Below are 72,089 nucleotides of genomic sequence, written 5' to 3'. Positions count from 1 at the left end.
ATTAGACCTCCTCGGTACCTTTCCCACGTCATCCTCTGGGAACAAATGGGTAGCCGTCGCAACTGATTACGCCACCCGATACGCTATCACGTGGGCTCTCCCTACCAGTTGCGCCACTGACGTCGCAAACTTTCTCTTGCATGACATTATCTGGCTTGATGGAGCCCCGTGACGGCTGTTCGCTGAGCGTGGTCGTAACTGCCTCTCGAAAGTTATCGCCGACAGTGTGCGTTCCTGATCCATTCAACACAAACTGACTACCTCATACCATCCTCAAACCAAATGCCTGACAGAGTGGTTAAACCGTACTCTTACCGATATGCTGTCCATGTACGTTTCCAAGAACCACCACGACAGGGATATTGCCCTTCCTTACGTCACATTTTTGTACAATTCTTTCCGGCACGACACCGCCGGATTTTCTCCATTTTATCTACTGTACGGTCGCGAACCGACCTTGCTCCTAAACACGGCACTTCCTCCTGCTGCGATCTCAAGAAGCGAATATGCGTGCGACGCCATCGCCCTCGCCGACCATGCATGCCATTTTGCCCGTGCTCGACTGATGGCCTCGCAAACCACTCTGCAGTGTCAGTACAACGCCCGCCATCGTGACGTACAGTTTCCGCCTGGTGCGCTCGTGCTCCTGTGGCCGCCTTCTCGTCACGTCGGACTTTCAGAGAAGCTCCTTTCGCGATACACAGGGCCCTACCGCTTGCTGCACCAGGTGACGCCTGTGACGTACGAAATTGCTCCTGTGAGTTCAACCTCGTCCTCTACTCTGACATGTAGTGATGTCGTGCACGTCAGTAGGCTCAAGGCCTACTACACTGCTTCCGAGTCCGGCCTTTGGTCGCTTCGCGACGGCGCTTTTGCAGCCGGGGGTAGTGCTACGGTACAGTATTTGCGATCACGAAGAGGTGGGCAGTGTGAAGGCGGCGACGACGATTAGAGGCTATCGCGGGCTGTTGCCTCTTGGCCAATTCCGGCGTATTTCCTTGTAAATATACTTGTATATAGCTTTTATGCGAAGCATACTAGCCGCACAACCACGCTCTTCCTTGCTGCGCCGAGCGCGGCCGCGTAGCTACCATTGAGGGTATGAGCCATTGTTCATTGCTGCGCGTCTCATATGTAGGTCTATTCTCTTTTAAGTTTGCTATGTTTGTTTGTTTCTTGGCATAACCAAGCTAAGCCTGGCCATTTTTATGCGAAGCATACTAGCCGCACAACCACGCTCTTCCTTGCTGCGCCGCGCGCGGCCGCGTAGCTACCATATGACGTCATACAGCTGCAAAAGCGGAGGCTCAACTCGTGCGCTCGCTTGCGGCCGCGTAGCTACATAGCCGGGTCTCAGCTCGTGCGCTCGCCTGCATGAGCTGTTTCTTCGTCTAGCCGAACCAAATATAGCCAAGCAACAGCAGTTCACCAGGCTAAACAGTGGTTCAACAACTAAAATAAAGGCTAGTACGCTTCGCATCCTGAGCTTAGCCTTAGCTAAGCCACAGCCATTTCTCGTCTGGGTCTTCCTACGTAACAATATTAAATTGGGACACCCTGTACATATAATTATGAGTAATTAAGAAAAAATGAGACATTCACCCAATCATAGCAATTGCTACAAAGGAAACCCACACGGGTTCCTCGAAAGAAAAGCCTCGCAGTTGACAAAAAATTCGTCCTGGTGCGCGACTCGAACCTCGGAACATCGCCTATCCGGGGCAGCCACTCTGCCAACTTGGCTAACCAGGCGGGTTGCAGGTTGCAGGGCGAAGTCGAATTTGTCAATAACTCTAAGCAAAGGCAAGAGTTTGAGGCAATGGTTCTGCAGATTAATTACTTCTCTCCACCTTGCGGGTTTCCACAGAACTGTTACGTCATATTTATGACTTGTGCGTGCAAGTGACGATGTTTCCATCCCTAATAGATGTTGTAAATTATTAGAAGAGCTTTTTTTTCATGAGTTGTTAACATTGCTTAGCGGAAAGAGGAGGAATACTGAAACACACAACATTTAAGTGCACTTCACACGCCATTGATAAAAGACTACCGAAGAGGTCTCTGAAGTCAGCAGGTTTCTTTTTCTTTTTTTGATGCAACGCAACGCAATTCGAAGCGAGTTGTACATACAGCAACATATTATTTCTCTAGGCGTAGGCTAGACATAATTTTTATATGCTAGCTCTTTCTCTTTCAGAAATACAATAAACTCTGTGTTTCATGTATATTGAAATATATTGTGTATGTTAATGGTGTTTACAGTGGAAATTTAAAACAATTTAAAACAAGTGAAAATATACGGTTGAGGCAGCCGCCGCTAGTGCTTGTAATGCACTTGTACTCGTATTATCAGGATTTGCAGAAATAAAGCGAAATTATAAATTAAAAGCCGTGCATGTCTGGGCCGACAATGACGCCGTAAGGTATTATTAGCCACAACAAAATTTCATGTGAAAAGCTCGAGGAAAGTCAAAAGAAATCTCAAATGACGTGGGTGACAAAACTCCGGTAATTACATTTTAGGTGTGTGTGTGTGTGCGTGCGTGCGTGCGCGTGTGTGAAGGGGGGCGAGGGGGCTAGGTTTCGGCATCGCTGTGGGGAAGGGGGGGGGTGAATCTGGTCCCTCCGGAGAACTCCGTAACGGGCCGGAGCCCCGGAGTCCCCCTGCAATCGGCGCCTATGAATTAGAGTGCGGAAGGTGCCGTGCAAAGAGCGGAGAGGACGCATAGGGAGGGGTCTTGTTGTTTCAAGAGCTTGCTTGCTGCGCCGTATAGGTGTTTGAAGTCAGAAAAATACAGGGTGTGTTGTTTTAGATCATACCTAGTTTTTCAAAAATCTCCTTTGGCAAATAGCGTAATCTTAGTCCATGTACTTGATTATTCGAAGCGGTGTAGATCGCTCGCACGAGAAATTAAAATGCTTAATCAATTATTAAAGACAGTTGACAAATTAACTGTTTAAATAATTGCATTTGCGACATATATTGCAACCTACTAATTGTAGCCGGTCAATATGCAAGACATTTGTACTGGAAGCGAACACTGCGAATAACAGCAGTTTCGAGACATGCACCATCAAACTAAGTGGTAAAACCGCACTGTTATTACACTTAGATTTTGAAGTAAATTTTGTTTTGTACACTGAAGCACAACAGAAACTGGGACGCCAATCTATTTCGTCATCAACTTCGGGAATTCATATTTCGAAACCTGAAAATTCGTTTCGAGTGACTACGCCTTGAGAACTCACGGGCTACAATTCGTAACGTGCAATATGTCTTGTCAAGTAATCATTCAAAAGCTATCAGTAAAATTTTGCTTATTAGTCGTATGTACATTTCGATGTATTGTGGAAATAACGTCCGCCTCTCTGAGTAATCCAGCTCATGTAATAAAATTAGGCTGTATGCCAAGGTAACTTCAGAAAATTCTATCTGATCTTAAAGCACAACAAGTAAACAAGTAAAAGAAAAAAGAAAATAAACCTAATTCAAAGCCCTACTGCGCCGTAAATGCGTGCGGGGATAGAGAACAACAATATGCTCGAATTATAAGAATAGCTACCCGTGGGCAAGGCCCTCTCTCTTTATGGAACTTAAACTGAACGGGCCGGGTCGCTCGTGTTTGTTTGAATAACGACGGAGTGTTCTTCCCGGAAGTCGGGAGTTCGAAGAAATCACTGGACGCTAAAGTTATACGCGCACGCCGCGTACGATAAGCAGGCGTTCGTCGTTGCCAAATCACGGCGCGTGGGTGCCTCGAGCAGCGAGCGTCTACCAGTGTCGCAGCAGAGAGGGGAGCGGGATTTCCGGCGGGCATTTATTCGCGACGGCGTTACGAGCGACTTTCCCGAAACGCGGTTGGACGTGACCGCCAATTCCATCGGTGCTTCAGACGCCGCCAACACTCGTTTTCGCCACGCCCGTTCGCTTGGCATCTCGGGCCCGTCGCGCGTGGAACGTGCGTTTACGAGCGGGGAGTGGCTGCAGCTGGAGGTGCAAGCTCACAGGCACGCCAGTCCTACCATACCTCAGATGGATATCGATCGATATGCAATGAAGAGAAGAGGCCCTCGCTGGCGCTATCTTATAGCGTGACCTGCCGGAGTTCGTGTTTGTCGTGTCCGTCGAGTGTAATTCAATGCCACTGAGCTGCTTGTCTAGCGATTCTGTCTGAACGAAATATTTCGTGCGTCGACAGTTTATGCGAAGGCTGCGAGTGCGAAAGCGAAGTTTATGCTTGGGAGCAGCCGATATGGTGGTTCAACGAACTTGGTGCGTGAGTTAGTTTCGCCCTCTTGACGAATAAAGTTCGAATATTCTCGAATAAAGGTTGTGATTTAGAAATGATACGAGAAAATTATTTGGTGATTTTGTCTCCCGAGTCCACATCGCGGGGAAGGTCAAGGAGGCGACCAAAATCATAGAAACGGATGAGCAGGTCGACAAGGTTGACAGCCGCCTCGCGCGCTTAATCGAAGCAAAGCAATCTATCCTAAACAGGTGGAAGAAGCAACGACTAAATCGGCGCCTAGGGACGAAGGTGGCGGAGCTGAATCGCGCCATCGAAGTCCATTGTCGGCTGCTTTGCACGCAACAGTGGAACGAAATCTGTAACGCTGCGGACGGGCAGATGCACTGCAGCAAAACCTGGAACTTGATGCGGCATCTGCTCGAGAAGACTAAAACAAAATCCTACCAACGCCTCTCAAAGATCATTCACAGAGCAGTCAAGGAAAACGGGGAAATCGAAGTAATCAGACGCATAGACAGCAAGTACCTTCCGGTTACACCCACGGAAAGGCATCCCGAACACGGTGGTCAAGCCAACGAGAAGCTCGACCACGAGATCATCGTCGAGGAGGTGCGAGTGGCCCTGCACGAACTAAACAGCAAGTCGGCGGGCGGCCCGGATCACATCTCGAGCAGAGCGTTCAAGAAACTAAGCGATCCTCACCGGTTATTACATCAAGTGCAGGAGGGCGAAGCCATGGCCCCAGCAGTGGAAGACTGCCAAGACCATCCTCATCCCCAAACCAGGCAAGCCGCCGAACACGGACAACCTCCGGCCCATCTCGCTCACGTCCTGCGTCTGCAAGGTGTTGGAGCACGTCCTAATGTGTAGGTGGCAGGATTACCTGGAGGAGTCGGGACTATACCCCACCACGATCATGGGGTTTCGGCATTCCCTCGGCACCCAAGACGCCATGATTCTGTTGAAGAAAGATATCATTGACGATGGCACCCTAACGAAAGACAACAAGGCCATTCTGGGAGTGGACCTGCAGAGCTCCTTCGAGAAGGTGAAGCACTCTGCGATCCTAGCCCAGGTGTCCAGACTCAACATGGGTGCAAGAACGTACAATTACATCAAGGACTTTCTGACGGGGCGGACTACCTAGCTCTGCGCCGGCGATCTACGGCTCCAAGAGAAGAGTCTCGGCAGTGTCGGTTCCCCGCAGGGCTCGGTCATCTCGCCGTGGGTATTCAACCTCGTTATGATCGGGGTGGCCAAGCAACTCTCTCGTGTCGAGGGCTTCCGGCACACCATCTACGCCGATGGCATCACGCTGTGGGTTCCGGGAGGCAGCGATGGTCACATTGAGAGCACGCTGCAAGAAGCCGTCAACACGATCGAAGAACTGAACGGTTCCGGATTGATCTGCTCACCGAGCAAGTCAGAACTGCTGGTGTTATCACCGAAGTACGCCAGTCGTAACAAGAGCGAACCGAGGGATTACGAGGCCAGCAAGATAGTGACGAGGTACAGCCAAGTGATCCCGGAGGTCGACAAAATCCGGGTGCTCGACATGATTATAGACAAGCGACGGGGCAACGGTGAGACCATTTCCTGCCTTACAGCCAAGATTACCAACGCAATACGTCTAATCAGACGGGTCGCCAACCGCAAGGCCGGGATGAAGGAGGAAAGCTTGATTCGGCTTGTGCACTCCTTCGCAATCAGCCACATCACCTACGTTGCAGCCTTCCAAAACTGGATGCAGTGTGAAAAGAATAAGATCAACGCCCTGATACGCTGAGCTTACAAGGCGGCGCTCGGACAATTTGAGTGTACGAACACCAACAAGCTCCTGAGCCTGGGTGTGCACAATACCCTCGAGGAAATTGCGGAAGCGCAACGGACCACCTAGCTGAAACGGCTCTCTATGACCGAAGCCGGCAGGCGCCAACTTCAATACTTGGGCTTCACGCCCGGGGCGAAAAAGGCGAGTAGCGACGTTTCTGTCCCGGACGGGACCCGGCGCTGGATTCGGGTAGACCTCATCCCGAGAAACATGAACCCGGAGTTTAACAAGGAGAGAAGAGCGGCGAGGGCCAAGGACGACTTTCACGCCAAGGACGAGCACGCAAGGTTTGTGGAGGTGGCAGAATACCAGGGAGACTGCGTGGCGTCCGTAGCTACCGTCATCGAGGCGTCGTCCGGCGCGACGAGGGCAGCGGCGAGCTTACGGGTCCGCGAGGCGTGTCAGGCGGAGGAAGTGGCCGACCCCGGGTGCCAGACGGTGCTGTGCGATCGGCGAAGTGCAGTGCGGAATTATGCAAAGGGCAAAGTGTGTGGTGAGGCTGTGCGCGTTCTATGCTCGGCTGACCTGCAACGAGAGAATCGGTATGTTAAAATCAAGTGGTTCCGGACGCACGCGGGCAGCGATGCGTCGGAGAAGCACGGTAACTACAACGAGACGGCACAGGCAGTGGTGCGAGCGCTAACCACCCACGCCGCTGCAACCGACCGTCCAACGTGGTGTAGTGCCAAGGACCGCATGACGACTTTCAACGAACTTACACAGTTCCACCGCCTGGCTCGAAGGACTTTTCCACCCCCCGCATTCTTGGCTGAGCCGAGCGGAGGCGGTGCTGTTCAGACAATTGCAAACTGGTTCCTTATCCATCCCAGTGTTAATGACTCATCTATACCCGAAATTATACGTGAGTGATGTGTGCCGCGTGTGCCAGCGGGAGAGGGCCATCATGACGCACATCCTATGGGATGCACCAAGTTCCCCGACGAAGCTTCGACAAGTACAACGATTCCGCTGCGACTCGCGGCTGCGGCGGAATGCTACGACCAGGGAAGCCAAACCTGGGCCGTCCAGCAGGTCTCGGCGGCTCTCGAAAGACAAAGGCAGAGCGAAACCGACGAAACATTGCCCCTCAGGACGACCGACCGCGGGAGTAACAAGCGCTGGAGTTGAGTAGAGACCACCCGCTGAGAAGACGTCAGGGCCCGCGTCACGGCGCCATTTAGTCATGGTGTCGTTCTACAGGCGACTAAATGAAGTTGTTTATCTCTCTCTACCGAGTCCTACAGAATGATTGATTTATTGGTTGTAGGTTCACATTACGGAAATTACGCTGTCACTCCCTTGGTGGTGGCAACAACTTTATTGAAAATCCGACAAATTCGTAGCCTGGGTCTAGGCCGCCCACGAGGAGGTCCGAAGATCCTGTCTCCTCGCCGCCTCACGCGCTTGCTCTGCGCAAAATATACTGCTCAACAATTACAGAATTATAGCATGAAGTACTACCCCTGCCAACTTTAAGATTGAAGAGAATAATAATAAATATATAGGAATGCTTACTATACCTGGCGTCACTGGTCTTATACAAAGTATCGCGCGGATTGTACGGTACATACTTATATCTCTGAACGCTATTAATTTATTTTGTGATCGTGACCACTACAATGAAGTGCGGCAGTGCTTAGTGTTATAGACAAAACCAGGCAAGAAAAGACCAAAAACAAATACTGCATGGAAAAGGACGTTGCGAGGCGAGTAGACTGTGCAATTAAAAAAAAGAAAAAAAGAAATAATGCCTAAAGAAAACCACAATGTATCTTTGAATGCAGGGCATTATAATACGAATGAAATAGAATTTCATATGCAACTTATATAGCTGCCTTGTGTCTTGAGTATTCACTCATCACTACCATCTGGGATCAATCGCACGAAATTTTATACGATTGCAATCCGGCTGGTAGTACTAAACTAACGGTCCGATGCGGTATTTTGATACAGTTTGTCATTGATAGTGATATCGATAGATTTCTAGTCGCCGAGCAATGTATGTAAAGTTTTGCGATGACTAACAGCCAGTAACTTTAAGTTGGTGAATCTTTTGCAACAGCTTTTCTTTTTGGCGAATGAAATAAAATGTTTTCGATTGCTGTGAAGATTCCAAATATGGCCATAATTTATTCATACCTAAAGCAGAGAATGGTTATACGGGACAACAAATTAAGTTTATTTTGTGTATTGTTAAGTCTAAACATGCAAATAAAGCGTGCAACGCTAGTGCACAAATTTGTTTATGCACTCATTTATTTTTCACTCTAGACACGGTTATTTTTCCTTGGAACTTAAGATTTAGATGCGTGCCTTAATGTCAAGTTTCCTGCGCTTCAGTCCACTCCCGTATGACAACATGACTTGTATACCCTGCTGCTCATGACATGCATTCTGATGTACGTTGCACGAGGACAAATGTACACGTTATGCCACTTCAGAGTGTGGTGCTGTTGAGCGTTGGCTTGGCTTCCAGATTCCAAAGGAGTTGCAATTCTTTGCGTGTTCTTACACCTACGTGTACTGGTGAAACATGTCGTGTGACCTTATGTTGTTGGCATGGAAAACTATTCTATGCGAAAAAGTTGTAGCAGAACCTATCTCATGATGACTGTTGACATTAATGCGATTAGCATTCAAGCATTGTACAAACACACCGTATTGCTGAAGGGATCTCTTCTTTAAAATCTGCGGTGGGCGAAGTAGGCTAAATAATCGCTATGGCATCATTACATCCACCTGCCACAGCACCACCACTGACTACAGCATCTAACCCTCCTGACGCCACAAGAAAACATTCACTAAACGTGGCCTCCCAACCGCAGTCGGTTTCGTCCCACTGGCACTGTAGAATTGGTGTTCACTATATCTGGCTCCGTAAGAAATACGGCGCGATTGCATAGGCGTATTTTTCGGGCATAAAAATGTGACTTTCACTGTGAGCTAGAATAGCGTGCGTTATCACTTTCTTCAATCGGATATCTAATTTCCTTTATCGTTTCGTCAACGAAAGCGACGCTTCAGGAACTAGATAGAAGACAGCAGCGGTACCCTGAAGAGGGGAGAGCCGGCTGAGGGGGGAGCAGGCTGGCTGACTTGCCAGGCACGGATATTTTCCCCATGGTTAGCTACTAGAAGGATGACAGCCAAGGTATTCCAGTTACCGTTCGTCCAGTCTCGAAATGCTGCTAGTCCATTTGGTCAATCAAAACGTATTAACAGCAGAAGTACCCGCAGTAACCGAGGAGAGGCTTCTGGACGCACGCATGACAAAGAATGTAGCTGTCTTTGCAATGGCCGCCTCACCAGAAGCAGCGAGCTGGCTACTTGCAACGAATATCTGGTAGTATGAGGGCAAATCTTCCATAGTCTTATTCGCACAACGTTGGCCAAATCTAAAACACACCTTCGTCTTATACTGATTCTGACCTGATGGAATATTTGAAAGACGCTGGCGTTATCTCTGTGCGTTGACAAACATCATCGCGCAAAACGGATATGGGTGAGATCATCATCATCATCATCATCATCATCATCATCATCATCATCATCATAATCGTTATCATCATCATCATCATCATCAAGTGATCACATAGCTTTCAGGTCTCGCTATGCACAGATAGCACGAAACACATTGAGCAATTAGGAGCCTGCACAGCCCGAGTCATTATTGAAGAGGAGCTTTGTGTATTATTGAATTTTTTGGGCCCACGTCTTGTTCGCACGACGTCATCTTGGGATGGGATTTTCTTTCAAGCCATCATGCCGTCATTGACTGCGCTCACGCCGAGGTTGCGTTCCTACTTCTATGCGACACGTTATCTGAAGAGCAGCCTCCTGCCAAACTTGTCGTCACTGAGGACATCGACATACCACCGTGGTCGTCTGTGATCGTTCCCTTGTCGTGTGACTCCCTGTGTGACGGTAGTGTCCTTTTTATACCGTCGGACCTTGTTGCCCATCGCTGAACGGTTCCTTTGCCATTCGGTGTGCTTAATTTCCGTGCTGGTGCAACTTCCATGTGTGTTTTAACCGAAGGTCGCTCCCGCTTATTTGTTATGCCACCAGGGCCTCGGTCGTGCTTAGCCGGTGCAATTACTTTTCAACACGCACGGAGACGTTAGGCTGCTGCTTACAGAATCTGTTGCTTACATCACCGTTGTAAACCCGGTGCTTTCGAGTTTTTCACCACACTCCTTTACCGCATCCATCGACCGTAATGTTACTCCGACGCAGCGCAATGAGCAAAGATGACGCGAAGGGACGTCTATCCTTTGCCGTGTATAAACGGCGCACTTGACTGTTTATGAGGCGCCGAATTTCTTTCTTCCTTATAACTTCGCCCTGGATACTGGCAGGTGCCCATGGCCGACGCTGATCGCTGTAAAAACAGCATTTCTCACAGCGGACGGCTTGTATGAAACCTTCCCTTCTTCCCTTCTCTCTCTCTAATGTCATGCCGTTCTGCCTTTGTAATGCGCCGGCCATATTTGAACGGATTATGGACACTATTTTGCACGGCTTGAAGTGGAAACTTGCCTCTGTTATTAGGAAGACGTAGTGTTTGGGCCTGACTTCCAGACACATCTCCAAGGCTTGAAACAAGTTTTGACATGACTTTCGCAAGTTGGCCTGCAGCTCAACTTAAATAGGGGTTCTTTCGGAGCAAGGCAATCAATTGGCTCCTCTGCCATTCTACTATGCTTCATTTCCATGTTGGTGCCACTGAATGTGTGTTTCTATCCTAACGTCACTCCCGCTTCATTTGTTATGGTACGAGTGCCAGAAACATGGCGTCCTTCCCGATCCTTCCCGGCTAAGCATCACGTCGTGGCCGAATTTCCTAAGCCAGCAGCACCTAAGGCATTGCGTAGTTTCGTGGACCTCTACTTCTATGTTCACCATTTTGTGCGAAATTTCGCTGCCATCATTGTACCCATGGCACAGCTTCCTGCCGGTACCAGTGACCTTTGTACCCGGCCAGAAGAGTGTGGCTGTATCTACCGCCTTGGGGGCGGGTGGGGAGTAGGTCTATTTACTTCGCTACCAATTTCATGTCCCTTCGATCCTAATGTTCCTACGGCCATTTGCAGTGACGCTAGCGGCGTCGTTCTTGGCGCAGTGCTAGCGCAAAAAACTGGCTTTGACATGTACGTCGTAGCCATCGCCAGCCGAGCTATCACCAAGACCGAAGCGAATTGCTCTGTCGCGGAAAAGAAATGCTTAGCCATTGTGTGGGTTATTCCTAAATTTCCGCCTTACCTTTACGGTCGACCTGTTGACATCATCACAGACCCCCATGCGTTTTGCTGATTGTCGTCACTCAAAGACCCGTAAGGTCGCCTCAGTCAATGGGCCCTACGTGTACAGGAATGCGGCATCAGGGTAGTCTACCGCTCCTGGTGCGAACGTTCTGACGCTGACGCTTTAGCAAGCTGCCCACTCCCATCCGATGCCGACAGCGTTTTGTCTCTCACCTTTATTCTTTTACCTTTGCACATCACCGACTTAGCTTCAGAGCAGCAAAAGGACCCATGAATAATGTCACAAAGTGCATGAGGGGTATTCTGTAAGAGTCCACCTAGTGGACTGTCTCTTTCGGCCGCTGCTGATTGGATGCAGCTGAGCGAGGAGTATACAAGCGACCCTAGCCAATCAGTAACGGCCGAAATTGACAGTCCTCTAGGTGGACTCTTACAGAATACTGCCCCATTTCTGCTTCACTTTGACATGGCCGCCATTGCCACTACAGTCACAGCGCCGCTTATAGGCTGGTAGGGAGGGAAGCTCCCTATTTCCTCTGAGCTCGCCAGACGGATTGGGACGAGGCAGCCTCGACGAGTGGGCAGAGTGGTTTGGAAGACGGAGCGGCGTGCTCGTGCACCGAGAGACAGCTGAGGATGTGGTCGGCAGGCTGTAACCCCCAGGCCAAAGTCTTTGCCGGTAGATCGACACACGGTACAAGTCCGTCAAGATCTTCAGAAGGCCCGGTACCAGCGGCTTGACGATTCTTCAGATCGTGATCACAGCGAGCACGCCGCAGATAAGCCTCGTGTTCCAATCTGCTCTCAGAACCTTCCACCAGACTCGTTTTTCAATCGACTTATATCATTCACTTATTTATTAATCACGAGTCCATCTTTTTATCTTCTGTTAGTGTAGTTTTTGCCGTGTTTATTGTCGTGTGTATTTTTCCTTTCTGTGGGGTACTTTTTAATAATTTTGAGAGTGTTGTAAATTCGCACGTGGCGGGCTTTGTGTCGTGCGTCGCGTCAGAGTTTGCGTTGTGAGTGCCCCGCACGCCTGCAGAGAAGCGTCGCACCATGTACTTGTAGTTTGCTTATTCTTTTTTTTTATCGTGTTACTGGCGTGATTTCATTACACTGTGTGTTGATTTTTACGTCGCTTCCCGTCTCATGCCTCTGGTCTATGGTCAATCAGGCGTGGACCTTATCGTCACTCAGCAATCGGACCATCCATAAATGTACGCGGAGTGTGTTTGTTGCCGCCCCATCCACTCCGTTCTAGAGAGTGCCAATAAGAACACCTCAATGTTTGACAAATAACCACTCTTAAGCTTCTACTGAATCCCGTCGAACCACGGGTGTCTCATGCGCTCCGCCGTCAAGCATCATAATTCGCAGTTCGAGATGGACGTTTCTACCACCGAAATTACTATTACGATGTCTGTGCTTCATTTCAAGTGGACCTGCAGTGTGGACATGGAGTTGTGTACAATAACTACAGGCGTCTTGGACTTCGAGATTACTTTCGCGGCATGTACCATTACGTCAACAAATAGGTCTTCTCGTGACCCAAGTACCAACATCACAAATTGGCTCCTCAACCAGCCACTCCGTTGGAGCCACTTCCATGCCCAGTTGGCCCCTTTGACAGAGTTAGGATTGATCTATATAGTCCTCTCTATGAAGGCTGCTGGCAGCCTTTGGACCATAGTCGTCCTCGATCACCTGAGGCGACATGCGGAAACCGCTGGCCTCCCATTAGCCACAACACAAGATGTCCCTTCTTTCACCCTCCATCACCTCGTTCTACACCGCGGTGCTCCTCGTAAACTTGAGTAAACGAGGGCGCGTGTTTCCTTCTGAAGTAGTGAAGTCTCCCCTTCATCAATGCAACATCATACTACGCAGCACCACCACCTATTACCCCTAGATAAATGACCTGACAGAACGGTTCAGCCGTACTCTCGGCGACGTGCTGTCCATGTGTGTCCCCTCGGACCATTCGAACTGGGACCCAGTTCTACCGTTCGCAACATACGCATACAACACCGTCATACAAGCCACAAGCGGATTATCTTCGTTTTTCCTTCTCTGGAAAAACGAAGATGGTTTTGCGTGAGCCTTCCTGTACCATCGGCACAATTTTTTATATCATCCAGATGCTTCGAAGTTCACTCGGGTTTCCACCGCCGCTAAGCCTGTCGATAAGTGTCGGCGGCTCGCCCACTCGTTCACTACCGCAGACCAATCTCGCCAGAAGCTTCGACGTGACGGTGGTCGACCTGCTCCAACCTACCCGCCTGAATATCTTCGCACGGCTCTGGGTCCCACCTACGAGCCCTGGTCTCTCTTCCAATTTGGTTCGGAAATTTTATGGTCATTATCGCGTCATTGCCAAAACCTCACCCGTCAAGTACGTCGCCGAGCCACTGACGTTGACAAGTGACCATTGTCGCCGGGGACGTGAAATTGTTCCCGTAGACAGGCTCGAGCATTATGGCCAGCCCATCGTTTCGGCGTCGTCGTATGTCTCTAGGATGGCTCTTTTTTCATTCGGGGTGAGATTGTAAGAAAGAAGAACGGCACTGGGAAGCGCCGTCGCCATCGCGTGTCCCGTGGCCAGTTTGCCTGTCCAGCTGAGCTATCGTTGCTGCCGCTGTTTTTTTCCGCTTATCGCTCGACGATTCTAATAAACCTCGTCACACCACGCACTCTCTTTTCTGCACTGAATTACTGGCGGCGTTACTGAACCGATATTTAAGAAAGTGAACTGCAGCAGTGCTACAGAACCTCGCGCATTGAGACACCAGTTGTTTCGCAGCGTCTCAGCGACGCTGACAAAGAGTCAGGGCATTCAGCAAAATGAATGCCTCAACGCCTAATTTTTGTTGTAATACAATGAATCTCTTCTGGCTTTATTTGTACACTGGTGTAAACGATTTCTTTATATGACTAATGAGCACAAGAGGTTGTCGGTTGAGTCATATATGAGCTTGAGTGTACTGAACCCAATATATTGAACTATATTTAGCGCATAAACCTCGTTGTCATAACCTTGTTCGACTGCTCATATCTTCTGCCTTGAAGAAATAGAGCTGTAGTAGATAGTGAGAGCTGGCCTTCTTTTTTGCGTGTGTACCTGCTATTTTTCTCTTAGTCTAATATTTAAGCTTCAAAAAAATTTTAAATTTCAGAATTTTTGTTTTATTGGTGAACGACTGAAAAACGTATTCCAGTGCAAGAAACGAGCACGCACTCCTCCCCCCTCCCCTCCTATTCGCGGGAGGCCCCTCGCCTACTTGTTCTTTCAAATATTTAGAATATATTGAAGACCTATCGCTTCAAAGCTTTTCGCAAACAACATCAGACTGCGTAATCATCACGACAACAGCCAAGTCAGCGCTCTTTTTACTCGGTCTCTATGGGCGTTCCTTCCTATATTTTTTTCGCATTGTTACATAAGTTACATAAATAAGGTACTAAATACGTTTAGATAATGCTGCTTTTGTAACCATAATCGCTACCCTACGCTGCACAATTCTAACTGACAAGTGCACGCTGGATGGTCATCTTCGTATTAGTACTGCACTAAATGCAATCAGTGGTCTGTATTTTTCGGTCTGGTAAACAGGGTTGATGCGAGGGCCACTTTGGGGTCTTCGCTCGTCACCGACCGAAAGCGACCTGTCCCGTCCTTCTTAGCGGCGATCGAAGAGAACACGTGGGGCATCCGAGCTGCTCTTCGCGCCCTACAGGGAAAGCTCCCCGACCGAATCAAACGGCGGGAAGCTGTAATTGTGTACTTACTGGTACCTCGCACCGATGGGACAGCGGGCTTCGGGCCGGAGCGTGCGTCAGTGTTCGATCGATTAGTAATTGCGGCACAAAAAAAAGCACCGCGGAGCTCCGATTTTGGGGCTGCCTTACAAACACAATTATTCTTTGTGCCTGGTAAGACGGTGCAGTTTTGGGGGCCGAGGGATTTTACCTTGTAGGCGATCAGGCGTGTGTGCACCAAAAGAAAGCCGATGTGGCGTTTTTTTTTTGTGAGCGCTGTATGTACAGACAGTCCGTGGGGCCATGCGGGGCACCGGCGAATGGGACTACATGAAGAAGGCGTTGTTCGCCAAGCATTAATTACCACACACTCTGCCTTGCTTCTCTCGATTCGTCATTGTCTTTCTCTGCTTTTGCAGACCGTTCTGCTTGTAATCCTCGCTCATTAACGAGGATTACAAGACTGCGTTCCATGTGCCCCTCTTAGGCGTTCCGCATAACGAACGCCGCGGGACTACGTACGAAAGCGTCTCTTACACTTTTTTTTTCGCGTGTCTTCGCCATCCATTTGGCGCGGTCCGAGTTCATTTGGAAAGGGAAAATTAATTACTACCGGCAGAAGATCGTCACTTTCGCAAGGAAGACTGGGGCGGAATCTAATTTGGTCTGCAGGTGCCAGGGATGGCGTGTACTAGGGCTGAATAACGAGGCTATGAAATGTGGCGCCACCAGGCACCGCCACACTTCTGCCTTTTCTCCGCCTGGCAGAAAAGTTAAAAAACACTTTTGCTTTAGTTCCCGTGTTTTTTTTTATATTCTGAAGCGGCAGTGTACAAAAAAAAAAACATGCTTCGGTATATGGAGTAGCACATTTGCTTTTTCGCTCTTCTTACTTTCCGCCTTACAAAATGTGCTTATCTTTTGTTCTCACCTTACCAAATATGATGGAAGTCCAGTAAACATGTTTCGTTGCGAAGAACGCGACGGGGCGCACTTCTCGCATCCCGCGTAGCACGCGGCGCGTGAAGGACTGAAATCTTCTTTCGGGGCGAGCAAACAAACCCCGAACACGCGTGCGACCCGGTCGTCTACTTTCCTTCGATTGTAAATATTTGAACGGAAGCCGTCGCATGCGTGCATGAGTGCGGGCCGTCGGAGAAAGCGCTTTCTCGCAACAACAGTAAGTTGCGAAGGAAAACAGCTGCGCTCACTGGTTCTTTAGGTGGAAGTAATACCTTTCGCGGAAAATAAACCATTCGCGCCTACATATCCCGATCTGCGCCTCAAACTCTCGGATAAGAATGTGTTGCAAAAATACAACGGGGAAATCCTTAGATTCATGAAGTGTTTACGTCGAAACGAACGATTTCATTGTTGGGAGCTATCACGGCAGTTTACTTGTTTGCGCAAATATAATCGTTTTCAAAACATTTGTCTGAGCCTATCCACCAACCTTCGTGTGAAAAGGTTCTATTGGGATCTTGGCCGGACCCTTTTCATGGGCGTGCTGTTCAAAAAGCTATCGCCGAATTCTTGCAAGAGAGTGGTGTGGATTTAAGATTTTGCTAAGTCTTCGTAATTCATGTTCGTTCACCACCACTTTCGACTTCATTATCAACACTTCCCTTCCAAAAATGACTTTAGACTGTCTATAGAAAGTGTATACACTTTTTACTATAGACTATCTGGGTCTATAGACTGTCTACAAATTAATGAAAATTCACGTTTGTAGACAAATGTCTGCAGAATGTTTATAGACAAAAGTGTATAGGGTTATACAGTTCTATTTTTGTAAACTGAAGTCTATAGAATGTTTATAGACTATCTATAGACATTTATCTACAGACATGTTATACACTTCAGTCTACAAAAGTAGAACTATATATACAGTTCTACTTTTGTAGACTGAAGTCTATGGGATGTCTATAGACAGATGTCTACAGATAGTCTATGGACATTCTATAGACTCAGACGTTTTATAGACTAGTCTATGAAAAGTGGATGGCCATAAGTCTATAGACTGTCTATTGACTGGTCTATAGGAATAGTCTATAGATAGTCTATAGAAATATGTCTATAGGCATTTTATAGACTTCAGTCTACAAAAGTTCTAACTATAAGCCTATACACCTGTCTATAGACATGCTTCAGACAATTGTCTACAAACGAATTTTCAGTAATCTATAGACAGTCTATAGACAGTATATAGACAGTCTATAGACTCTGACTCCTTATAGACTAGTCTATAAAAACTGTATGGTCATAAGTCTATAGACAGTCTATAAAAATCTATAGACTCAGACTTTTTGTAGACTAGTCTATACGCGTAGTGCGCGCCGATGGACGCGCCACTGGTGGCGGCCTTGCGCAGAACACACGGGAGAGGAGCCAGGCATGCGCCGTAGTTTTTTTTTTGTCGTTGATAGTGCTTCTCCGTCTTATTCACGTTTTTAGAGCAAAATAGGCAACACCCTTCGCATGTGTGGGGTGGCTAAAGCTTCAAGGAATGTCGAATAAGAATTGTTGCATGGTGGGGTGCTCAAATACCTGCGAAAACGTGCCGGCAATACGGTTCTAATCATTCCACGCGAAGCCTCATCAGCGGGAGCAACGGTAGCAAGAAGGGATCGTCGCTTCGGCGAGAAATTTCTTGTTCTCATCAATTCCTTCGTCTCGTCGGTGTTCTTTTTACTCAATCATAGTTAGACGCGTAAGCGACGAAGTTAGTCTGCAGTGCAGACGGCACTTCGCTCAAGTTTGAAATGCCGTTTATATTGTTTTCAGCTTCTTTGCCGCGTTGCGTCAGCTAGGCAGCACGACTGCACGAGCGCATTGTGTTGTATGTTAAAGCTACTGAAGTTTGCAAGAACTCAAATTGTTGCTTTTATGTGGCCCGGTAAATCCTAGCACCAGCTGTCGCGCACTTCATGTTTTTACGTCTATTTTATGCGTGGCTTCGCACATGTTTAACTGTTGCTAGTTGCTCCATGCATAACTTGTTGATTCTTTTGAGCTGCGAGGTTTTCACCCTGCCTCTTTTGTAAATGGTATAAATGCCGCTGTGTCTTCTCGGAATGATACCAAGGAAGTGCTCCTTTAACATCTTTATTTTTTTTCGCCCGAGGGGATCTTAGATATTGTGTTTTTTTGGAAATGTGTTTAGAAGATAGGTAGTTCAGGGGGAGAATTGCTAATCGTTGCTGAATATGGTATTTTTGTTCCATTTTTTGCCAGTCATCACACCTCGATGCTGCCGGAGCAGGCTTAACACGCCGATCGATTTGTTTGTTTCACAATGTAGTCCCTCTTGCAGGTGAATTTTGTATTCAACTGAATTCTTTCTTAATATGCTTACGCTGAAGAGGACTAGACCCGGCCTTGCTGCCAGCGCTCATCTGCTTTGACTGGCGCTGCTCTGCCTTTAATTATATCATATCGCACCTCTCTCTAGTAACATTAAAAAAAAGTACTGAAAAGTTAGTCAGACTTTAGCTTTATACGTCTCCATGCAGCTCCCTCGGGGAATTTAAAATTGCAAAAACTGCAGCGGGAACGGCAGTTCATCGGCGGTACAGCGCTAACAAGCGCTCTTATTAACCCATGCGTTTGGTGACTTCGTTGCCATCATACACGCTTACGGGGGAACGGAAGAACAATTCCTACGGGATGCGGAACGCCTTTACATATCCCAAACGCCACCGCAAATATATCCAGACTACTCAGGAGAAAGCAACGCCACCCTAGACGAGGAATTCTCCGTTGCCGAAATCCAGGCGGGCCTTGTAAAGCTGAACACCAAGTCGGCCCCTGGCCCCGATCGAATACCCAATAGGGCACTACGCAATCTCGATTACGGGTCGATCGAGAAATTAACAAAATACATTAACGAGTGTTGGGCGCACGGCAAGCTACCCCGGCAATGGAAAGAAGCAAATATCACACTGACACCGAAACCCGGCAAGAAATTACAGCTGGATAACCTGCGCCCCATCTCCCTCACGTCCTACGTGGGCAAGTTATAGGGGCATGCGTTTCTCAATAGACTCACGGATTACCTCGAGGACAACGACTTATTTCCCCACACCATGATTGGGTTCAGAAGACATCTCTCCACGCAAGACGCCCTTCTACAAATAAAACACCAAATCATAGACAATCCGGGGCCTTCGACGAGAGCCATCCTCGGGCTGGACCTGAAGAGGGCCTTCGATAACGTTCGCCACGATGCCATATTGCGACAAATAGACAAGCTAAATCTCGGCCTGCGCACGTACAACTACGTCCGAGACTTCCTCACGGGAAGAACCGCTCGCATGTGAGTGGGGCAACTACAGTCAGAGCAAATCAACATCGGCAGCTCGGGCACCCCGCAGGGCTCGGTAATCTCGCCAACGCTCTTCAACCTCGTCCTGCTGGGGCTGCCCGACCGATTGTTTCAAATCGAAGGACTGCATCACACGCTATACGCGGATGATATTACGATCTGGACGACAACGGGCAGCGACGGAGCGATCGAGCAACGTTTACAACAGGCCATCCAATGCGTAGAAAACTACCTCGTGGGCACGGGACTCGCCTGCTCGGCCGAAAATTCCGAACTGCTCCTATATAGACCAGTCAAAAAGGGGTGCCCACCTAAATGCTACACCCCCCCCCCCCTGGAAAAGCAAAAGATCCAATTAATGGCATCAAATGGCCTACCCATCCCGATAGTAGAGAAAATCCGGGTACTAGGAATGATGATAGAGCATAAGGGTGGCAATGGCGAAGCACTTCGCAAGATAACGGCAAAGGCCACCAGCACGATGCAGCTCATTCGACACATCACCAACAAACACGCGGGCATGCACGAAGGAAGCGTCATCCGACTCATACAAGCCTTCGTCATTTCTCAGATAAGGTACATGGCAGCGTTTCACAACTGGACGGTTGCGGAAAAAAACAAGCTCAACGTGCTCATACGCAAGGCGTACAAATGTGCGTTGGGACTTGCGCCTGGAGTTAGCACCACCAAGCTCTTAGAACTAGGCCTACACAATACGCTCGAAGAACTCGTGGAGGCGCAACAAGTGTCCCAACTTGAACGCCTATCCAAGACACGCCCGGGCAGACACGTACTTGAAAATCTCGGCATCACATACCACTCGCAACACGGCGTCAAAGTAGACATTCCAAGACCCATACGCGAGCAACTATACGTACCCCCATTGCCTCGCAACATGCACCCCCAACACCACACGGGGAGGCGTAAAGCCAGGGCACAACAAATGAACAAAAGTTACTCTAACGACAAGGAGGCGGTCTTCACCGACGCAGCCCGCTATCGAGACAGGAAGAGTTTCGTGGCGGCAGTTGCTAGCCACCGAGGCAACCACCTCACGAGCGTCACCGTGAACACTGCACATGCCGAAGCGGCAGAGGAAGCGGCCATAGGACTGGCCCTCACACAAACCAAAGCTACATACGTGATCTGCGACTCGCAAATGGCAATTCGCAATTTTGCAAATGGGCGCATCTCGCAGGAGGCGTATCAGATACTCCAGCGACATCCCATACACCAGGGAGAGGCCGACGTTGATAACCGAAAGCATTTGCTATGGATCCCGGCACACACTGGAATAAGCACCCCCAAGGAAGTGGCTCACGGCGTTGCTCGAGGCCTTGCTCACCGAGCAGCATCGGAGGAAGAGCCCCCGCGGGGTACTGCAAACGTCTGGGCATGGGAGGATCGTATGACCAGTTTTCACGACATCACAGCACACTACCAATTACAAAGACGCATATACCCATTCCCTCACGCCAGGTTAGACAGGACGCAAGCAGTGTACTTCAGACAATTACAAACAGACTCTTACAGAAACCCCAGACTCATGCACGCCATGTATCCAGACATGTACACTACAAACAGATGCACATCGTGTGGCGAGGTTGCCACAATAAATCACATGTTACGGGAGTGTCGGGACCTAACAAACAAGTCGGGCAGTGCCGACCCCTCCGTCTCTTTCACCGCCAGCCTCCGGTCATGCTGGATGACCGCACTGCTCAGCTCTGACCTGACAGCACAACTATGGGCCGTCCAGCGAGCCGAGGAAGCCGCTTCGAGACAAGGTCTCGGAACCGCGTCCGTGGCGGGTGCTCAGACCCACTAAAACGACGCCGGACTCAAATCTTGTTGATTTGAAATAAAAGTTTACGCTCTCTCTCTTCTTGAGGCGACTTAGACTGCACTTATTTGGCGATGTCACACGTATTCATCGGCAGAAAAATCACAATAGCATGTTCAGACATCGCACCGTGCGGATTTGTTGATATCAGTCTGCACTAACCACGGGTGCTAATTATTGAGGTACATAAGCAGCATTACGGCAAGGGTAGAATTAAAAAAACGCGATCGAGAGATCGCATTACTCAACAAAATTTATCGGCTAATCAACATGAGCGCCACTTCATGTAAATGTGGTTCATGGCGCTTGGCTGCGGGACGCACCTGGCACGTATGTCGACCATGTTGTCCCGAACGCCGGTAACATTGTGTTCATACCCGCTCCCACAGAGGTCAGCGCCTTCCCTTCAACTGCCACAGCAGAAGCAGCAGCCTGGCACCTGAACAAAGGAAAAATCGTAGCCGCGAACTTCAGCCATCCTTGCTGCAAAGGGTTGTCGTCTGCTACTGCTCTCGCACGTACTGTTAAAAGCGCTCGCTAGGTGGCTATCAGTGGTGCCTCTATAGGCGGTGCACGAGGCGTATAAAAAAGTGTGCGGCCATAAGTCTATAGACTGTCTATAGACTAAAGAAATGTCTATATACAGTCTATAGACTTCATCGACAAATGTGTATAGACTGTCTATAGACTTTCTATAAAAATTTTCTAAGGATTTTTGATATCGTTATGCTTTCACGCCCATTTTCTTTTCGCAACGCTGATCAGTAGGTCAGAAGTTTTATTAAAGCCAACTTCTAAGCTTTTCATCTGTAATAAATGCCTCTTTTTGTTTACAGTTGCTTTTAAGTTTCCTGCAACAATGTGCCATTCGGCACTCAAAAAGATTACGAACGATAAAAACGCTAATTTCCCTAAGGCTCGATATACTTTCCTCATTTCGCTCTCTCGGTGCTGCCGTGCCTCAGCGCGGGATCCAATATCGCAATACGGCAATTTTAACAAAGTGATGTGCTAAATTACTTAAAAGAAAACCCGCTTAAGGAAGCATTGCACGTGTGTTGTCCAGCGGATTTGTTTCAGAATGATTACGTAACAGACACAGGGCGTAACTAGGGTCAGCGACACCCGGGGTGATGGCCCGCCACGACACCTCCGTCCGTTCGTTTCGAGCAGCAAAGCACAATTTAATCCTCATGGTTTAATTGCATCAGCGGGGAATTTCTTCTGTAGCTAACGGCTAACAATATTTATTTCCTTTAAAATGTGCAAAGAAACGAGTCCACCACACAACTCACACTTCAGAACGACATCACATCAAAAGCGCAGATTTACTTCTTTATTTTGTATCGACAGGGCGAAAAACAGGAGTGTCAATTTCTTTATTTATAAATAAAAACACTACTCATGAAACAAACGGAGCAGATAGTTTCGTCGGATGAATGTCCAGATTAAGGTTGAGAATATAAGCGTGCACATAAAAGACAATTGCAAACTTTCGGAGCGACAGAATGAGAGAGAGAGAGATTGTCTTTATTAGAATTTTTTTTCTGGTGTGTATACAACCGCTGACATGCTACTCTTTACACGTAGGGGAAAGGGGATTATAGGATAGCTGACGAAAGCAGAAAAAAAAACCGTAAAAAGTAAATAATAAATGCAGTAGTGAACCGGATGATTATATTCAGAACCGAGAGGGTGTGTTAATTCAGGCATTTCTAAATTCTATTACGAATCTTTAAGCCTCTTCGAGGAGATGGATTTCTGATAGTTATTAGAACAACGCATCCAAGACGCGCCACCGTTATGAAGACTGGGCGGGCATTGAGACTAAGATGCTAGGGGCCCTATAACGTAAAGCTATTCCAATATGTTTCTATTCCAATCTCCTGACGTCAAATTTGCGTAACCACCAACGCAAGCACCGGGCGGTCACCCGCAGGGTTGTCTGAACAGACCAATCAAACGTTCTCCTCGTTCATAGGAGGTCACTTTTGTTTGCTTGAAAAAAGAATAACATTGCCTACACTGAGCGGCTTGTCGTATCTAATTGGCTGACAAGAGGGGAAGAGAATGCTCAAGGGGAGATGTATTCGATGGGGCCGAGCCACTGCACTGAAAGTCGATAACTGGATGAAGAGGGTGGTGCCGGCGTCTACGATTGGTCGGCTTTCCCTTACTTAGCTTGCGGTGGCTGGTCTAAAATCGCGGCGGCATGCAACGGAAGCTCAAGAAGGACGCTAAAACGGACCCTCTGCAAAGAAGAGTTGGGAGAATGAGGGGGTAAACGTGCCGAAAGGGCTCGAAAACGTTACACGGCCAAGCAAGAAGTTTTATTATACGCAAATGCACCCATGCTATCCGGCAGGTGCGAGTCGCTAGCGTCTGAGCGATCGGCGGCAGCCATCTTCTATTCCTTTCGGAACGGGGCAGCCTGCGGCTATTCCGAAGAAAATTCAGTTTTGTTCGGCATATTAATGCATCTTTATCGCGTACACGTTACTTTGACGCGGTGAGTTCTTGCGGTTTTGTGACGTCGCGTGACAGGCAGGTGAAGTGGGTGCAGCCCGAAAACTTTTTTCCAATAGTCGAGGGCTAATGGCGAACAGATGTCGAATGAAAAATAACTGTTTTTCTTTTTTCTGTCAAATCATGCATAATCAGTGTACTTTTTCTTTTTTCTGTCAAATCATGCATAATCAGTGTACACATTATATCAGATGGGGAGGTATCTCGGTTTTCGTGACGTCGCGTGACAGACAGGTGAAGCGGGGGTGGTCGAAAAAGTTTTTGACCAATCGTGGTGGGCTAATAGCAGAATTGGAATAGAAAAGTTTGGAATAGTTTTACGTTATAGCGCCCTAGGTTACGTTAGCCGATCATGACAAATCATGTTCATTTGGTGCTCAAAAGAATGTCTTACGTCACGGTACGTGGGGCAGTTAGAGAATACGCGCTCCACTATCTATAAGCTGCCGAAGTTATCGCAGTAGGCATTTGTGGTACACCCTACGCGATACAGATAATTGTTCGTATGAATTACATACTCTATTGTAGGACAAAATTCGAAAATGTTCGTGAATGTTCGTGTACCATCGGATCAGTCGCAGCCAATGGCACAATGTCGCTACGTGGCGAGGAAGTGGTCATGGAATTCTTGGCCTTACTCCAAGGTCAACCGATCGCACAAAGTCATCTTGGTGAAGCGGCAGATTGCAGAAGCGACCTTTTTCTTCATAGGCAGTTTTTGTTATGATCAAAGTAGCCGTTTTTCTAAAATCTATTTTACTAAAATTTCGGTATTGAAGTACATTTCGGACTGCTAGATCCGCTTTTTTGTTTCGCTAGATACCAGCACGGCCAGGTATCCACTGAAAGGTGATGCAATGCCCAGCAGTGTCGGCCCTGTGCTAAAGAATAGGCAAGGTCACAGGCTATAGGCTTATTGTTACATCACTTGTGCTTGTTCCACATACTTCGTAGTGTGCTTTCGAATCCGCGAATATCACCTAATTCCCTGATGGCTGCTGTCGAAAAACATGCAAAAGGGCATCAAAAATGCCATAGAGCTCCGCTGGCGTAGATGATGTCACTCGCTCAAGATGTAACGACTATCGCTCTCTTGTAGGGGGCACCAAATGTCCGCGTGATGAGCGTCGTTGAGTTGCAGAGCCATCCGAGAAAAAGTGTTTGACCAGTTGAGTATTCTTTGCGCATATGGTATTCTAGAGAGGTCAGATGGGTCGCTGCTTGAGGCATTTCCTTTTTCTTTTTGCACTGATTTCAGCTATATAGAGCACCATTTCCAATAGTGACAGTGTCCAGGGTGGATTATTTGTGCATTCACAGGGGTGCATGCAACAAAGCAGTCATTCGCCCTTGTTTGTAGAAGCTGTTACAATGTACTTTTGGCAAAGCATTGTGAGGCATAAAAAACATGCTGGGGAAGATCGCTCGGAAAGGAACAAAAGCTTCACCAGCAGTGAACATAGTCATCCCAAATATGAATGTGAAAGAACACAATACTTATGCATACGTAGAATTCACATTCTAAATATTCCTACGCACACACAGACACACAAAACATTCTGGCAGATGGAGTCTCAAGACGACCGTCGACGGTATTGCGATTAGCATTGAATCAATGTAGCGAGGCACTGTATTTCCAGGGCTCAAACGCGTCATGCTTGAGCCACGTACTGTAGCCGGGCCCCACTCTCGCACTTCCATCTGGACACATTACTGGTTGCCCGCGCGCGATGTCTGCCTCCGAGATTGCATTGCCTCTTGAGATTGCACCGGTGGCGCCGTGATGCGTGCTCCTCCTATAATTAATCCCTCGCGGCCCATGGGCACGTGTGGCGAGGCCCTGAAGCGTCGGACTGCGGTGGTTGTTGTACCATTTGTAGGACGCCCGTGTCGCCGGTCCAACAAATGTTCAGTTACGACAAGCCCCCGCCGCAAGGGGCAGCACATGTCTTGGTTGCCGGTCATTGCGCGATCCTTGCTAGGGCTGTAATGCGAGCGTACTTTGCTATTTGGTAAGTGCCAACATGAATTTTGCCCTAGGAAAGTTCTGCTTTGGTCTCTTTCGCGCTGGTGCAGGCTAAATTTCGTATTGATTTTTAAGTTTTGAGCTGGGGTTTCGGCCGCCACTTTAAGTGATCGTTTGATGCTTTCTAAACTGCTTGATTTTGTGGAAACTTCCAACTGCCAGGACTTCGCATTCTTTAATTATTGTCAGTGAGTGCGTACTGTATTGGTGAACGACGGCAAACCAACAAGGGATCGACATTGATAAAGCGAATTTAAAAATCTTACGCTTAATATCACTTTATCAAGACAGACCAGGAGCACCGTCGGTGCTGGCTCGTGAACGTGCAAGCACGTTGTTTGCGATCATGTGTAACACATGTAACTGGAACAGGAGACGGCCGCGGAGGCCTCGCTTGAGTTAGGTTGTTTCCGAGGTATGTGATTAGTTCTCCGGTCGCAGGTTGCTTTGAACGGTAGCTTGAGTAGGTAATAAAAATTGTCACAACAACGCATTTTCTGTAATACATACTCACTAAATTTTAGCGGTGAGCACAACGTTCGCCACCGTGCTCAGCAGTCCACGTCTAGGTAAACAAACGAGGACGGAACCGCTTTTTGCAGATGTAGTTTGCTGGTAGAAGTAGGGCCTGTTTTCCGGAGTTGGGGGTTGGGGGGGGGGTCGCAGTCAGTTTTTCTTGCTTCTCCGGGGCACAGATAATTTACACATTCATCGCAGGACGCGTAGCTGCTGCTGTGACACCTTGAAGTGAAGCACTTATTTGCTGTTCTGATGCGAAGACGTCTCCGACATAGAATGTCTTGACGGGCGTACTAAGTAACCGCCCGGTCGTTCTTGACGCTTTCTCTATGTGGGAAAAGCGACAGTTTAATTACTCGGCAGAAAACTTCTTCATGAGGAACGGAGTCACATAACGTCCATTCAAACCAGCGCAGACATGCAAGGAGAGATCAGAGAATTTGATAAAAAGGTGTAAGTAATATACCAGACCACCATGCAGGCCACTTATAAGCAATGCCTAGAGTATTTCACGAAGGACTATTGCAGTAGACCTGAGGAAGTTAAGAATAGCGGCGAGGCGAGCATTCCCACGAGAAGTATGCGCACTGTCCGCTTGAGCAGACGACACAAGCCACCGCGGTGGGAGAAGTAGCTGGCGACGAAGGAAAACGAATGAAAAATCGCATCAGCAACAGGTTCCGTAGAAGCTCGCAAATAAGTCTTGCGAAGATAAAGGCTCGTAACGCATATTTTCAAGCTCGTTATTGTCAAACAAATTTCCGTTTCCCATTGAAAGGCCAGCGAAACCAAAGAAACTACAGGCCACCAAGACAGATGCTACCCCAATGCAGCGACAAAATGTTATTTGGCATCTCCTGCTCATTGTGGCGGCGCACCGTCGGGGCGCCTTGCTTCGTGCACCATGGTTTGGACAGAAAAATAATTCCTGACGCCGGTCACGGACGGGTGTGGAGGTTTGGGCCTATCAGGGGCTCCTCCTATATTGTACCCCCCCCCCCCCCCCCCCCCCCTGTCTGTGTTAAGTTCGTGTTTGTCAACACGGATAACCTCCGGTTTAAGAGCTATGGGAAGTACTTCCATTACCAAGGTGTTTCAAGAAAGCAAGGTGCCCTGTCTGTAGCAGCAGACCGTCGCGGTCTCACCTATACTGCATTTCAATAGTCCTTTGCAGCCGCGTGGAAACTGCAGGACTCCTTAGCCAACATGAAAGTCAAATGGCCTTTGAGGTTTTGTTCATTCATGCTGGTTCATCTACTCCCCGTCATAGTAATACGCATTGTACGACGTATATGCGTGCATGCAATTTTCTTTTAACATGCCGTGCCTTTCTGTAACGTATGATGTACCAAGCAAAAAGAAACCTGCCGAATCCCGCCAATAACCAAACATTTACGACAGTAACTACAATCCGCTCCACAAGGATGTCACCTGTGTATGCCTGGTACATTCGGCATTGCTGGAACTGGCTTGCGAGATAGTGTGAAGGGTGCCTGCACGTCCTGTCCCGTTGCGCCTTGCTCGGAGCGGCGGACGTGGAGGACATTGAGTAGCCCTAGGCGCATAGAGTTTCTCACTATACCACCTAGAGGGAAATCTGGCGCCCCCGTCTATGGGAGTTTCTTAAGGGGCGCCATGCCGTCATGGGAATGACGGTATACATGAGTCTGCGAGGCTTATGTTTGCTGGTGTTGTAAGAGGCTTAGTCTTAAACGTGCATATGGCTACACAAATAACGCGTTCTTGAATGAAAATCTTCATTAAATGTTTCCATTCACGCAAATTACATTTTTACTCACCTACAATGCATGATGAAAGGAAGAAAAGCAAGAACAGCCGAGAAACTGTTTCAAAGCGAACGCTAATTTTGTCGTCTGTCCTCCAACTTTAGCGGCCCGCTGGTACTTTTTACGTATCATATTGACACGTGTGCTTCTTTATCTCTATCGGACGACCACTTCTCACCGCCTAGCAAATGTTATCGCGCAGCACAGGACGCGGCTGCATGTAGAAGAAGTTTCTGGAATGTTATCGATGGGAACGTTCCGTCCACATTCTTTCACCGCAAATTTAACAGGGATAAGCGGGCTAGTTGGTGGTCGTTATTGGAATGCATCATGTAACCCCACAACCGCATGTGTAGAACAGTCAGTGTTCAATTGGTAATTTTTGTTTGTTGGGGAATGCTTATAGGGCATTCGTCTTGTCGCTGGTTTTCATATGTAGCCGGAGTTTTCGGTACTCAGTATGTGATGTATTATATGGCAAATAAATTTCTGGCATTCCAGTTTGGCGTGGTTTTGTTAGGATAGTAATCCACTTCGGCTCATTAGTTCGGATGTTGATTCAGTTAGTTCATATTTATCGTAGACAAACCTTGACGCTTTTCTCTGAACTCTCTCTCATTTGTTATTTGTTTTTTTTTAAATGGAAACAATGAGACACTGGCATTTCAAAAATGGGTCTAACGAAGCAGATGTACGTCAATAATTTGACATCTCGTGTTTCCTGTCGGATCCGCCATCAAAGAAAGAAAAAAATCGTTTTAATGCGTTCCAGTCTCCATGAACCAGGTGAGTGTCCCATTTGAGATTGGGAGATATTGTAAGACCGAGATATTTATGTTCCATAACTACCATAACAAGAGTGGTATAAACAGTGTGCGAAAAGTTTGAGTCTTGCTGATTCCTAGTATTACGCGATAGGGTTGATTTGCAGAATATGAGGCTCATTTGTCAGTTGTTACACCATGCAGCTAATGATTCGAAGGTATTATTTAGAGTTTCAGTATCCGTGGGTGAGTGAATTGATATAATACACAGTTGTAAGCAAATGGTGCTAGCTAGTACTTACGTATTTAAGGAGGTCATTAATGCAGATTCGGAACAGAACAGTGATTAAACACCCGCTTGGGAACACCATATTTGTTCTTTGCGATCGTTCATTGTTGGCTTCTACGAATTGAGTTCGGTTAGCGAGGTAATTTTTCACCCAATCCGTAATGTGACATTCGGCGTTCGTCAATTGAAGCTTCGTAATTGTTTTGTGTGAGATACGAAATCTCTCAAGCTTCCTATGTCTGACTCACTCTCATTTCAGCGATGTCAAGAAAGGCACACTTGATATGTTAAAGCCAGCTAGGACAGAACAATACTCCCACTACCATGCTGTTGCTTCAGAATAAGCTAGAAAAGTTAATATGGGGTACCACATGGGCACATGATTGGAGAATAACAAGACTCAGGCGCAGACGAAATAGCAATTTGGTGAAGTTTAGCTCTCCTGAATTTTTTTTGTGAGCGCTGCAGGGTGTTTTGTTTTTCTTTGTTGGATTTTCTTGGAACCATTTTTTATCATTTCTTTCATAAACCAATACTATTAACTAATTTTTAATAAAGATTTATTACCCGCTCCTTAGCACACTTTCTTCTTGCATAATTGGCTGTGCGAACTTACAACAACAAAATCATGCGACAGCTTTCGATATGTATCCATTTAACAGCAAGGCATATACCAATACCATACCAATCACAAAACCTATTTTTTTTGTTATTTCCTCCTTACGGACTCAGGACATGTGACTGGCGCAGCATGGCCTCAGTCGCTTTTGAGGCATTAAACTCGAATAACTAAGTAGCTCTCAGGACTCCTCAGATCTCCTTCGTTTTTGTTTGCCACAACAAAAATGTTTTGATGTGGTGAACCAAGATACAGTTGCAAGCACTGGCGTGACAATCAAAATAGTTAACAATTCTTGATAACAACAATATGAAAATTTTGTGTACGTTATACAACATTTCAATTTGCCTAGAAAAGAAGATGGGCTATATAAAATAAACAGTAACGTTCATTCTCTTTCTCAAAAATATTTTTTGAACTTGGCGGCAGCGCCTACACTTACGATTCGAGAGAAACCTTAATTCGCATCAGCATAACAAAACTGGCCACCTACTGCGCACCTAAATACATTACATGTATACGTTTCACAATGGTAGCTAGTAAAGCTTATTTCATGCAGTTAACGCGTACCCTGTCGCAACCACGATCAAGTTTACTTGCGGCAAAGAAATGACAGGAAGGAGCTTTATTTGGCATGCATCAAGGATTTCATCGCGAACCGCATAAAACAAACCAGTACCCTAAAGGCGGCAGAATTCGTTACTGCGCACGATAGTTACGAACAAAATCTTGAATTCATGTAAGATAACGGTAACGTCGCAAATGATCAGTGACTGCGGAGTCATTGTTGGATGAGAAGAACAAAAAAAAATTAAATTGAATCTGCTAATTCACGTGCCAAAACCAGGATATGATTGTGACGCACACCGTCGTGGGGACATCGGATTAATTTTTACTGCTTGGGGTTCTTTATAGCGTAACGAATTCACAGTATACACGGGCGCTTTGCATTTCACCGCCATCGAAACGCGGCCGCCATGCCAGGGGTTTGATGCCGCACTCTCACGCTTAGCGGCGCATTGCCGTAGCCACTAGGCCACCATGGCGGGTAGAAGAGGCGCGTGCAAGTGGGAGCGCGAGTCACGGCTGGGCGCTTTTGGACGCAGCTGGCCAAGACTGAAGCCTGCTAGCTCTCAGGGGCTGCGGGCCCACACCGTTCCCAAAAGGTCTTCCCCGGAACCGTCCGATACCCTCAAACACATGAGAGCACACAAACTACTTCACGGGAGTTTATTGAATGCAAGAGAAAAGCGAGCAGGCCGAAGTTTCCGCAGCTTAACTGTGCTCCACAGATCAGTGTAGAATAGGTGGTAATCGTGGACCACAGTCGCCCTGCAAGAAATAAAGAGCAAACATGAAGGCGGCGCTTTTCATGTGACTGAGATGCGCTGCGAATGATTTTATCAGGGATGGTAAGTATGCAGCAAAGTACAGAGACATTATAGAAGTATAAGTCACCACGCCTTCAGATTGGCGCGTACACAAATGAATAAGATAATGTGGACCTGTTGTTGCTTGTCTGCTGGTTTGTTTTCGTAACGAATGATCAGTTTTAGGGCACTCTGGTAACACATAAAACGAAGCTTAACAAATAATATTCGGGCTCATCAATATCTTGCGTGTTAAAATATGCAGACCAGTGCTGCGAAATTAGCGCACATGTAGTTTGCAGAAGCCTCGCCAGTTTTTGTTGTTTATTAGAACTGCTTACGCGAACCATAAACTATAAGCCAATAAAACTGCAAAACTCATGCTGCAATTTCATTGGCTTACCGAACCGCCAAGCACAGCATCTCAAGCCCTCATCTCAAGCATCTGAAACGCAACATCTCAGCATCTCATACCTACTGTAAAGCATGAAAGCCTAATTTCTTGAGGTTAAGCTGCTAGGTGTAGGTCAGTGTTGGGCAAAAAAAATTATTTTCTTGCTCAAATATCTGAGACGGTGTGCGTTTTAGTCTCAGAGTAATTATGCAGCATGTACTATTTCACGTCGCTCGTAAAAAAAAGAACATTTGAAATGAAAGCGTGTCGACCACCTTCAGGAGAAACCCCATGAAATGCATCAGGAGGGACGCATGTGTAAATACACGAAGAATATAATTATAAGGGAGCTGCCTTGTGTGAAAGCAAACACAGGAATCGTGGCCTATCGGTTGGTCGTCTGTGTACCAGCGTAGACCCAGCTGAGCTGGACCCAACTTCCTCCTAATGAACGCAATAAAGAAAGCTTCCGTAGAGCCAAATAGAGCACAAACAGTGTGCAATAGTATTTATGCGATTACCATTCGTAGCCTACTTCAGCATCCATCCATCCATCCATCCATCCATCCATCCATCCATCCATCCATCCATCCATCCATCCATCCATCCATCCATCCATCCATCCATCCATCCATCCATCCATCCATCCATCCATCCATCCATCCATCCATCCATCCATCCATCCATCCATCCATCCATCCATCCATCCATCCGTCCGTCCGTCCGTCCGTCCGTCTGTCCATCCATCCATCCATCCATCCATCCATCCATCCATCCATCCATCCATCCATCCATCCATCCATCCATCCATCCATCCATCCATCCATCCATCCATCCATCCATCCGTCCGTCCGTCCGTCCGTCCGTCCGTCCGTCCATCCATCCATCCATCCATCCGGACGGACGGACGTCCGTCCGTCCATCCGTTCGTCCCAATAGGTCCAAGCTATGTACCAGCTAGACCCACTAGGTATGTGCTGGCAGCTGTCTTATCTATAGTAGACAACGCGTGTCACTGGGTATGAATAGTTGAATATGTACCTGAGCAGACAAGTTACGTTCTATAATTGCCTAACACAATCATAATCGTTCAAACTCCTGGCAACAGGCAATTTTCCATCACTAAGTTACATATGCGCCACCACAAGAATGCTAGTCGCCTTGAAGTATATAATAACCGCCAAGGGATGCGTTATACTAGAGTTTCTCATGATCGTGTGCTTAAAACTCGAATCCTGCATTCTTGTCACTGCTGCAAACAACGCTTCCCCACCATTGTCTCCTCCTGCGCTGGTATGTAGGCTATTAGACATCATGATTTAACATATAATTTGCTTAGCATCATCATTGCTATTTTCTTGTGTCGTCTTCAGTGCACTGGTATTCAGAAACATAACATTGCTTTAAAACACACACCTCTACAGCAAGCGATAAAGTTGAAATAGTTCATTTCAAAATAATAAATTTGTTTCATTTAGGCTTTTATATTCAAATGCAGTGCTGCTTTTTCTTACAGTGCAGACCTATCAATTTCGGTAGGCCTCCCTTTTAAGGAAGCCATGCACGGGGACAAAAAGAAACCTTGTTAGAAACGGCCTCCCGTTAAACGCAGAGGCCTTAAATCTACCACAGTAATGCAACCATTGCACTACAACAGCGCGGGCAACACAAGAGATTTAAAAAGTTGAGAATAAGTAAGCGTGTTCGATAAGGATGAAATGCCAGCATTTTATTTTGGAGCAAAAAAACCGCGCTTAGCCTTCAGAGTACGTTTCTGACACGCAGCAGCAGGCGACCTCAGAAACATTTTGCGCAGCTCAGAACAGTTTTGTTCTGTCACCATTACGCTGCACTATGTTTTTAGGCACGCGAAAGATAACTCGTGTCTCTCAAAGGGAGTTGTTTCTGCGCAAATGCGGTGTGTTTTGCATACATTCTTTTATCGCCATGAAAAGCATGCAGCAAAGAGAGAGTAGGACATACACAATGTGTTTCTGTGTGTTGTGTTTTATAGGATGTGTTTGCGCTTCATATTGCCAAAAAGAATTAATAGTGAACTCACATGTATACGTCGAAGGTAGTTCGCGAAATCGCTCTTCTGTTAGATTGTTTTGTTAACCACGGTCACCAAATACAATACGGACATTTCTCCCGTCCGCGGCAAGAGCGATACCTTCAGGAAGCGTGCACAACAGAAAATTGTCTTCGGGGTTCATGCTGACAACCCTGTGTACGCACTCTTACAGCTTGTCGGAGGTGCGCCGTCCATCCGATGGCTCTCGGACATGTACTCAACAGAAAGTTGATTCCACGAAGCTATTAGTAATGTTTGGCGTACGGTTTTCTTTATCGTTTGACTATTGGTAGATCTGACTGGCTCCTACCGCACCCCAACTCGCTGTACAGCGATACGGAGCCCTCTCGAGAGTTCAGAAAGAGAATGACTGCCCCAGACGAAGGTACTAGGTGCTCCCAGAGCAATCGTAGTAACCACGTGATCCAGTTTCTGTCAGGTCTCGGCCGCGCTTCCAAGTTGAAGGTGGGAGCACCTCCGAACACTCTGAACTGGGGTGGGGTGCTCTGAGTTAACAAGGCAAATGTGTTCTGAGCGATCGATTTCGACCAGCTGAACGTAAACACACTTTGGAGCGCTCGAACGGGACCAGTAGAATGTGCGATGTCTGGTTTTGAGATGTATGGTGTTCTGCAAAGCAATGCTGAAAATTTATTTCTAGTTTCAAGCTACGAGAAAAACTTGCAGCGTGGTGGTGTGACATTTTAGTAGTCGTAATGATGCTTTATTCCATAAGTGTGTTCTAGACGAAACTGTGCGGATGTGGTCTTTGTGCAATCTCACACTTTCTTCTTCAATTTCGCATTACTTCTTGGGCATGAAAAGTCGCCAATCAGTTTTTATGTCCACCTTGGTACAGGTTGTAGATGGCCGCTCCTTTGCATTTTGGTCTTTGGTGCCGTTTGTGTCAAGGGATGATGGCTGCACTTTGGCCGGCGAGCGTCTCGCGACAAATTCCACGAAATGCCGGAAATTGGTCCAGCTACCACTTGTCGCTCCGCACCAGTAGACACGTTTGCGCTTTAAATTGCAGGAAACACTTCTCAAATCGCTCCAAATTTCAAGGCCGTACCTCTTTTTCAATGTCCTCGAGAATGCCGACGGGGGGATGTCAAGTCTCAAGGGAACTTTCGATTTTATTTGGTCACCATATTTAATGCGAAGCGCTATGGGAATTTACGACTAAGTTTCGTTCACGGAGTGCCGAATACTGTGGTTTATCATTGACCGACAAAATAGCGCCATTAACTGTAACTCTGCTCTGAAAAATCAAAGTCAGTCATGTCATAAATTGCAAGACCTCTGGATATAACGTCATCTGATATGCATTTCTTAAGCAATTCACGGAATCTCTTTACGGAGTAACTCAGGATATGCAACTGCTGCCTTGAATTTTTTAATGTGTTATGTTTGGACAATTCCATTCTTCGGTCAACCGGAATGTGGCGCGGAGCGCGTGCTAAAGGGAATGGGCCCGTTCATTACCGATCCTCGAGAATGTATGTGCAACTGCTACATAAGGAGTATACATAATGGCTGAATGTATTAGGATATCTGTAGCAATTGTGCGCGTTCGCAGAATCTTCGCAATTTCGAAAAGTATAGATTGCCCTGAAATTCACGACAATGAAGGCATATAAAGCGTAATAAATAAAGCTGCAAGAACGTTTAAATCCACAAGCTCGAAGATCAGACAAATCCATGTACTTTCCATCATTCCCATGGTGGCTGAACGACTGCAGAGCCACAATTACCTCTAATAATTATTGTAGGAAACTTTATACTGCGCTTCTCCCGATTAACACGAAAAAAGCAAACACTCTCCCGCCTTACTTGAGTGTACCGATCACTTACTTGAAGCGCACGCTTCCGGTCTTGTCGACTGGGGCTTGCCACAACAAGTTGACGGCACGCTTTTTCTTCTTGCTCTTGTGCGTGGCACCGGAGCAATCGTGCATCGGCTTGTAGTTTGCACCGGGCAGGAAGCGGCCAACGTCGTTACCCTGCTCGTCCAAAGCTTTCACCAAGAAGCCCTTGAAGTGCGAGCTCTTGGCGAAAAGGCTTACTGCAGCATTCGTGTAAGAAGCAATAGCTGTCAGGTTCATTTGTGCAGCTGTGAGCGATATTCGCTTGGTGAACATTAACAGCAAATAAAATCTTTGACTTTACCATCACAGATGAGATTGCAATAATCACTCCTGCATTAACGTCCCGCTATTTTTTACCAAACGGAACAGTGTCGGTTATCTCCAAGAAAGCCCGGTCCTTAATAAATAATTTTTGAACCAATGTGTATCTATTACAAAATGCAGAGATTAGTATGGCTCGGCAGTTTATTTATCAACTGTGCAGTGGAGAAGTTGTACTTACGAGCGCAATGACATTTCTTTGGTTAATCGGTTCAATTAACATTGGCTATGTAAGCGCGAAGCATCTCTAACTTTAACCATGCAAGCTCTGTGCTGTTCTCGCATAATTTAAGGAGATATCGTTAAGGCTACCTTGCCGCAGGAAATCCGGTGTCGGCGTTGGCGGCATCGTCCATTAGCGAAAAATCATCCCGAACCACGCTGGGCCTTAGAGTGGCACATGGGCGTTACTGAACTAATTGACTTTCTCAAAGTAAAATGCGTCATAAAATTTGTAAAGTACGACTTGCACATAACCAACAGACATGATAGCGTTGGATTGCAATTTCAATAAACGAGAAAACCTAATTCTGTTATGCAGAAACATATTATTTTCCGGCTGCATTTGGAAGTTTGGCGCGGCTGTGCAGAGCCTCTGGGATCGGCCTACGCAAGAAGCTGTGTTTCTGCCAGAAAGCTCGCCTTCGTGCATAGCGTTCGCCGCCAGCGTTTCCCGGTAAACGTTACGGTTACATAAGCTGCAGTTGCCCGGAAGCGCGAGAAGCAGTCAGGGATCTTTGAATGCCATCGGCATTCCACTCTTAAAGGCAAAGCTTAAGCGTCCTCCAATTTTTTGCCGGTATACAAATAATTAGTTTACAATCTCTAATTTCGTTCTGCACTCTCCCTTACGTTAGCAAAGTTTATGCTTTCGTGCATGTTTTCATTAACCTTCTATGTCTTTCGCTTGCGTAACACTCAACTGGTTGAGCGTATAGACACGCAGGTTGATGATATTGGGACACTTTGTTGTTCAGTCTGTTCCGTTTGGTTTAACATAAGTCACTAGGGAAAGGTCGAGGCAGCCAGTACGTTGAACACTCCCTTTCTCTTCGTAATGCTGCGATAATTATAATAATAAAAGAGCTGTGTTGGTTTCACGCTCACCATACATGAAGCCTTTGTTTCCCTTCTGTTAAGTAATTAATTTCATAATCACAATTGCTCATATCCTGTACATTAAAACGTTTGAAATATTCATTGTTATTTTTTGTTTAACGCTACGCTCTGAAGCATGCCAAATGACTGTGTCCTTGTAATTCATGAAACAATGGCGCTTCGTTTCATTATTGCCTAAATTTTAGTTTTAGGGCACTCCAGGGACACCTACTCATTGGCAACATATTTCTAATGACAACCTCACGCAAACCCTTATTTAAAACACTTCAGTACCAGCGCTAATGATAGGGCGAGTGCTAGAATTCATTATGAATCCACATACTAAAAAGTGCAATAGGCTGTTTTACCTAATATATTAATTAACTCTTGCGTAATCATGCCACATGACTAGTATTTTTGATTTGTTCTCTAAGGCCTTCTTATCCCAGTTTTTTTCTACTATCTTCTAATGCTGTGCATTTTATGTGGAATTAAGTGCCTGGGCGAACGATAATCTTTCTCGTTAATAAATCTTCCCCCACTTAGTAGGTTCTCGCAGAACTGCTTGGCAGAAAGAGGCCTGCATGATATCACGACGACAACTCCAATAAACCTAGTGAATGAGCTTTCGCTAAACAAGATAAAGTGATCAACAAAGGCACTGTTCTCTTTTAATGAATATGACACAACTTCATCTCTCATTGGTAAGGAATACAACGCACAACTTTTGATTTTTGGAATAGTAAGATGCCTCATTTTGCCTTAGCCATGCATATGTACTGTGGCAAATATTAACGAACGTATCAAAACGTAACGCACGAATGTCTAATTTTCAGTTTCATAAAAAAAAAGCTTACTAGGTTCAAGAAAAAAATTGTTATATCCTGATGTGTGCCACCAGGAAATTTTTACTACGATCATTGCAAAGTTAGTTTGCTGTCTAAAAACAGGCCACCTCACTTGTTTCGTCAACGCTGCCATTATTGTCTTTGTATCGGTGAACGTCTTTTGTAAAATGGAATTTAGCACCTAGTGTCTTTACGAGGCAGATAAGTACTGAGCTTGAAAAATGAAGTTTTTCTTTTTTTGGCAATTCCTTGATGCTAGAATTTCGTACTGGTGGTCCTATAAGTGGCAACTAAAATATACAGAAGCCTTTTTTATCACGAGGAGGTATAAATTACAGATACAACAAGCCAATCTAAGTATCAGCGCACCGTGCTCTTCATATACACCTTCTTCAAACTGCATGCTAGAATGTACATGCGAACAGCTAGGTTGATAATTTGTTTGTGTGCTACATCCTATATGAAGAAAAAAGTTTATAGTGTTAAGTTTAAAGGCCACTAAATATTCATAACATACCTGAGTTGTAGGAGTGTACAAGCTCTCAAGCACTGACGTAGAATGAGCCATCGAAGTTACTGATGGTGAAATTTCTGGTTTCACGTAACGTGCAAGCCAGTTTTTAAACAGTGTCTTGTTCTTCAGCTTCCGAGGAGCCTACATTTCTGCTGTTTAGCTACTACGTAACAAGGTGAAAAATATAAGCGTGAAATTGGTTTGGCTTTGCGGAATACTCATCGAAAACTACATTCGTAGCTCCTTAGGAAAGGAGGTTGTCTGTTACTGAGCTAAATGAAGGCGAAAACTTTCTTTGCGACTATTCCATCTAAACCATGGTGCCAATGACACGATCGTGATTTCACTGATGTCAGGGTAGCCTTAGCTCGTCCGACTTTTTTTTATAGTTGGTAATTTTTTAAAGGTTCCTTGGTTGTTCCGTTATCTTCGGCGGCCCAAAAAATATGCGGTTTTACGTGCCAAAACCACGATCTGAATACAATGCATGTACTGCGGGACTTCGGAAATTCGACCACCTGGGGCTGCTTAACGTGTACCTAAATTTAAGGACGCGGGTGTTTTCGCATTTCGTTCACATCCATCAATCCCGCGACCACCTCTTTAGCAGCCCAGTACCATAGCCACTAAGCAACCACGACGGTTTGTCTTCGGCGGTAAGCAAAAATACAAGAGTAAAGGGTGGACGATTTTTGCTAACGGTTCTATTCCTCGGTGTTCTTGCTTGACGTCTAAGACACCACTCCAAATTTTGTTCCTCAGCATCTTCGTTGGATTTCCTTTTCGTCATTTTCAAAGCAAATGTAACTTTTTCTAACAGGTTTTTCTGAACTAGCTCTGAGCAGAGGCTGTCTAAATGCATGACGTTACAAAGGGCCATTGAAGAAAGTCTAATGCGGCGTAGGCAATCGTCTTTCGTTGCGGGATCCGCTTCCTCCCTGTACCAAACTGGCACACATGGTAATAAGGAGCTGTTCTGCCTTCTCAGTAGCTAATCTTGCGAACTAGCTCACGTTATTTAGCCTTTAATTTAGAGTGCTCATGGAGCCAGCAATTCGCTCTAACAAGCTAAAAAGAAACGTGGTACTGCTGTCACCACTATTATTTCAAGTTGCACGAAGTGGTCGCTTGTCATGCATCCTATTTGGCAAAAGAAAATATGTGACTATGGCTCTAGATGGAACATAGTCGCTGCTTAATTTTGAGTATTATAAAGGCTGTCCTTCGGGTATCCTTCAGTTCTCACCTGCAAAGGATTCGTTAGCTTTGAAGGTCGCCTTCTCTTGCACCAGCCGATAGGGGGAGTCACTGCCGTTGAGTTGCCTGGCTTTGTTGTGGAACGGCATCATATCATCACACGTGACTTCCGGGGCTCCATCCGGGTAAGCTAGGGTCGCATTAAGTACAGACGTCAGCAACAATAGTGCTGTGGTCCACCATACCTCTCGTAGGCGCATGCTGATTTGCATTCACAGACCTGCAAGTGCAATGCACATAACAATGTTTTAATATTTCTGTCTGACGTTACGGGGTGCATATTTGACAATGCTAAATTGAACTTCGAAATTATTCTTTCCCAAATCTCTGAATAAACATAGAATAATACTGTCTGACAGAGATTAAACGACGTGTCTGGCAGTATGAATAAATGTGAAGACGCATCAAGTCAAGTGTGAAGACACATCAACGCGTACGTTGATGTGACCAGACACATCAACGTACGCTTCTCCTTAGTATGGATACAGCTCCTATTAACAAGCCGCCGCAAGCAATACACTGTGTTTGCTCCGTTAAATGTCTCCCTCGAGGTTTATCGTGAAAATCTTTTTTTTAGTTTGGGTAATACTTATACTGATCATTTAGGGCATTCGGTGGACTAAACTAGCTAGAGAGGTATTGGACCAGTTGTGTTATGTCCTTCACACAGCATTCTTTTACGCTGGCAGCATTTATTGTATGGGTGCCAAGCCTGATTTGATTAATGTTATATGTGATAGTGATATGAACACTCTTGAGCAAAACTTGATGAGGTGCGAGCTGTGGTCAATGTAATGCGTAATTTTCTTGTGAAAAAGACGGAAAGAATTTATAATGTCGGTAAGCACACTGCTTCGGTTACCTTTCTTTTTGCTATCTAAGCGCAATTTGTTGCACTACCTTTCCGCTACATCTTCAGTTACTGCTACATATGGTCGCGCAGCTCGTTACGCTGCTCGACTTCACCCCGTAAAAGAAGATCGAGTCGAGGTGGCCGGATTGGTTGCGAAAACATTACGATGCATTCCTAGCGCGTGACCTCTATCACCGTCATGACGTCATAACCAGCGCGTTTTGGCGAATGGAATCAAAACTAACACGCGAAAAAACTGTACTAGCAAACCATCTAGCTCGCTTTGAAGATTTGAGGCATATTTTCTAAAGTTTTGAAGTCCAGGGCCTCCAAAGAAAAAACACAAAGGAATTAAAGGAAGGAAATCTGACGTCACGGCTCCGTTAACCATTGGTACATTCAGTCGAGTAGCGTTCTTGACAGGTACGTAGGGGGGGCACAGTGTTAAACAACGAAAGTACGCTCAAGAAGATTATTGTTGAGGCGATAACCTTATTATGCGGTTATGCTGCAAGCGTACTTGCAGCATAACCACATAATAAAGTCGGAGAGATATGCTCCACTACACTTTATCATGTCCAGCATAAATATGCTCCATTGTACTTTTCATGTCTATAAGTTTGGCAACGCAGTGTAAATCCAAGAATGTAATAATCACGCTGTCGGTACTCTCATTTGTGATGCGAGACACACTGCGCCTGATTTCCGGCTACTGATTGCACAGTTTTAATCGATTTTTTTTTATGTATCGTCCCGCTAGCACGGTTGCGTGGGTGAGGCTGGAATTCCACAAAAAGACACCTGAATAACAATATCCTGAAAAAAAAAGTGCTATGCCGAATACTTTGCGAGCGAAACACGACGCTGCTGCCAAAGGTGGCAAATAAGAGCACTCAAGCGTTCAGCTGCAAATTTATTTTGTTGTACATTCTTGCAACACTTATCATATTCCATCCAGAAGAGTAAGACGCACTAAATGAAAAATTCGAACAAACACTTACACCAAGGAGAGCAAAGGGGAAATTTCTTGTGATTAATGAATGGAATAAAGAAACGATAACTTAATGGAAATGAAAGTGTATGAAAAAACAACTTGCCGCAGGTGGTGGACGATCCCGCAACCTTCCATAGCGAGTAAACGCAAGCACACAACTGAGGTTGTGGTTGTGAAAGTTATGGGATCGTTCCCCACCTGCGGCAAGTTGTTTTTTCATCTACTTTCATTTCCATTAATTTATCGTTTCTTTATTTCATTCATTAACCAAAAGTGATTTCCCCAGTGTTCTCCTTGGTGTCAGTGTTTGTTGGCTTCTTAGGATATGACTAATAAAAATCGGGCCCTTCGGTTAACCCCCTTTCTTCTCATTCAAATGTAAAATTCAAACGCAGCCGACTAACTGGCGAAGCTGCGAACGGTAATGCCTCGACCAGCAACCATCGTGCCTGGTCAACGAACGCAACACTGAGTTACCGACTTTGCTCAAATTAGAACGTAGAACATGAAGCACATGGACATTCTTAAGGAAACAAAAATGAAGAAACTGGGGAAACTCAAACAGACACTTCAATAAACGAACACACGCTGTTCACAATGGGTGGTGTCGTCGTGCCTTTCGTGCGATCAAAACCAATAACATCCAAATCGAGCAGAAATGGAGAGACAGTGTTCCAACGAACACGTTCTTTGTTTACGACTTCGGGGTCTAAGCTGTACGACTGCTCTGCTATTTCTGATCATCTCTACTACAGCACACCGGCTAATACTTTCAATTTCTATCGCGGTGGCCGTCGATAAAGCTCTTGGTGTCAACGGTGCCTTTCTCTCCTTATTGCTGTAACAAATATGCTGCTCAGCGCGGAAAAAGAAAATGAAAGGCATTGAGCCGAACGTCAAGCAGAGGAGAGGCACAATTATAATTGATCGTTACGACAAAAAAAAAAAGCTGGATTAGACACATTTAGCATCTTTAAGCTATTTACTACAAAATAAAATTAACATCAGATTAACAACGACGTGTTGGCAACAAAGCCATAAATCCATGACATATGCACCGGAGTCCAATGGCACGGCGACAACGATAAACCTAGCAGAATGACGGTGCACCGGAGTAAATGACGGGAGAAGTGTTCCGCGCTGTTTTCGAATTTTCAAGGTCCAGACGACGGGGTCATTGGACAACCGCGGCAAGGGCGATGGCGAACATGGGCGGCGACAGTTGTTGACCAGCCTTTCCAGAGCATCCAACTGTTTCCCAGCAGGGGCTCGGCTATCTGCGCGCTACTCTTTTGCGCTGTTGTTTGCCCAGCTGCCGGGTCGTAAAGGAGGTGCTTTACTAAACGACACAAAATACCACTGCAAAAAGTTCTCAAGGCACACAGATAACCAAGGGCTCAAGCAGTGAGAATTGCGATGCGGCGTCGAATGTAATCTAACGTAACACAGGAAGTTCATGGATCGCACGAGAACGGGTAAGCGAAGTAGCACTGCTGGCCCTGGCAGCTCCCTCGAAGCATTCTTAGCAAAGCGTGCTAGTGAATCGAGTCTGCAAAAAACGTTCTGTCGTTAACGCTCCCACCTCGCCTGTACCTGCGCGGACGAGAAAACTGTTGGGAAGGAATTGAGCAACGACCAAGGGCGTCAGCGAGCTCGATTAGTTTCGCAGGCTGAGCCCAAACTGCGCCGAAGACGCATACAAGAATGCCGAATGAGGTCCGCCAGCAACTAGGGGCGGACGAGGTGGAGGAGGCGCCGGAGCCGCCGACCGCTGGGCTCCTTGGGGAGCGCGGCACGAGACGCCTAGAGGGCCGCGTTGCCGCTCGCCAGGAGCTGAAAAATTCACGACCGGCTTCGATGCATTATTAAATAGGCGCAGCCATGCGCGCGTGGTAATGCCGCTTCCTGCACGGTGCCGAGCGACGGCATTGTGCGCTCGTCGGAGCGCTGTTGACCGAGTCGGTGAGGGCCCCTCTCTCTCCTAGCCGATCCAGCGGGATTGCGCGCTTCGGGACAACGAATGTTGTCTCGCGCAGGGAGCTATTGCTTAAGCTGACAGCCGTTCAGTGCGATGTAGTCAAATTGAGAGATGTGAGAAAGCGCTTTTCTGGTGTGTCCTTAAATATTGAGAGTTTCTAGGCCAAGCGTCGGTGATTTAATGCTTACTTGGCCTGTCGTCTCGAGAGCCAAACATCCTCCCCGAAAGACCAGACCTCGCCAACACGCGTGGCTCCTCTTGTGCAGGTTGGACACATTTTCGAGCACGCATAGATGGGAGGCATATAATTAATCTGGGACGCATAGCTGACATGTCCATTGTCGCCTAAAAGCACATACACGCGCCACACACACATAAACGCGCGCGCACACGCACACACACACACACACACATGCGCACACGCACGCGCGCACACACACACACGCGCACACGCACACACGCATACACGCATCATATCATAAGAAGCCAACAAACACAGACATCGAGGACAACATAGGAGAGATTACTAGCACTTACTAAGTGAATTAAATAAATGATAAATTAGTGGAAATGAAAGTGGATGGAAAAACAACTGGCTGCAGATGGGATATGAACCAAAGCCTGTGCATTACGCGGGCGATGCTCTTGCCAATTGCGTTTGCCCATCCACTTTCTGCGGTATTTATATTCTACTACTACAACTAACCCTGGGAGTGGTATTCAGCGCCACCCCTCACGAACCTACGCCGCGTATGTGGAACATCTTTTCTGCCGCAGGCGTCATTATTACGTGATCGATTTGGGTGATGCCAACTGGTCAATAAACCCAAATATGCTACCTGAAGGCATCAACGTTGCAGGTTTCGAGACCTTCGTAATGTAATGAACGCGAAGAAAGGGAACCAGGGGGCCCAATTTTTATTAATCTTATCATATGCAGCCAACGAACCGACACCAGGGACAGTATAGGGGAAATTACTAACACTTACTAATTCAATGAAAGAAATGATAAATTAACGGAAATGAAAGCGAATGAAAAAAAAAACAACTGGCTGCAGGTGGGAAAAAGGATTGCATCCGCAATCCCTTTATTACATGTTATATATGATGCATGATAGTAATCGCGCTACTTTCAAGAACTGTCAAGTATGACAGTGCAAAAATTGCGATAGTACTGCGAAAGTTAGCGATATGCTCACACATGCGCAGAAAGTAATAATTAATAGAATATTGTTTCGACAAGCGCTATGCTCGAACTGTTGCTTGTGCCTATAGATACGCAGCCGCAACACACATGTGCTTTACGGATTAAGTGTAATTAACCCGGCGAAACAATGCACTGTCAACGCCCGAATGCAGTACCGAGATAGAACACTGGTGCACAAGGCTTGACAACGTTAACAAAGCTGCCAAGCGTAGACGATCTGAAATATTTATTAGTACTGCCCAATATTGTTGTCGGATCGGACGTGCAAGAAATTGCTCGGTTGCCGCGATAATGTTCAGGATATGTGTCGGAAGGCTGTCATTTTCACGTGCACAATCAAATCATCAAATAACAAATTACGCTTCACACACTAATAATGTTATTGCCCAGAAGAGAGAAAAAAAAGCGATACAAAGAGGCGTACAACGTTACACGTAGCGAGTAAACGCTAGCACACAACTGAGGTTGCTTTGCAGCTACGCTCGTGGGGGCACCCGCGCTTTCGTTTTTACCAGATGGCCAAGTGCTAAACTTGGAGCTTAGGTAAGACTCCTCGGCTTCGCGATCGTGACGAGAACGAAAGCCCTATTCGAGTACATTCACCTTCAGTTTTTCAAAGGAATGTCTCGGTAAGCGAAAATGTTTAATGTAACGAACGATTAGGAAGCGTTCTAGCGTGCGATCTGTGGTTATTGAAGCATATTCTTAACGATGTTTCCGTTTTGCCGGTACATTGCTTTCTGCAGACAGGGCATTAGAGCATGTATATTACGTTGCAGCTATCAAACTAAATGAGCCGTGCATTTTTAAGGTGAAATCTGAAAACGTGCTGGTGATGTTCTGTGTGGATTGCATATGAATGTACACATTGCGACGGGCTTTGTTTCTAGGAGCACACCCATGGCATCACTTACTTTCTACGATGTCAGCACGTCGCGGAGATCCTTAGACCGTCGGTACACAACGTGAGGTTGTTTCGCAGAAAGTGTTGCTGAAATGTTACCTTTGAGCCAGAATATTATGGAGACGTGTCCATACAAAAAACTCGTTTGGTGCACATGCTGAGTACGTAAGCGCATGGTTAGTCTAGACAGGTCTGTCAGGCATGCTGTTGCCTGTAAGAGGGTTGGATCGGTTCAATTGATCGGCCACGTTTATGCCATTATCAATAGACTTGACGAGTAGATTCTTTCGGGAAGGGCATGGCTACACAACATTTTCTTATGATGTTTATTTTGCGTGTGTGACATTTATTAACTTGCACTGTGCAATTTATATTTGACAACGTCATACCTTATTGAGTGTTGTTGTCAGCTGCGTGATTACTATTATGTATAACATGTTAAAACGCGATTCAGAATGCATGCATTTCGTCCAACAGCCGGAACGTAAGCCGGAACGTATATATATATATATATATATATATATATATATATATATGTAAACGAGAAGAATGGGGCTAACCGCGGGGCCCGATTTTTATTAGTCATACCATAAGAAGCCCACAAACACTGACACCAGGGACAACATAGGGGAAATTCCTTGTGCTTAATAAATGAAACAAAGAAACGATAATTATTGGAAATTAACCCCTATTCTTTTCGCTTATTACATAAAGAGGGTCTCGAATCCGGCAAGATTGACGCTTTCAGGTAGCATATGTGGGTTTATTGACCGGTTGCCTTCACCCAAAAAGATCACGTTCTTGTGACGCCTGAAGCAATAAGGACGTTCCACGTCCACCGCTAAGGTCTGTGAGAGGTGGCGCTGGCTAACACTCCCAGGGTTCTACTAGGACACATAAATACACAAGCAAGTGGATGGGAAAACAGCGCCGTGGTAGCTCAATTTGTAGAGCATCGCACGCGAAATCCGAAGGCTGTGGGTTCGGTTCCCACCTGCGGCAAGTTGTTTTTTCATCCACTTTAATTTCCATTATTTATCGTTTCTTTGTCTCATTTATTAAGCACAAGTAATTTCCCCTATGTTGTCCTTGGTGTCAGTGTTTGTTGGCTTCTTATGATATATATATATATATATATCATATTTCATCTGTGTATACCATCATCATCTTCCCTGTTCTTCGCGCATGAGCGGGGCGTTGCCTCTTGTGGGAACAAACAGCGCTGGACACTTTGATTGGTCTCGGTATTATAAAGTGGTGGAGGTGTGGGGTCTCGGTATTGCTATATATATATGTATATAAAAAAAACACAGTTTTTACAGAAAGTTTATAAACGCAGTGAACGCGACGTTTAGGCGGAGGAGTGCCGAGGCAAGGTGGACATACTTGATAACGTGAGTTGGAGAAGAATTATTAGCAAAAATATTGTAAATTACCTTTTTTGTGCCTTAGGGATAGTTCTTTAGATGGCTAAATTGAAGGCCGTAACATTTCAATGCACCCTCATTTAAAGAAAAGTTGAAAGTCGCACCTAATTCGAGATATTTATCATCCAATTTCAACGCTAAATCTAGGGATTGTTGAAACGGCCAGTGAGGATTAGCGCGAGGAGGTTGGGAACCAAACGTCTAGGCCAGTCACGGCAAGAACACGTCATGCTTTGCCTTGGAAGCGTGTGAGGTTATCATGCCAATATCAACCTGCTGTGTTGCCACTATCATTCCAGAGTAGAATTTTATTTCTCTTGTGTAATCGTAATTAGGAGGCCGCGTTAATTTTATAAATGTAATGTGCCATGAACCATTGCTTAAGGGGGTGTTAGCCATTCGTTGTCTAGTGATGGACGCATCGAATAACAGAGGTTTTGCGAGAATGTGTTTGCATACCTAGCGTCAGGATGACCACCGATCAGGACAATGAATAAGGTCGTACCTTTGTTAAAAATTCTATGTCCCCTCTGTGTCGTGCGCTAAACAGCTTCGCTTGTCAGACAATTTCCCAGAGTGGCATGGCTGATGACTTTTCGTATTTCGCGGCATTTTGTTCTCTCTTTTTTTCGACAAAAGCAACCAGGCAAAGTTTAACGGGAAAAGAATGCTTGAATATAAGGTTATTTGATGCATTGTACAACTTTATAATTTACATGTTAGAGTTTCAGAGATTCAAGCAATAAATAAAACGTCGACCAAATACAAATGATTAAATAATAATATTTTAGTGATGAAAATGAATAGTAGTTGTAAGTGCACGCGACTAGCGCTAATATGTAGTTTTTATGATTTCTGTAGAGCTCTTGGCTCTCTTCCTTTTTTTTTTAAATCTTGGCCCAAGTTAACTGGGACACCCGGTATACAAAGCAGAAGTTGAAGGGAATGGAGGGGCTCGTTTTTTTTTTTTTTTGGTCAGAACCATATGAAGTTATAACGAGACATGGAAAAGTTAGGGGAACCTATTCGATGTAATTTAAATGCAGAGATTGATGACGATGATTTAGGATTTTAATGGCGCAGCAGCCGTGCAGGCTATAATGCACCGAGTACATTTGCTCGAAGTAGCTTTTTTGTTAAAATGTGGTAAAAGGGTGCAAATGGCCAAGTAAAAATATAAGAGCATGAAATGTTCTACATTTCCTGTAGGGTTCCAGTGGCTTTTAAATAGTTAAATGTATCTTCATATGACACAAGTGGTTCATTGCTCAATAAGAGCATGGGATAGAAATGGATTATTTTTTTCGTAAAAATGTTTTAAATAGCTTTGCCCCCATTTTTCTAAACCGGGGCATGCTATTAAAATGTGTAGCATGGTTAAAACTTCACCCCAGTGTCGGCACGTTGGTGTTGTTTATTGTTTATGAGGTAACTAAACGTCAGCCTTGTGGGACCTATTGTTAAGCCACATAGGATGCATCGTAAAATTTTTTTCTGTGGCGACAACTGCGCCATTCTCGTGAAGCAGCTCTCATGCAATGAAGCTTGTTATGTTCTTGCTTATCCCAAAGTTGCTGCCAGTGTTTTACGACTGCTGTTTTGAATGTGCCTCTGTAATCCCCCCCCCCCCCCCCCCCGAGGTAGGCCAACATCAAGTAGTTTCAGATCCTTGGTGCCGGCTTCAATAAAATATGCTATGTCATTCCCGGGGATTCTTACGTGACTCGGAACCCAGTAGAAAGCGACGTTTAAAGCTCTCTTGTGACTTTCTTGTATTGATATTGTATTTTCCTCATTACACTATTTCTAGATGGTAATCCAGGTGCGAGAGCTTGGAGAGAGTTCGAGGAGCCACTAAATACGTCAGGTGGGTCATTTTCTTCATTCAAGATGACTTCAAGAGCTGACGAGATGGCATAGAGTTCTGCAGTACACAGAGTAGCCTGACTTGGAAGTTTCATGTGTTTTGTAAATTGATTTGATGTGACTGCGGTGCCACATTAGCATTACTTTTTGATCCATCTGTAAGATATTTCATGCATAAATTATATTCTGATGCTACTTGAAAATATTCACTTAATAAAGGCTCTCTTGGTGAAATTTGTTTTCTGTTTCTTGTTCACAAGAAGTCGCATTGCGCATGCTTCATCCCCCGTGGAGCAAAAGATAGTTAATCTTGCAAGAATTGTTCTCCTAGCTCGTAACACTGGTCTGCATTAAGTTTTCGGTATCTGAAAAAACGCAAGGAATGACTGCCGGTTTGTCGGTAAAACGTGTCTCAAAGCGCGTAGTTGTATATAGTAGTCTACAAGGATGCGTTGAACCGGACGATACGCTCATTATGTACGTGTTTCCAAGAAGTAGCCTCTGTGTTCCAAAAACAACCAATTGGCTTCTGTATACAAGCTTCGTATGGGAGACGTACGGAACGCGTCAGAGCACAGACGTAGTCCAAGATGATGCACTGGGTCAAGAACCTCTAACGCAGACTTTCTAGCTGAGCCATTCACAAAACATCCGTAGTCCAATTGTGAACGGACAACTGCACTGTATATGCGAAGCACGCATATTCTATCTGAAGCCCATGATCACTGGGATAGGACCTTTATTAGATTTATGGATTTGAGAGATTTCTGTTTTGCATAAGCGATGTGCGCCTTGAAGTTGAGCTTCTTGTCAAAGATTACACCAAGAAATTCCTGTTCATTATTTACTGTGATTTGTTGTCCTTTAATATGTAATGTTATGTCTGGTGCGAGACTTCGGTATTGACTGAAAGGTACGCATATCGTTTTGTCCGGGCAAGATTTAAAAGTATTTTCACTTGCCCAGCACACTATAGAGTAAACCCCCAGCTGGAGTTGGCGCTCGCAAGTAACCATATTACAAGAGGTGTAACAAAGCTGCATATCATCCACATATAAAGAACACATAAAGGAAGACGGAATAACTGAAGTTATCGAGTTGAGTTTAATTAAAGATAGTGTAATACTTGAAACTCTACCTTGCGGCACTTCATTCTTCTGTATAAGACAGTTAGACAAAGTTGCTCCAAACATCAGCTGAAAAATTCGGTCCTCCAGATAGCTTTTGATTATACCAAGCATGTGCCCTTTTATTCCTTATCTGTGCAAGTCCATTGACACTCCATGTCTCCCCGCCATATCATGTGCTTTTGATATGTCAAAAAAACAGAGACGCAATGTTGCTTTTGGATGAAAGATTCACGGATTCTCGCTTCTGACCTCACTAATTGGTGAATTGTACTGGGATTGGCTCTAAAGCCACACTGGTAATGATGAAGCAGCCCGTTACTTTCCAAAAGTGCAGAAGCCATTTGCTAACCATTCTTTGAAATGTTTTTCTTAAACAGCTGGTTAAAGCAATGAGATGATAACTGCTTCGGTCAGAGCATTCTTTTACAGGATTTAGAAGTGGTATAGCTACCATCGTTTTCCACGCTTTTGGAGAATAGCCTTCCGTCCACAGCCTGTTGAAGAGGTGCAGGATTGTGTCATGCGTGTTTGTGTGTAGGTATCGCAGCATTTCATAGTGTGTGTTGTCCAGACCTGCTGAATGGCTCTTTCCCAAACTGATCGCATCGAAGAGTTCAGTTTTTGTAAAAGGACAGGTATATGGCTGAATACTATTCAGTGATATTCGAAGATTTTTCTTTTCTGTAGTGGACTTCACTTTAAGAAATTCAGAAGTGTAGTGAGGATCACTCGAAATTGTAGCAAGGTGCTCGCCAAGTATATTTGCTTTTCCTTTTAGGTCCGTTTTCTCGTCAAATATAGGGAATGTATTCTGTATAAACTCCGTCAGTTTTTTCACTTTTTTCCGGACTAATTTCTGTTCAGATCAGTAGAGACCACGCAAAGTTTTGTTTCCTTCGAGCTTTATCCCATACGTCATCCCACCACGGTTTTAATCTACATGGAAGCTTCCCTTGTAAAAGTGGTATGGAGTTTTCAGCTGCTTCTAAAATTTGTTTCATTATCGCATCACATAAGTCGTCAATATCGAGTGCGATGACATCGTCAATCCCTATTTCAGAGATTTCAAAAAAAAAGGAAGAAATGCCAGTTTGCTTTATCCAGGTTTCATCTCTGGCATTGTTGGAGGCGCATCACTCGGTTTAAGTGCTATAGGGTAGTGGTCACTGCCACGTGGGTTTTCCCTTAAGTCACAAGAAAAAAAAACGTAGCAAGTGACGGCGTGATGCAAGAGAGGTCAGTGCTTGAAGTAGATTATGTTTTTGTAATAAAATATGTTCGCTTTCCATCGTTAAAGAAGTACACATTCCATTCTATCTCATCATTTCCTCTCTTCGGTGCGGCTACTGCCCCGCATGTTGTTATAAGCGTTAAAATCACTCAATAAAAGGAAAGGTTCTGGAAGTTGCTTTACAAGATTTTACAGCTTGTTTCGTGGGATATTTATTTATTTATTTACTTATTTGCCCTTAGGGTCCCGAAGCATTACACAGGGGAGCGGGTACAGAATAAACATAGTGCATAGAAACCTATTAACAAAATAATAATAAACATAATAAACATAATAAACATAATATGACAAAGCATGGTAAGACATGGTAACTCCTAATTATACAATGTTAGCTAAGGCAGATTTAAATCGGGTGTTATTATTAATGGAAACAATGTCGGAAGGAAGATGATTCCAATCTTGTGAAGTTCGAGGTAAAGAGGAGTAAAGAAAGGTTTTATTATGACATGGCTCGATACCAACCTTAAAGCGATGATCAACACGGTCATATATATAAAGTGGCTGAAGAATCAATTTGTCATAGAGGGTCGGGTGATAATAAAGCCGATGGAAAAAGTTCAAGAGAAAATTTGTTCGGTGGGATATTAGAGATGGAAGAAAGATATCAGATTTCATAGAAGTTATACTGGCAGTGCGGTTTAACAGCAACAGATGAAGTGAGTAGAGTGATTCTGCACCATTTGTAACGATGCAACCTAATTGTTAGTGCTTGGATCCGAGACTGGAGTGGCGTATTGTAATTTAGATTGAATGTGTGCATTGTATAAGAAGAGTTTTAAAGATGAAGGGGCTGCTGACAAGTTACGGCGTAAGTAACCTAACATGCGATTAGCGTTGGTAATTACCTTCTCAATATGCAAAGCCCAACTTAGATTAGATGTGATATGAACGCCTAAATATTTATAGGATGAATCCGCAGCTAAGGGAGAGTTGTTTAAGTAATATGGAAAAAAGTACTACTAGATAAATGCATGAGAGACACGCGTTACTTTGCACTTGTTAATATTTAATTCCGTTGGCCTATATTCTTACCTGGTGGTAAATAAAGGGAGCATACTGCTATTAACCCTTACCGCAAGAGCTTCTAAATTGGTGCTAAGCATCATTTTCCGCACTGGGACACCTTGAGTAAGCACTATAGCGACTCCACCCGATGCGACTGAAGACTGCTCCCTATCTTTGCGAGCAATGCCATATGGACGCAGAGGTTGTTTATGGGAACCTTTCAAATAATTTTTTTGCAAACATATAACAGAAGCGTCAGCATCCTCGAAAAGATCATAAATGTCATCAATATTAGTTGTTAAACCACGGCAGTTCCACTGCACAATAGTAGCAACATTTGATGATGTGGATTATTAAGTACTTCGAGAAGAAATGCTATGTAAAGTCACAAAGATAACATAGTAAATGAGCAAAAAGCTTGCGAATGTGCCTTTCAGGTCACGTCGCCTTTGGAGGGGCAGTGAGAAGCCTACCCCCTTTGTGTTTTCCAGGAGGAATGGCCGAATTTTTTTTCGCCTACCAGATGTAGGTTCTTTTGTTTGATCCGTCGCCGGTGGATACACTTCCATTGTATAATCACCCTTTGGGCGTTCATCACTGCTGTTGCTTGGTGAAGGTGCCGTTTTCTTGGAGAGAAAGGACGCCCTTCGGCACCGTCGTTGAGACCTTTGTTACCTCTGCCGCGTGCTGGCTACCGCCAGCCCCAGAAGAAGCCTCTGGGCCTTTTGGGAGAGGGGTGCGACGTGCATCTGTTTTTTGTCTGGGTGAGGGCCGGAGCGCTGACACCTGTTCCACTGACACCATCGGCAGCGCACGGCCTCTATGCGCAGCCTGTGCGCAGTTGCCTATCGGCAAACGCGACTCTCTTTTTGGCTTCACTGTGTGATATGTCATCCTGTACCTTCAATGCAATCACATCTTTTTCTTTTTTCCACTCAGGACAAGATCTGAAAAAGGCCGCATGCTGACCCCCGCAGATTGCGCAACAAAACTGGTTTGTGCACGTTTTATCACCGTGGTCGGTTCGACCGCATTTAGCACAAGTTGCTCTTCCGCGACATGATTGCGATGCGTGCCCATATTTCTGACACCAAAAGCACCAGCGGGGTTTGGACAAATATGGTCCCGCTCTAAGGTACAGGGAAGCATCCTTAACGGCACTTGGAAGCGTTATAGTGCTGAAGGTCAGCACAACGTGTTTGGTTAAAATTTTATTGTCATTTTTTTCTAAATTGTATTCTTCTTGCAGCAAGAACACCTTCCCAGCAAAAAAATCCGTGGAGGTGGAGTTGTTACTACCGCCTCACCCGCCCCCGGTGCTATTGTTCAAGTTGCGGCCTGGCATTCATCGCAAGAAACCAGAGCCATGAGCTTCCAAGACATCTCAGAAGATCGCCATGACGACTCTGCCATTATGGACGAGGACCTTTTGCAAGGGACGCCATCGGAATTTCCTTATTCCAATTGGTCTTTACACCTCAAGCGAAGAACGAAGAAGAAGCTCGCCAGAGGCGAGCAAGTGCGCGTGGCAGGCAGGGTGATCTCTCCGCTGCCATTCCCCTCCGCCACCTCGCCATTATCAACACCTCACGCAGCTGCAAGCGCTGGGGCATCAAATGAGCCTTCTTTAAAAAAAAAAAAAGGCGACGACTCCCCCCCCGCCCCCCCCCCCTGCCGCGTAGCGACTTCTTCTTTTCTTCTTCTCCTTCTTTTTTTATTTGAACATAAAACATACAGTAAAATGTTTTGTCAGCCCGCCAAAGCAATGATGCAATGATGATAATGAGGGAGAAAAATAAGAAGTACAATAGCAAAAGTAAATTTCTTGTATGCGCCACAACAGTAACCTGTAGTCCGCGAAAGCACCGATGCTCTTATGCAGACCACTGCGCATTTGCCTTCAACAAGGCATAACACAAGTACACATTTTCAATCCCTCCTCCCTTCCATGCCCTCACCCTTTTCCTCCATCGCTCGTCTAATTTCTTGTATTTGTTCCTGCACGAGCCATAGTTCAACCAAAGACATATTACAGCAGCAAAATAAATGTACAGCACATCCCTCAATTTCATAATATACAGTTGTCAATGTGTTGGAAAAGTAGTAGTCATCAATCATTATTGGAAAGTAAAACGAACAATATACACACAGAAAGAACACAATACTCTAGTCTGTTTTATAGAATTGTTAGCGAAAGTTAATCAAAAAAATGGTTTGCTTCTGCTATTCCCAGCAACTTGTCAGAACCATGTGACGTACAAAATCTTTTATTTTCCAGAATGACGATACTTTGGGAATTTGTATTTTATTGAAGTAGAACGGTACATAAAATGATCGCGTTTTTTTACCGCAGTTCGTGAACGCTTTAGCCCGAAGGAATGTTTCAGTCTTGCGCAGATCACGGGTTTTGATGTTTTTTGCTCTAAAGAATTCATCAAAATAATGCTTCGTAAATATCAAGGACACAGATTAAAACACAGATTAACTGTGTTTTTGCTTTGTTCACAAATATGCAGTTCTCAAACCATGCCATTATTTTGTATATATCGTCCTGTAACAAAGTAACGCATTCATTAACATTTTCATGGGGCAATAATAAAGTAGTATCATCCGCAAGTTGGTATAACTTTGAGTTTAGCGCTAGATGGGCTAAATAATTCACATACAAATTAAAAAGTAGTGGGCCTAGAATGGATCCTTGGGGGACTCCATGCTTTGTGTGTATTAACTCGCTGTCTATATTTTGAATTCGAACTACCTGATAACAATTTTTGAAGTAGTCTTTAAAAACCTCTATGAAAGGCCCGCGGAATCCTATTTGAGCTAATTTTTGAAGGAGTATTTCGTGATCTAACGTGTCGAAAGCTTTCTTCAGATCTAAAAGAAGCCCAATTACTATCTTATTTTTATCTGTTTCACTGTTGACTACGTCTGCAAAGTCCTCTATTAGTGATTGTGCTTTTCTTGCAACGAAACTTACACTGTGAATTGGACAACAGATGAAACTTTTCGCAAAAGGAAACCATGTTCTTGTGCATAAGCTTTCCTAGAACATACGACAATGTCGGCAAGATTGCTATAGGTCTGTAGTTTTCGCACTGTCGCCTTTCGCCGTTTTTGTAGATTGGCCTAATCAAAGCTATTTTCATTGCGTTGGGAATCTGACCCGTCCTAAGTACTTCTTAGTAAATATATAGCAGCACACTCTTCAAACAAGCAAAGTTGAAAAATATCTCACAAGATCTAATCCCATCATATCCTGGTATTCTAGTAATGGAAAATGACCTTATTACAGCCGAAACATCGAGATCAGTAACCTCACTCAAATATGCAGAGCTGACGTTTGATTTGACTGTTATGTCACCTGTACCCCTGGGGGAATTTTCCTTAAGTTTCTGAACAGTATTAGCAAAGCACTTATTCAATTCGTTTGCTATTTCATCCATTTGTCTTCTGGGGAAATTATTTCTTATGGTTTCTTCTATGTTGCGTTTCGTTTGTCTGCCTGTGAGTGAATTCGCTATGTTCCACGATTTTTTCAAATTAAATTTAGACTCGTTTAGCTTATTACTATAGTATTTATTCCTTGTTAGCCTTGGTGAAGCTGTTAGCTTATTTCTTGTTTGCCTAAATTCTTCTCTTAACTCCACGTCTGAATGATTAGCCCTACTTCGGCACCACAGCTTTTCTTTGCTGTAACTTAACTCTTTAATTTCCTTCGTGATCCATGGTTTCTCGATTTTCCTTTTTTTCATAGTAATTAACTTCCGACTTTTATCATAAATTGATTTAAATATGCCAATTAGCTTCTCGCATGCTTGTAAATGATTTAGTGTTAATAAAGTCTCCCAATAATATTCCTTAATTATTATATCAATCTTCTGGTTATCGAAGATGTGGAATTCCTGTTTAGTGAATTCTCCACGTGAATTCGTCAAGTCCTCACTGAACATTGTGAGAGCAATGAAATAAAGGTCAGCAACTTTTTTCCTTTACAATACTTGTTACAGGTTGCATGCTAGAAACACGCGTTAGTATGTGATCAGTACATGACGTCGTAGTAAGTTTGTTCCCCAAGAATTCTTCTCGTGCAACTCCTGTGATGTTATACTCTAAGTCATAACTGGAAATGAGAGTCAAGCAGTCACTGACATGATTTTTAGTAGTAGAAGAGGTATCTATGTTGAGACCACCTACCTGAATTATGTTATCTTTTTTCTCTAGTGTCATTAAGAGATGCTGCAATTCCCCTAAAAATGTGCCTATATTTCTGTATGGTGGCCTGTAGACAGTGCAGATTATGAATGATGCACGTGCACATTCGACTGATCACACCAGTATCTCTGCGTCTTTGATAGTTATGATCAGTCTTTCGCACAGCCAATTGTTTCTAACGTACATTATAACACCTCCTCCTCTTCTCTCGGGACGGCATACCGAAAATCTTTCAAAATCTTTTATTTTATATAATTTAGAATGGTTTCGTCTACATTCACTTCGGCCAGGATAATCCCATATAAGGAGTCCTTATATGGCTCCAAATAAAGCTCTCGTTCCCGTCCAGGGCCCACGGATTGCCTAAAAAAAGAGGCAGAGCGTTTCTTTCCGTCAGCGCCGTTCAAGGGCCCCGCTGGACTGCCAAAATGGTCATTTCACCCAAAACCACCAAAACCTCCCAGCGCACGGTCGAAATGCCCGAAGTCGACCACCGGCTCTTAGACCTGTGGGAAGCCAGTGAGGGCCTCCTCAAACGGTGGAAGCGACAGCGGTTAAATTGGAAACTACGTCTACGAATCGAGCATATAACAGAAGATCCCAGAAATTACGCGAGCGAGCTGACACCGCAAAATTGGGTACAGTTTTGCACCTCGCTCAAGGGTACCCTGAGTGCGGCGCATACGTGGGCCATCCTGAAATCGGTGAAATCGACAACCAGCCGGACGCTTCTAGAAGTCGCTCACAAGTTCCCCGGGAACGGCGAGGATCTGATTGACACCATAAAAACCAGATACCTGGGTAGTGAGCCCATACGACCCTGTGCCCTAAAATACGTAGAGGAACCAAGACCAGATTTGGACGCTCCAATCACGGAGGAAGATGTGTATGCCGCGGAACGAGCCTCACAGCGCAACACTGCTCCCGGGTTTGACAAAATCACCAATGCCATGATTAGAAGCCATAGCCCAATACACATCCTGGACTTGACCGAATACCTAAACGAGGAACTCTGGAGCAAGGGCCACGTACCGAAAGACTGGAAACACGCGGAAATCGTGGCCATTCCAAAACCCGGCAAGAAGGCCGCGATCGACGCCCTGCGTCCCATCTCGCTTACTTCGTGTCTCGGCGAGCTGTACGAGAGGGTCATCGAAACCCGCCTCCAACACTACATAGAGGACGGTGACCTCTTCCCACACACCATGCTTTGCTTCAGGCCTGGACTTTCTGCGCAAGATGCGTTACTAATCCTAAGGGAAGAAGTTCTCAAGGGCACCCCGAAGGGACCTCCTGCTCACACTCGACCTGGAAGGGGCCTTCGATAATACCTCTCCCGAGAGGCCTTCCTCAAGGGACGTATCCCGGCCACGGCGGCCGCATTTCGATGGGGGCGAAATGCGAAAACACCCGTGTGCTTAGATTTAGGGGCACGTTAAAGAACCCCAGGTGGTCGAAATTTCCGGAGTCCTCCACTACGGCGTGCCTCATAATCAGAAAGTGGTTTTGGCACGTAAAACCCCAAATATTATTATTATTATTATCCTCAAGGGACTGAATGACATCAGCTGCGGGGAGGGCATCTTTCATTATGTCAAATCGTTCTTGATGGGCCGGACGGCAACCATAGGAATAGGCGAGACTCGATCGGATATGATCGACATGCCGAACAAAGGAATACCGCAAGGGGCGATAGTCTCCCCGGTTCTCTTCAACGTCTCGATGCTGGCGCTGACCAAAGAACTGCGGAAGATCCCGGCCTAGGTTACGCCTTCTAAGCAGACGACATCATGCTCTGGGCCACCAAGGGCTCCCTCACGCGAAAAGAGGCAACCGTTCAGGAAGCCGCGACAGCCGTGGAGAGATTAGCGGCAGCGAGCGGGATGCGTTGCGCGCCCAACAAGTCCGAGCTGATCCGGGTGCACGGAGGAGGAATATACAAGTCCCCCGGCCATATCGGCCTCTATCTAGAGGGTAAGAAGATCACGGAAAGCAATAAGATTATGATTCTGGGTTTTTGGATCCAGAGCAACCTGAATTCCTCCCACACCATCCAATCCCTAAGGTCCGCCACCAACCAGATCTCGCGGATTATCAAACGAATAACAAGAAGCCGTAAGGGCATGCCAGAAGAGGACACCGTTCGCCTCGTCCAGGCTCTGGGGATGGGCAGAGTAACGTATAGCATGCCTTATCACGGCCACTGGCTAAACACACGCGACCAAGAACAATTCCATACAATCATGAAAGGCGCGTACAAAACGGCCCTGGGTGTACCTGTCACAACCTCAACCGAGAAGTTAGCGGCCCTCGGGATCCGAGCTGTCCGACGCGGTTATGGCTTCGCAAAAAGCCAGACTACAGAACACGGCGGCGGACAGAGCCATCCTCCACCGGACCGGAACGGCAACGGAGCTCCATGCCCTCGATGGGCAACGATCACTCCCGCCTGAGGTCAGATGCAAGATCAAGGCGAACCCGATACCGAAGCATATGAGCCATGAACTCCATGAAGGACGACGCAAGGCTCGCGTCGACAGAGCGTCGACAATTCAAGGGTGACCCGTACGTAACGTACGTGGACGTGGCGGCGTACCCTGTAGGGGGCCTCTTCGCGGTAGCTGCCGTGCACGGGAGACAACTCCTTGACCCTCGCGGCCTCCGTAAGGGCAGAGACCTCAGCTGCGGCTGAGACCACAGCCGCGGCGCTAGTCGTAAAGCAACAAGACAGGGTAGTCAGGGAAGTTCATGTCATTACCGACTCGCAACAGGCCTGCCGTAACTTTATGAACGGACGAACACCGCTGCTGGCGGCTCATATTCTAGGCGCGAGGCTGTAAGAATCCCATCAAATCACTTGGACGCCGGGCCACGCGGGACTGATGGGGAAGGAAACGGCGAACGCCTTAGCTCAAGCGCTAATCAACCGAGCGGGGAAAAACCAATCGTCTCATCAATCCTTGCCCTTTACCTTCGTGCCCCTGCCATCCAATTTACTGTGACCGACTCGAGATCCAGTGACTCAACCTCAGAATTTATCCTCCCCCTCACAGAAAGCTCAGCACTAAAGAGGCGGTAACTTTCAGACTTATTCAGACTAGCACATTCACAAACCTACACAGATACAGCAAAATGTACCTACAAACATATCGCGGCATCTGCCCCTGGTGCGGCGACACACGCCCTACACTCTTTCACATCTCGTGGGGGTGCGAGGGCAAACCTCAATACTTAAAGACGCCTAGCACGTCATTAGAGCGGTGGGAGGTACAGCTGACCGGTGATACCCTGGCGGGACAAAAAGCTTTCGTCAAGCAAGTACGTCGAGCAGCCCTGGCGAATGGAGTCCTGGAATGAGGACACCACCCATTCGACCCCAAGAGCAGCGACTTCGATAGTCGAAATAAATGTTTTTTTTCTCCCTCGCTCTCTGACGGAACGACATCATTTCTATGTGCAACGATAAAAGTCTTGTTTGCAACGATAGAATTCCTGTTTGCAGCCTTCCGACACCGATAGAAATGGTGTTTGCAGCGACAGCATTCTTGTTTGCTGCCTTCCGTCACCGGCAGCAATGCTGTTTGCAACAATAGGCGCCGACTTGCAGCTTTCCGACATCGATAGCAGTGCTGTTTGCAACGACAGCATTCTTGTTTACTCCCTTCCGTCACTGACAGCAATGCTGTTTGCAACGACATGTGCTGCCTTGCAGCCTTCCGACACTGACAGCAATGTTGTTTGCAATGATAGGATGTCTGCGTGCAGCCTTCCGACACACTCAGTATTGCTGCTTGCACGACTGACTAGCAGATGCCACTCACAAAGCGTTAATATGGCGGCCGCGATTAGACGGTCACTGTAACATACGCGTCGCCGAGCCGATGTATGTTAGTTCATGCACGCGTTTATGAAGGCTTGAGGCGACACGCAACCCCAGGTATTCGATGAATTGTATCCTCATGAAGGATCGATGCTAGCTAATTTGTATTGTGAGTCAGCAATGAAGACGCAAAGATGTCACGATTGTTTGCGGATGCGTCGTGCTCTTATGCTCGTTCCGGCCTTGCTTGTAAACGCTTAAAACAGTCGTACAGGCGTGTACTACTTTATGGCAATGACGAGTCTACGTGTGTATGCGCATATCACAAAAGTTGCTTCGTCAGTTCTCTTGCATACGGGCGCACTTCGGAAGATTGAAGCTGTGCGGCAACTATATGCGATATAGCACCAGTCGAGGCTATATCATATGCACGTACAGTCGATGTTATCGGAAGCGTATCAGTGTTTCGCTCCGTGCAAATCGATCACCATAGTGAGATTGTATTCTGATTATATTATGTCTGTGCATTTTAGGAGTTATGTATCTGAGATTACACCCTTAGCGTAGTTCAGTTTACGATGTGGGGAGACAGACACAATGTTGTTGCCGATTTTCTCAAGTTTCTTAATCTGTCTGCTATGCTCAGCCATCATAACTTCGAGCAAGATGTCTCCAGAATTAATTTTCTTTGCTTTGTAGATACGATCAATACACTCGTTGAGTGCTTTGGCAATGTGGAAGGTGAACAAACTCTTGAATTTTTCGTTCAGTTTCAGACATGATGACAAAAACTTTGTAAAGCTAGCACTAGGTTTCGTGAGGTTTATTACTTTGGTCCGATGCCTTTTCGCCCCCTGATCAGAATTTGCTGAAGAGGGGGCTTTATCCACGGAAATGCATATACGTTCGGCAGCTAAGCTGGCCGTACACCATTGAGCTCAACACGGGAGTGTTTTAAAAACCACTAGCCACACGTAACTGCTATAACCATATGATCATGACCAAGGGACGTCATGCCCACATGGTTAACCCTAGCTGCCCGGAAACTTGGAAATAAAATAACATAATTAGGAGACAGGAAAGATAGAATAATGTGAGGGAAAGATAAAGATTTGAGAGTGGGACAGGAAAAGGCGACCGCCGATTTTTTCCAGGTGGGTCAGTCTGGAGGTGCCGTGTATGGTAAAGAGAGGCTAAAGAGGTGTGTTGCCTCCATCGGGGGCCTTAAAGGTCCAAACACCCGGCATCGGCTCTACCCTCATTATCCCCCTTTCCGAAGACATGGCTCGTGCCCTCGTGCACCACCTACTCTCGTGTGCTCGGGTACGTGGTGTCGCAACACGTCAAACGCGAGCTGACGCAGACACCTTGCGGGGAAATGAAAAGATTAGAAGTTCCTTTATGTATTTATAACTTTTGGGGAGGGGAACATCTTCTGTCCTATGGCCTGAAGTTGCAAAAAACAATTCGTGTATACATTTAAGGTACATGTAATGACAACATATGCCGAGCTTTTTGGGAAGCCGTTTTTCTGTTTAGACGAATTATACTAAACTATTCATAACGTAGGGATTCAGAGGGCTTATTTTGACCAAAAACAAACTTTTACTCAAAGTTTGGCACTCACTATTTGAAGCAGACAAACAGCACGGAGAGGCGCTCGAACATGCGAAACTCCAAAAATGTTTGTTGCAACCTTTTTAGCAGGTTCTTACTTGGCCAAACCAACTATACTGGCGGATTCTATAGACTGATGTTTATTTGATTGAGCAAATATATGAGGCGCACTCAAATGTTCTCGCACTGTGGCTTCGCAGAGTCGCTGACAAGAAATTAAAATGAATTTGTTATCAATATTTCTTGAGCACCAGTTCTGCAAACAAAGCATAAGCACAAACTTGTTCGTTTAAATGCTCGTTTATTAGCTTAGGCTGACCATTCCTCGGGTACGCTCACAATATAGACAGTACAAAAGCAAACAAGAAAGCCAGCCCAAATATTCTACATTATGCTAGTGGTGGCTAGGATTAAGACAAAGTAGCAGGTAACTGTTCTTATTTATGAGTTCTAACTTCATTTTTTATATCTGGGCTTAAATAGTCTAATAATATATGCTTTAGGTTGTAGCATGGCTGCTGAGAACATGGAGGTTATTCACAGATTTCCCGACAATATTTTTTTTACGCGCACAGCTAGCATATGGCTTCGCCCAGAGCGTCCGGACAGAGATCGGTGCAAATGGCCTTTACTGGCTGCCCATATCTCAGAAATGCCTACGATCACGCCATTATTTCGCAGTGCTCGGCACTACTTAGATAGTGACAATCATCCGCAATGGGTTTATCATGTGCTTTCTGCCAGAAGAATTTCACTTCCAATTTGTTATCTGCTTTCATGGAAAAAAAGGTTGGTGCCCTGCAAAGTGTCATGCGCTCATATTTCCAAGTCGAAAGGCAGGCACGATAAGGGTAATCGATATGAACACACAATAGTATATGCTTCACGTGATACGGTATGTCGTTTCATCCAGAGGAAACCGGGTAAAGTCGATCGTACGTACTGTCAGAATGGAACTTGGGAAACTAAATCACCGAACTATTGCTCGAAGTTGAAGTTCCACCCTTCTTGAGGTGCCATTTATTAGACGATGGCAGGTAATTAGTTTTGCGGCATTATTGTTTTGGAATACAGCGGTCCTATTACTACTTGTAAATATTTTCATGTTAGAGTCCATTTCTGGACTCATGTTTGAGTCTATGGATAAAAATATTTAATAGGCAGCTGCTTTGCAGTCAAAGGTACAAGGAAAGAGACTGACCACAAATAACAAAAAATAGAAGCTTCACATTTATTTATTTATTTATTTAAAATACTTTCAGGGCCCAAAGGCACTACAGAAAGGAGTGGGAAAGAAATGGCAAAACGTGCAGCAAACAAAAAAAACAGAAGTATTACAAGGCGTCTCGCAAAGCGATCTTGAACTGGTGGTCATCAGCAATGCTGGCGATTTGTGAGCAAAGCTCCGGAATGAGAACCCAAACCTGTTGTATTTTCTGTTGTATTTTCTGTTATTTCTGTGTTTTCTGTTCTGTTGTTCTGTTCGAAACGAATGCCACCTCCATCGTTCGCCGGCCCACGAGGCTGTGAAAACACTTCTGTTCCTTGAGGGCGGCTTGCCTTTGTGAACTCCTCTGGCCTGGTGGTGCCCTCCGCATGCGTGTGCAAACTCACCGCATCATTCTTTCCGCTCTTTCTCGCTATCTCTCATTTTCATATTCCCCTTTCCCGTCCCACAGTGTAGGTTATCCAACCATACGCATTTCTGGTAAAATCCCTGCCGTCTCCCTGTCCTTCCTCTTTCGCCTTCTCCTCTACGAACCAGTTTCTGTTTCTTTTCACAGTATGCATGAATGAAGGAAGGAACTTTATTCTCTTTTTAAGAGAGGGGAGGAGCCGGTGGGGGGGGGGGTAAGAGAGGGAGGTCTAAGTACTCCAGTCCCAGCAGGCGTCCGTCACCACATTATGTGGCTAGCCAGACATCGCGGCATTTCGACTATCGAGCAAGCTGAGCGAGCTCCGAAACCTCGTGAGGTGCTGCTCCCACGAGACCAATTTCGGTGTCGTGACATCACGACACCTACAGCTCCGGAAATGCGGAACATCGTGATAGAATAGCTAGTGCAGTAAATTATATTGCACGCTCTAATGCTTGCTCGTATTTTTCATCGTTCCTATGCCGACGAACTTCATTCAATTCAAAAAGTGAAAAGTCGAAAATGTCAGATTTTTTTAAAGGACAAAAACTCGTGACTTTCACGAGGAGAATATAGACAAGGTGGGCGCTTTTGTTGTTTCAGCGGGCAATGTTCTAGACAGAGATTTTCTTGCACTTGAAAGACAATGTCCTCAAGTGGTGAAAACTTATTTCTTGCTCATTGGCAAGCAACCAAGCCTCATGTGTAAATGACCACGTATATAAACATGTGTACATAAACATACGCCTCCTGTACTCCTTGATTGCGTAATGCCTCTATGAATGATGGTACCTCCACGGAATCAAATGCATATTCATAATCTATGAAACCCATATAGAGAGGATGACTGCACTCTGCAGATATCTCGACCTGATTGATAAGATGAATGCGATTCATTGTGGAGCATCCCTTCCTGAAGCCAGCCTGTTCTCTTGTTTTACTGAAATGTTGCCTTTATTCTATTGGAAATCATCTTGGGTAATATTTTATGCAATAGTTAAAGTAAGCTAATGGGCCTATTATTTTGCAGTACTTTAACGTCTACCCTATTGATGATTCGTATCTTAATTAACTCTGTTTTAATTAACACTGCCACAAATAACTTAACCGCTATGGTTGTGGGTTCCACTCCAACCAATATCCATGAGTTCGACTTCAATCACTTTTGGTGCCTTTGAATTTTGATGCCATTAAATTTCGGAGAACGAGCGCCTAAATTAACTCTACGCAATTATTTGTGCCTTAAGTAGCAGCGTTCTGATTAAGAGCAATGGTTGTGAGTTCGATTCCCAGGCTGCGGTTTCGAATGTCCTAATTAACCCTAATAACTGTGCCTTAATTAGCAGTGCATTTATTAACACAAAAGGTCGTGAGTTCGACTCCCAACAATGCTCACGTGTTTTGGTGCCACATTTTGGTGGGACACAATTTCGGTGCCATAACGCCGGACATCGCATTTTCCGACCCATGAGCCATCTAAGGTTTTCGCACCTGCCGTGGTTGCTCAGTGGCTGTGGTGTTTGGCTGCTGAGCACGAGCTCGCGGGATCGAATCCCGGCCGCGGCGGCCGCATTTCGATGAGGGCGAAGTGCGAAAACGCCCCTGGGTACTTAGATTTAGGAGCACGTTAAAGAACCCCAAGTGGTCAAAATTTCTGGAGTCCTCCACTACAGCGTTCCTCATAATCAGAAAGTGGTTTTGGCACGTAAAACCCCATAATCTAAGGCTTTCGCCTTAAATTGTAGACATAATGCTAAGGAAAAGGAAGACAGCGCGGTACATTAGAGAGCAAACGGGAATAATCAATATTCGAGTTTAATTTAAGAGAAAGAGATTGACATGGGAAAGCCACGTCGAACGCAGGGGAGATAAGCGGTGATTTACTGGAGTTACTCAATGGGCGCCAAGGGGAGGGAGCCGGATGACAGAGAAACCCCCTGGGTCGTTCCTACCTCTCTCTCGTCTCCGTATTTTAGCGCTGTAAGTCATGAATATATCCGGCTTATCCACTACTCCATCCTCATTTCAATCTCGGGAAGCTCAACCTGCTGATGGCTTTCAAAGCGCAACCAGCCTACCCAGCAATATAGGTTTGTATTTTTCTTCCTTTCTCGTTTGTAGATGTCATATCAAGTGAAGCTGCTATTCAAAGCAAGACAGCTTCGAATATAGTTGTCGAATAGGAGCGTCCGATCTGCGCATTTTTACACTTTGCTAAAACCTTATCCAGCGCGTTGAACCTTAACGGTGGTTGAAGCATCTAAAAGAAAATAATTTTGCAAGGAATAGTGCGTGCACGCATGGCGAAAGGCAGGTGCGTGTTTTGATATTGATATTGTAGTACCGTATGGTAATATACCATGTTTTAATTGTTTCATCTTTTCTAGAACGAAACAACCATGAACGTCTTTTTGTATGTTATATTCTTCTTTTCTTCTCTATTTTCTGTTCTTTCTCGTCTTTTTTTTTACCGCTGACACCTGCAGAGTAGTAATTCGGGCGGCTAGGTCTCTCATACCAGGAAACTGAGTAGCTCCCAGGGGATAGGGACATACATCGTAACGGCAACACAGAAATTGTAGCGTATATATTTTTAAACGGAAGCTTCACTGGCCGCGAACTTGCGATTTCGCCGTGGCCGTGCTCTGAGGAGACGCATTACGACACACTGCGTTTCTCGTCATTGCGCTCGCCTCCGCTCGCTTCCCCAGCTGCATCGCATGCCTGATAACACGTCGGAATTGAAAAGGAGAGCTCACGTGCGCCGCAACCACAGTTGAGGCGGCAGTATGGACGGCGATGATTCTGATAAGCAGGAGGAGGCCTGGAATCGACATCGGAACGAGATGAAGAGGAAACGAATCGCCCAGGAAAGAGATGCACAGCGTGCTGAACGACTGGCTAAACGCCGAAACATAACTAGACAACCAGACTAACCTGGACTTGCAATCAAGATTAACCAAGGCTAACCATGCTATGCCTTAGCTTTCGCTACGTATATCCTGGCATAGCCGAGCTAAGCCACTGCCAAATTTTCTTTCGTTTGCCTGTCTCTCGTTGTGTTATTAAGGCTTCTCAGTTTTCCAGTTTTACGCAGTACAATGCCGTTGAATTTACTGCTCAACTATCTTTTGCCAGACCTATCAGATTGCATTATTTAGAATTTGGGAGCTTAACAAGAGTCAGGACGGGTCAGGAACGCATACCGTTCGAGGATACTCACCCGTGTTAAGTTGGCGTTAGATCTCGGCTGAGGCGTGGTTTCGTAGCTCCTTTTCTAGGCAACGAGATCCGCGTTTCACTTCGTCCTTCACGAACGGAAGCCTTTAAGTGCAACACATCGCTGCTATATATCCTCTCACATATATCTCAGTGCTTGCGTCTGAGGGCGAGTGGCCAACTGAACACTATCAGGCGTCTTATCTCCGCCAAGTGCGCCAAGCATGCGATTAGGTTTAGCAAACGGACACATATGCGAACACTTGTTACTTTATCAGTTCCATAGATATCATTCCGCATATCTTCTCGGGCGCGACGATAAGCCATACTTTCTAGTGATCACCGGTTATAGGCGCCGTTCGACTTTGACACCTGAAATGATTACATTTGCAATTTCTTTCAGAGTTCTGCAAGAAAGACAAACAAAATAGGGGAAATCTAAATACAGTTCTAAATCGCCACAAAAACTTTAGCTTTGTTACAAAGATTGAGCATAACAATGAAGAGATCACAGGCGCTCGTTTAGCGGATGAACTTAATAAATACTTTGTTGATTTTAAAGTAGAACGTCCGACTGAATGGGCACTAGATTATATCAGAACTAAAAACCAGGAATCCCTTTTTTAGTCCTGTAATAGAGCCTGATGTTATTTCGGCGTTCCGACGACTAAATAACAGTAAAAGCAGCGACGCAGACGGTATAAAAGTTGGACCTGTCAAACATGCAATAGAACTAATTTCACCGTGCCTAACGCACATATTTAATCTGTGTTTTTTACAGGGAGTGTTTCCAAAACGATTGCAGGTTGCTATGGTGACAGGGCTCTATAAGAAAGGCGATAAGACTGACATTGGAAACTACAGACCCGTGTCCACACTCCCTATTTTTTCTAAAGGGCTTGAAAAACTAATTTATGCAAAAAAATGAACTTCTGCGATAAATACGGTATACTTTCCCAGTCACAATTTGGCTTCCGTAAACACAGGTCGACGGAACAGGCTTTGCTGGAGCAGAAAGAACTTATTTTAGGCACCTTTGAAAAAAGAAGAAGTAGCCTTGGGTGTTTTTGTAGACTTCACAAAAGCGTTTGATTTTCTTAAACATTCGATCTTATTCAAAAAATGAGATACATATGAAATCCGTGGTAATTCACTAGCACTTTTAGAATCTTATTTAGAAAATCGACAACAATATGTCTACCTCAACGGTTTCTCTTCAGATAAAAAAACAAAAACATCAGGAGTACCTCAGGGAAGAATCCTTGGACCAATGTTATTTAATATCTACGTGAATGACATTATGCGTATTAATCCAAACGTTAAACATATCATTTATGCCGATGAGACGACTATGCTTTTCTCAGTGGTGGTGGTGGTGGTGATGTTGAAGCAGGCGGGGTTAGCCTGGCATACATAGCCGGCAATTGTTCCGCCTGATCCTCCCTCGAGTTGAGATCAGGGGTGTGTCACCAGCTGTCGATGAGCCCCGTGTTTTCCCCGGAGGGCCCGCGGCATTCAGGAAGAGAGCGCAACGACTGCTGATAGCCTTCCTGCAAGATATGCTTTTCTCAGCTGCATGTCTGAATGACTTAATTTCTGAAGCAAATAGCTCGTTATCGAGTTTGAATGAGTGGTCAAGTGCTAATGCATTAAAAATAAACACGGCCAAGACGAAAGCCATACTTTTCCGTGCGAGGAATAAGAGCGTTTTTATAAATGCAGATCTTTTGTTAGGCGATTCAAAAATAGAAATACTCCGCGCATTCAAAACTCTTGGCGTTGTGTTCAACGAGAACTTAACGTGGGAAGAGTGTCTTAGGAGCTACGTACATTAATAAGCAGATACTGCCTGTGCAGGTCAAGGTTGTTCTTTACAATACATTATTTCACTCTCATATTAATTATGCACATTTAGTTTGGGGAACTATGACTGTTACAAATTTACGTAAAATTCTTACAATGCAAAAAAGAATGTTGCAACATGTTCTGGGTGTTCCTCGAGATCACCTATCTCTGCGTTCGTTTGAAAAGTTGGAAATTATGAAAATTACTCACATGTATCCATACCTTCTGTGTTTACCATATAAAAAGGATGTGGAAGAAAACATAAACTTTCTCTCAGCTTTAGCTTCTCTGTCAAAAAAGCTCCTTTATACGATACACGTAGTAGGGAAATTTGGAACGTAGAGACGTGTAGAACTATCTGCGGACAGCAAATGATGAAAAGAAAACTGCCAGAATTATTGAATTTTTGTCACAGACACGCTATACAGCTAGAACATACATCAAAACAGCAATTAAAATTGTTCTTTTCTGCCTCAGTTGTATTTCCCTGAACGTTGTTCGCATTTGTATAAATTTGTATGCATAGAAAATTTCTGTTTGTCTTCTGATGTGCTTCCTGAACTCTTTTTTTCATTGTGAAATTTAGTGATGAATGTTCGTGATATACCATTATGCAGATGTTAATAAGCCGTTGTGTGTATGGTGTTTACATATGTCTTCCAGCAGTGTCCTGTAAACGTAATGTCATTAATACAGTTACATGTTCACACGTTTGGGAATGTGCATATTTATGTGCCACAGAGATGCTTGTAGTTATAGGTATTATTTTTGTACAATAAAAAAATATGTGTTATTTCTTGTCGGTAGCTGAACTGTCTGCCTTTATGGAATGTATTTCTTTTTCTTTGGGGGGGGGGGGGGGAGTGCGGGAACTAGTCAAGCTGTCTGTTTCAGCTTTTTTCCCCTCACCTCCCCCATCACGTTGATGGAAAAAAAATAAAAGTTATTATTATTATTAATACTTTCGGAGTCCACGCCGAATCTCTGTCAAGCTTATACAGCCAAGCATACATGGCGAAATTGTTGGCCTTGTTTCTTGGGGTAGCATTGCGACACATGATTCCCCTAAGCTAAACTCGAAGACGCCAATACAACATGCACAGGGGAGAAACGCCGGATATTGAAGTGGCTTCACTCTTCAGGGGTGATGCGGGGCTGAAAGTTAACTTTAGAGCCGTTGCACGGATATTTATGCAAATTTGTAGGTTTATGTATGTTCTTGGTTTGAGCACATTATCTTAGTTTCTTTAATACACATCCAATAGAAAAGAAGCTATATGTCTGTCAGACGGACCAATTAAACGTCACCTTAGGAAAGTTGTCCTTTCAGAAATAATGAAGGCACATTGGTTGTTTTTGTTAGATACCTTCTAGGGCGGTCATAGTGAATGATAAGGTTAGTCGCCTCTTTTTTCTTACATTTATGTAACAATGCCAACATTCTGTGGCTAACTGCAATCTTTTTTGTTGTCACAATATGTCAGGTATGTATTAACTTCTTAAGTTAATAAAAGTTCATCAATATAAAAGGCAACTTATCTTGTTCACAAAATTTCCGCCACAAAACTACTTTGACAGCAGGTATTGGTGAAGGAATTTATGAATGATAGTGTTCCTAAAGGTTTTGCTCAACCAAAAAATGCAAATTGAAAGAAAAAATGAGCCAAATTATTTCAGAAGAAGCTATTTTTTTAAATAAAAACAATTAGTGAAAGTGCCCTGCTCAATAGCTTTGACTCTCCTCTTCAATGTAAACCTGCTCTGCAGCAATCGTTCCAAGTCGCCTTCGGTTTTTTCAGCTTTAGAATGGTCCAGCGTTTATGTCGGCGCTCGTGGAGAAAGACAGAACACCCAGAACTATGCCTTGCTTTTTTAGTTTTTTTGCGAGTTGCAGAACTCTCAATGGAATGTCTCTGAAACATACCTTTCTAATGCGGGCCTTCACTCCGTGCCGTGTCTGGTTTCTGGCTCGCTCTGCGGCTGAGTCTTGAATATGGCGCTCGGGGTCGGTCTCGACGGCAAGCGGACGTCACCGCCAGAAGAATGTATTTTCTTCTTTTATACGGCACACATTAAAGCCAAACTTGACGATGAGCTTCTCTATACGTCTTGGAATCTAAAATGAACAAAGTTAGACAGTGGGTTTTTCTGGCGAAAATCACGATTTTAGCCCCGCACCTCCCCTCAACACACATGCGAAAATCAGTCGCCAGCGTTATCGCAGAGCATCGAAAATTATCTGCATGACAGTTTTCATGAGTGCGCAAGGCACACGTTGTTCACATGACAAAATTCTACTTTATCTGACCACGCTGCAGATGACGTGATAATAGAAATTTGAATAATTTTTACTACCTAATCTTAAAAGGGAAAGGGGGTATAGGGCTACTTAGTACGTTTCCTTTTCATGAGGAAGCAAGAAAAAAAAACGTCCTGCCACGGAGGATGCGCAACACAAGTAAAATTCACCAACAGACCTGACTGACCGATTGGCGCCAGTCTACATAATCCTTGAAGTTAGCTTGCGCACAGAGGTGTAGAACCAGCGCATGCGTTACCTTAAAAAGGAGAGAGAGAAAAGGAAAGATTAAAAACATGCGCAGTTTGCATTAGTGGTGCAAGGCTAATAATAATATTTGGGGTTTTACGTGCCAAAACCACTTTCTGATTATGAGGCACGCCGTAGTGGAGGACTCCGGAAATTTTGACCACCTGGGGTTCTTTAACGTGCACCTAAATCTAAGTACACGCGTGTTTTCGCATTTCACCCCCATCGAAATGCGGCCGCCGTGGCCGGGATTCCATCCCGCGACCTCGTGCTCAGCAGCCCAACACCATAGCCACTGAGCAACCACGGCGGGTGGTGCAAGGCTAGAGTCAACAACGTAGCTTGTGATGGCCTATCTTTTACGTGGCTTGCCTAAGTTCTTTGTAGGTTTTGCGAAGCTTTGCTAAGTTTTTGGTAGACTTGGCCAAGTCGTTTCTATGTTTTGCGAAGTTATGGTAGGCTCGGCTATGTTGTTTCTAGGTATTGCGAGGCTATGCTAGGTTTTGTTAAGTTGTGTCGGCGGGCTTGACGTCGAGCGTTCGGGCACCACTCCTCGCATTCTCTGGACTGAAACTTGGGATCCTCGACTCGGCGTCGCCTCTTCTCAGCCGCGGCTTCGGCGCGGTGTTCCGGATCAGCTCGTTGTTTGGCGACGCAACGCTTCTCATTTGGCAGTACGGCGCTCTTTCTGGTAGGTCAATTCTTCCGGCGTCTGGACTTTCTTCGGTCTTCCCATGGCAGCAGCACGTACGCACGGAGTAGACGAGGCGAGAGGTGTGTCGCTGCGCCGGCTGTTCCGAGCGTTTACTCGCCTGTGATGTCACAACGCCGCCCGACGGTAGTGGTGTGCGAGGAGGTTACGTGGCTCGGTGTTCTCGCAGGTGGTTGCTAGACAACGCGAGGCGGTGCATAGCTGAGCTGAGTTTTCTGGTAACGCTTCACGGTGGAACTAAAAGCTTAAACAGCTCCGCTGTTAGAAGGCAGG

General features: G+C 45.5%; 1 protein-coding gene across 2 annotated transcripts; it reads right to left on the bottom strand.

Moving 5' to 3' along the window:
- Positions 1 to 31,017: 31,017 nt before the first annotated feature.
- LOC135905295 (putative defense protein 2) lies at positions 31,018 to 70,668 on the bottom strand. 2 transcript variants are annotated; one of them, XM_070538034.1, is made up of 4 exons: positions 70,481 to 70,668; positions 39,538 to 39,768; positions 35,497 to 35,707; positions 31,018 to 31,136 (listed from the first exon to the last, which is right to left on the bottom strand). In XM_070538034.1, exons 2-4 carry the CDS (start codon positions 39,758 to 39,760, stop codon positions 31,025 to 31,027), a joined length of 546 nt encoding a protein of 181 aa, XP_070394135.1. In that variant the 5' UTR covers positions 39,761 to 39,768; positions 70,481 to 70,668; the 3' UTR covers positions 31,018 to 31,024. The 2 variants fall into 2 exon arrangements, with proteins under 2 accessions (XP_070394135.1, XP_065292388.2); XM_065436316.2 differs by lacking the exon at positions 70,481 to 70,668 and adding an exon at positions 66,716 to 66,873.
- Between the last annotated feature and the right edge of the window lie 1,421 nt (positions 70,669 to 72,089).

The sequence above is a fragment of the Dermacentor albipictus genome, chromosome 4 (genome assembly GCF_038994185.2).
Source record: "Dermacentor albipictus isolate Rhodes 1998 colony chromosome 4, USDA_Dalb.pri_finalv2, whole genome shotgun sequence".
Classification (NCBI taxonomy): Eukaryota; Metazoa; Arthropoda; class Arachnida; order Ixodida; family Ixodidae; genus Dermacentor; species Dermacentor albipictus.
Note: the sequence above shows the minus strand (reverse complement) of the source record. Positions and strands in the feature narration are given on the sequence as shown.

Excerpts from the sequence above, each read along its gene's own strand:
- LOC135905295 (XM_070538034.1), bottom strand. The coding sequence starts at position 39,760 with ATGCAAATCAGCATGCGCCTACGAGAGGTATGGTGGACCACAGCACTA. Across the intron at positions 35,708-39,537 it reads AGCTAACGAATCCTTTGCAG|TAAGCCTTTTCGCCAAGAGC; the intron begins GTGAGAACTGAA and ends CGAATGCTGCAG. Across the intron at positions 31,137-35,496 it reads ACCGGAAGCGTGCGCTTCAA|GGCGACTGTGGTCCACGATT; the intron begins GTAAGTGATCGG and ends TATTTCTTGCAG.